Source organism: Lactuca serriola, chromosome 9 (assembly GCF_051521515.1).
Source record: "Lactuca serriola cultivar US96UC23 chromosome 9, Lser_US96UC23_V15, whole genome shotgun sequence".
NCBI lineage: Eukaryota > Viridiplantae > Streptophyta > Magnoliopsida > Asterales > Asteraceae > Lactuca > Lactuca serriola.
In genome coordinates, this window is record NC_136416.1 from 64,783,890 (window position 1) to 64,855,978 (window position 72,089).

The 72,089-nt window shown below is 38.4% G+C and overlaps 1 protein-coding gene and 3 non-coding genes across 4 annotated transcripts in view; all 4 read right to left on the reverse strand.

Moving 5' to 3' along the window:
• Positions 1-4,919: 4,919 nt before the first annotated feature.
• Positions 4,920-5,026, reverse strand: LOC145077574 (small nucleolar RNA R71). Its single transcript, XR_013693316.1, has one exon. It is a non-coding gene; the product is annotated as a small nucleolar RNA R71 (small nucleolar RNA).
• A 14,571-nt stretch (positions 5,027-19,597) lies between these two features.
• On the reverse strand, positions 19,598-19,704 carry LOC145077307 (small nucleolar RNA R71). The gene has a single exon (XR_013693089.1). It is a non-coding gene; the product is annotated as a small nucleolar RNA R71 (small nucleolar RNA).
• An 8,291-nt stretch (positions 19,705-27,995) lies between these two features.
• LOC145077308 (small nucleolar RNA R71) lies at positions 27,996-28,102 on the reverse strand. Its single transcript, XR_013693090.1, has one exon. It is a non-coding gene; the product is annotated as a small nucleolar RNA R71 (small nucleolar RNA).
• Positions 28,103-67,140: 39,038 nt separating this feature from the next.
• DMR6 (2-oxoglutarate (2OG) and Fe(II)-dependent oxygenase superfamily protein) overlaps positions 67,141-72,089 on the reverse strand; it is a 5,158-nt gene continuing 209 nt past the window's right edge. The window contains exons 1-4 of the mRNA XM_079018608.1: positions 71,978-72,089; positions 71,665-71,912; positions 67,652-67,976; positions 67,141-67,569 (exon numbers count right to left, since the gene is read on the reverse strand). The exon at positions 71,978-72,089 is cut by the window's right edge and continues 209 nt beyond it. Coding sequence (XP_078874734.1) covers positions 67,327-67,569; positions 67,652-67,976; positions 71,665-71,912; positions 71,978-72,089 — 928 coding nt within the window. The 3' untranslated portion in view covers positions 67,141-67,326. The remainder of the gene's footprint in view (positions 67,570-67,651; positions 67,977-71,664; positions 71,913-71,977) is intronic.

The window sequence follows — 72,089 nt, forward strand, 5'->3', positions numbered from 1 at the left end:
ACTATGTCCATCCGTTTGAGGATTATACGCAATACTCATGTCTAGTTTGGTTCCTAGAGATCTCTATAACGTCTTCCAAAATCTGGAAGTGAATCTGCTATCTCGATTTGAGATAATATATATTGGCACTCTGTGTAATCTGACTATTTCTTTGATGTGTGTCTTTGTGAGTTTCTCCATCTAGTCGATTTCTTTGATGGCAAGGAAGTGGGTGGACTTGGTCAAAAGGTCAACCACTACCCAAATAATGTCATAACCGCTCAAAGTTTTTAGCAACTTCGTTATGAGGTCTATGGCTATCTGTTCTCATTTCCATTCTGGAATCGATGGTTTTTGTAGTATTCCTGATGGTTTATGGTACTCTACTTTGAGTTTGGCGCAATTCAAACATCTACCGACATATGTGGCAATCCCCAATTTCAAATTGAGCCACTAATAAAGCTTCTTAAGGTCGAGATACATCTTGTCTGATCCGGGATGTATCAAATATATTGAGTTATGAGATTTGATATTGCCGTATTTATACATATTTTTACGCAATATTTTAATACATTTTTATTAATATTTTTGTTATTTGAATATTTGAATGGTACTTATAAGATTAACTTACATTTTGCAGCCAAAAGAAGACATCTTGAAAGAATAAGGTCTAAAAGCAACAAAGATTGGAACGTTGGAGGTTAAAAGCTTAAAAGATGAAGAATTCAGCTAAAAAACATCCTCACAACATGAGGAGTGAAGGCTCACGACGTGAGGAAGGATATTTTAGAAGATAAGCATCCGGAAGCAAGACTTCGTGTTGGATACGGATTGCTACCGAACTCACGACGTGAGTAGGGTTATTTCAGAAGAATATATATCTTTGATCCTCATGATTTTAGGAGGTTGGTTGGATTGGAGAGAGTTTCCAGAAGACGATTTTCAGAAGTTTAGAGGCAAGAAACTTGGTAATACACCAAGGAGGAAGAAAAAGAACATACTTTACCTTTTGATTTGGTACATTACTAAGCTCTTGATTATGAAGTATAATTGCTTGTTTGTTAGTATGAGTAGTTAAATCTAGCTGCTCTTGTTAGCTAGATGAAGCTGGAACTCATGAACTAGTAATTTGATTATGGATTCTTTTAGTTGGTTATTTGCTTGTGTTTGAGTGTTTATACCTAGCATGTTAGAACTTGATACTTAGGATTGCTTAAACTCATGTTCTATGTAGTTAGTGAATATTGATTGCATGAACTTGACACCTAGTGTAACGCCCGTGTTTCTGGGCTTGCCATTTTTAGCAATGTAATAGTCTCGGTTAACCTTTGTAACCCAATTTGAAATAATAAAAATGTATTATTTGTGAATTCTGTGAATTATGTGAGTTATGTGTTTATTTGCTTAATTATGTGATATAATTGAATTAAGAATAAAATGAGCGTCAAAATTTAAGTGTAAAATAAACTTGATATCATTGGATAATGTTGTAGTAGTTGGAACGAGGTTTCCAAATATATATAGAACGCCCAAATCTGACTTCGTATGAGGAAGTTATGATTTTCTGAAGTTTCGACTTAGCAGTATGCAGCCCGAATACTCGATTTGAGATCGAACGGTTTTTAGCCGAAACAATCTAAACGAGAATCGAAGATCTTGCTGTTAGTAGCAAAACGATGTTAAGTTAAGGCGATAACGGACGTTGGACGAAGAAGTTATGAATTTATAACGAAGTTTTTCTGTCCCGACCTTCTAAAAATAAATAATAAAAATAAAAGTCAAAATTAGCCGACGGAGTCTAAATGAAAGTTGTAGAGTATGGTCTGACCTACGCGTGGATATAAAGAACGTCGAAAACGGAGCCCGTATGCAAAAGTTATGCAATTTAGAAGTTCGACGAGTCAAATTACGCCCAGCGTACTCAGAGGGGTGCAACTTGTCTGACCAATACTTGAGTGCCACCAATTGACGCACACAGTGACGTTGAAGTACGCCCAGCGTAACCTAATTACGCCCAGCGTAATCCCAGACCCAGCAGCCTATAAATAGAACTCGAGATTAGCCATTTCCTTGCGATTTTTCTTACTTTCTCTCTAAGTTTTGCATCGTTTTGCGTTCCAATCATATCCCGAAGCCCCGATATTATTCCTGAGCCCCGAAGCAAGTTCCGAAGTCCCGAGGATCCCGAGAAGTGAGATTTCTGAGCCGAAGCCCTGCCCACGAGGAGCCCGGTTTTTGTGAGGATCTTCCAAATCTACGGAGGAACACTACTTCTGCAAGCCGTAGTGCTGCCCGGTCATCTTCTGATCAAGTGAGTGTGTAGTTATTTTTATTCCAACGCAATATTATGAAGTATTTTATATAAAATATGTGCTACGTGTATATATTTTGTTGTTATATGTGTGAATGTATATTCACTCTCTTCTATCTCATAGATCTGATTTATTCTCTATGAAATACGTGTTATGTGTGTATGCCTCATCTGTTATGTGGAATAGGTATTGATTAAAGCATGCTATACATGTTTTTAAACTATGTATAAAAATCTATATTTTTATCTACTAATATGTTGGGTAGAACATGGGTAGATAATTTGTGTGTAATAAATAGATGAGAGGCCTCGTTGTTATTGGTGTTATTCTAGTCAGTCAGCAGAGTATGGATGACGACCATGGACTATTCTAGACTGTCCTGTGGAACACTAGCAGACTCATTACATGTAGGTGTTGTGAACGACGTGTTCACCGGTGTACTCTATCCCCCACATGGTTGCCTTTAGGATACTTATTGTTGAGGAAGCCCCCCTGCAGTAATGTCCGTCCCGATGAAAATCCTGAATTAGGTTCCTTATAATAGATGTTATTTTAGGGACGTAAAATGAGGATAACGGGAATGGGTAATCGGGTTTATTATGGATTGTTGAAATTAAATATAATTATTGTGGGTTGAAAACCCTACATGCTCACCAGGCTCGCAAGCATGACCCACTCAGTTTATTTGTATTACAGGAAGTGGCGCAAGAGCTTAAGATAGACGAATCATCAAGTTGTTTTGTTTACAAGTCTGTATATGTATATATTTGTTGAATGACTTGTAATGCTATCATTTATGCTTTATGATTTGTATCGAAACATGACATCCCGACTTTTTATTATGAAATGAAATCATATTTCTTTATGAAATGTTTTGATAAATATCTATTTTATCATGTTTTGTTTTTGGGAACAAATTCCGCATCTCTTTTAAAATCAAAAGAATTTACTCTGAAAAGGTTTAAAAAGCATAAATGAAAACAGTCTTTTCTGGCCGAGATTTTGGGGATGTCACACCTAGTAATTTAGTGACCATTGAATTGCTAGAGCTAGGATCAAACCAATCTTAGTGAAGTAATCAAAGTATTAGTTTTGGTTGTGCTAGAGAACATATATTGTGATTATAATATTGTGTTTACCTAATCAATCTTACATAGCTCCAATTCATTTAGCAATTGATTATGTGTTAAATTATGTGTGACTATGCATAGATCTACACGAATTAATTCAACATTAGTAAATTTGGACTTGAATTGCTAATAAAATATTAATTGGTAACCAACGAGAATTATCCTTAATTAATAGCTAAATAATGAGGGAAAGTGGATTCGAACTAACATGAGTGATTTGAATTCATAATTGATTAAATTAGTTGTTAATAATTGAAGTTTATCTAAACTTGCAAAATTAGATATATATATATATATATATATATATATATATATATATATATATATATATAAACCAATTTACTTTGCTAGAATTTTAGGTTAATTTAATAGTGAGTAGATTAATTAATTAAAATTGTTCCCTGAGTTCAATACCCGACTTGTGTGCTATACTATTTGCGAAGGGGTACACTGCCCTGGGTCGAATAACTAGTAGATTAGGAGGTAAAATTAGGTGTAGCTGTTTCAGACACATCAAGTTTTTGGCCCCGTTGCCGGGGAACGGCTGATTTGATTGTTGATTTATTTGCTTTAGGTTAATCGATCCTTTTTGTAGGGTAAAACATGTAAAAAGTTAATTTTCAGGTTAGTTTTTTTTTTCCAGTACTAAACTCACGACGTGAGCCCAATCATTCTTTGTTTTTCTTTTCTGTTTAGATTTTCTGCGACAACACGAGGTGGTGATCTTTACCACGTCGTGGTGGCCAGTCAGTAGGCAATTTTTAGTTAGTTTTTTTTTTAGATTTACGTTTTTATTTTTGTTTTTATTGCAGTTCATGACCCGAGGATCCAACACACCATTGGTGCTACCGCTTGAAGATCCTGAGTTATCCCTTTAGAAAAAGACGAACAAGGATGGAGTAAACCAAACACCAAAGAAGTCACCTTTCAAAGATCTTAAATCAGTATTTGGAAAGAAGAAGGGAAGAACTTGGGAGTGTCAAGTACATCTTCGAAGGACAAAAGCAAAATTGAAGACCATCATCAAATACCTAGTCCCCAAGAATCCGAATACGAGTCCGAACCTAAATTCGAATTAGAGAAAAGCAAACCTGAAGACGGGTCAGAAAACGAAATGACAAACATTGAAGATATCTCCATGGGAGCATACAAGCTGTGAATAAGAGACGATGCTTGTCCTGGTTTAGTACAACCTGGAATTTCCGTTGCTGCAATATTTGAGTTGAAAGGACACATTCTTACTGCTCTTAAGGATGTACCATTTTCTGGGAAGGATCATGAGGATGCTTATAAGCATTTAGATAAGGTCAAAGACATTGCAGACTATTTCAATGTCCGGAATGTTCCTAGAGAGAAAGTCTTGTTAAGGATGCTTCCTATCACTTTTAAGAGAGGTGCAAAGGATTGGTTGAAGGCACTTCTACCCGGTGCAATTACTACTTGGGCACAAATGCGTGAGAAATTCCTAGAACAATTCTGCCCACCATCAAAGATATCTAAACTCAAGAAGGCGATAGCCAACTTTGAGCAACAACCGGGTGAGTCGCTTTATGAGGCATGGGAGCGATATGAAGGGTGACGAAGAAACTACCCTCAAAACGACCTTAACATACAACAAGAAGTTTCTATTTTCTATGACGGGGTGAATGTCATGATGAAGCAACTCCTTGATTCCCATGGATCGCTTACTAAGAAAAATCCGGTTGAAATCAAGGAGTTAATTGAAGAATTCTCCAAGCATTATTATGAGTCCATAATCCAAGACATGATGGGACATGGGGAATTGGTAGTGGAACATCAGAAGACATGGCTACTGTACTAGCCATGCTTAATATTATGGACATGAGAATTACAAAGATGGACCAGTCAATTCTTTCTATTAGAGTTGGATGTGAAAGATGCAATGGTCCACACTTGACTGCTACTTAGATGATAATGGGAACAAAAAGGCTCAAGTTTGCTACTCGAGTGGAGATAAATATAATGAGGACTGGAGAAAACCAAAGAATGAGTAGTTGCCATATGAAGAATATAAGAAGCAAAAAGAAGGAAAATATAGGCAGACTGGCTGAGGCTTCTACCAAAAGGAACAACCACCAGCTGAAAGGAAAGTTGAATTAGAGACCATGCTAGCTCGTTTTATGGAGGCTTCAGAAAAAAGGCATGATGAGACAGATGCAGCTATAAAAGATCAAAGTATGATGATGAAGGATCAACACGCCATGATGAAAGATCAACAGACTATGATGATTGACCAGTAAGCATTATTAAGAAATCATCAAGCATCGATCCAAAATCTCGAAGCCCAACTTGGTTAACTAACAACTTTCGTGAATGAAAGGCTATCTCCACAATTTCCCGACAAGAAGACTCAATCACATGTCATGGTGATAGAAACTGAAGAAGATGTTATTTCTGATTTCTTAGAAGCTTTAGAAGTGGAGCCACAATAGTCTAGACCAAGGCCGAAGAAGTCGAAACTCGAAGAAAAAAGTTCTACTGAAACATTAAGCTCAAGACGTGAGCCTTCAAAGGGTCAGAACAGAAAAATTCAGCCAATGTGTAAGCTTATCGTCCTCCTTTGTCATTTTTGTCCCGGGCAAATACCCATCCACTTGAGAAGGAGCACTTGAAATTTATGAATCAAATGAAGGGTATTCCAATCAATACCCTTTTCATTGAATCGTTGGCTAAGGTTCCTGAGTATGCCAAGTTCTTATAAGATTTAATAGATACTCGCCAGTAGTTAGAGAAGAATTCCAAGGTAATTCTTAGTCAGTAGAGTTCAAAGGTTATAATGGGGGAGTTACCAAAGAAGATGGGAGATCCTGGACGCCTCACTCTTCCATGTGAATTTGGAAACAATTTGAAGACTTATGCTTTAGCTGATTCTAAAGCTAGCATAAATCTAATGCCTTTCTCATTTTATCAAAATATAAATATTTCGGATTTGAAGGCTACAAGAATGACAATTCACATGGCCAACTGTTCAGTGACACATCCTAGAGGCATTGTGGAAGACATCTTAGTAAAAATTGGGAAATTCGTTTTTCCAATTGACTTTGTCTTTATGGACATGAAGAAGACAAAAATGTCCTAATTATACTTGGTCGCCCATTATTAAATATTGCTCGAGCCTTGGTTGATATTCAAGAGTCCAAGCTTACTTTGAGAGTTGGAGATGATGAAGCTACTTTTGGAATGGAAGATGGTTTTCCAGGCAATGAATTTCAAGGTGAAGTCTTCAACATAGATGAAGATAATGAACTTGAGGTATTGGAAAAGCTTATGGAAGAGGAGATTCAACAAATCAAGCATACAAAACCGAGAGCATCCGTTCCACTTATTTTTGAAGTACATGCTTATAAAAATTTGACTTATTGGGTGAGTGAGGAAAGTGATGAAATGGTATCCAGTGATGATGAAAAGGTTACTTCTAACTGAAAGAGTTTAACTGTGCATGAGAACATGGTACCTGTGGAGCGAAAGATTGAAGAAAAAGAAAAACCTGTGAAGGATAAAGGGATTAAACGAAAGCTTGAAGAAAATGAGGTGAAAGTTAAAAAAGAAAACTCTGAAAAGGCATATATTCGACAAGTCAAAGCATACAAAAGAAGGTGGAAAGAGCAGAAGATACAACTGGTGAAGGACACTCCGAAAGATTCAACGTGAGGCGGCACAGATTCCAACTCATGCTTCCAAGAAAAAGAAGCGTTTCTCGGGAGGCAACCCGAGTCTGGTTTGCAATTTCTTTTCGTTTTTGCATTTAGTCTAGTTTTTGCATTGGTTTTTAGGATAACTAATTATCTAATCATCTTAATAATTTTAGAAAATGATGAAAATCATGTGTGGGGACCTTACAAATTAAAATTTAATTAGTAAAATGGACTTTTTTTTGAAAAAACTCGACACCACCTCATGGCCCAAAAGCCCACCTCGTGGTGAATCCAATTAACCCGTAGTTTTTAGCCCAGCCATTTCTCATGGCGTGAGGCATAAAGCTCACGATGTGACCTATTCAAAATCGGGACCACAGATTAAAGAAACCAGAAACACATTTGACTACCACTTTTCATTTCTCATGAAGTGGACTCACACCCTTGGTCCCCCATACTCGATTTCGGTTTTGTCTCCCTACAACAACATTATCTTTTATGTACTACTCTTTTAAGGTAAACATCCATGTTATTGATCCTTTGTCTAATTTACTAGATTTTGGGGTTAGGGTTTATGCTAATAGGTTCAAAATTTGCAATTACCCATGTTTATGTTCGAAATTGTAACACCCCAAATTCAGAAAACCAAGAAAGGAAAAGAAAATACCTAAGTCAAGAAGTCTACTCGTCGAGTCCAGGGAGGAACTCGACGAGTAGGAGTGAGTCTCGTGTCGTGGATTAAGTGGCCGACTTGGCGAGTTAGGGGACTGACTCGGTGAGTTTGGTCTGGGTTAGGAAACCCTAATTTCGGGACTTGGTGCTCTATTTAAGCATCTCATTCTCCTTCTATCAGCCTCATTTGTAGACTCCATTGCCCAAACCCTTACCCACGAAACCCTAGAGCCTCCCTTGAGTTTGTGAGCCATTTTGTGAGATTTTGAGCATTCTTGAAGCTTGGAAGAACAAGAAGAAGGTTGGAGGTTCAAGAAGGAAGAAGTAGATCCAGAAGATACACCCCATTTGCTGCACTTATTGGTAATCAAGTCTTCATCTTGACTTCTAGTTTGTTTGATCTCTTTATAGCCCTTTTTATGAAGTTTTTGGACCAAGAATGACTACTTGTTGGATTTGGACGTCCCAAGCATAGATCCTTTCAGATCTGAGAGCATTTAGAGTGGTTAAGGCATAAAGGTGGAAGCTTTATGCCATTAGAGCTCCCCATGCGAGGTTTAAGAGGTTGTTATGGCCTTTTTAGCAAAAAGGTCCATGCATGGATGCAAAGATAGTAGCTTTCCGTGTTATTATGACCCTAGGAGGTTAGATCTGGGTCCTGGATGCCTTGTGCTTGACTGAAATCGCCTGCATAGAATTGGACACTGAGGGACTCGACGAGTCACTTATGGGAATCGGCGAGTCAGGCCGGTTTCTTGCCCCAAAAACCCCTCTGTAAAGGGTATGAGTTGAGTTGGTTAGGGACTCAGCCAGCCTGGGTCCATAGTGGACATGAAGATCATTGTAATCGATGAGTTCTAGGAGGAACTCAACGAGTCCAAGGAAATCTCCTTAGTTTATGAAGATGGACTCGGCGAGTTGTTCATACAACTCGGCGAGTCATAGACTAGACACATTCATGTGAGGGAGATGAACTCGATGAGTTCAAGGATGAACTCAGCGAGTCAGTTGAAGATGGTCCCGATTGTATGACTGAAGTAGAACCCATTGAGTTCTTGCTAGACTTGATGAGTGGAGTCGGCGGTTGTATTGGGTTGGAGGGTATGGACTCGACGAGTTGGTAGACCAACTCGGCGAGTCAAGTCAACTGGAGGTTGACTTTGACCGTTGACTTTGATCAAGCTTGACCTGGGTTGACTTTTGGATTATTGTCGTCTAAATGTTATTTTCGGTATTGCTAGTTCAGGAAGCTGAAGGGTCAGCAGTTCAGGAGTTGCTGATTAGCAATCAGAAGTGTTCAACTATTCTTTAGCAGTGCAAGGTGAGTCTCCTCACTGGGTGAATGGGTCTAAGGCCACAATGCCAACCCCTGTAGTTTATGAGTAGGAAGACCCGGGGGTTAGCCCTAGGCACTGTATGCTAGTGTGATATTCTGGACCAAGGTCCGATGTCGGACAGGTGCCCGAGGCAGGTGTATGTGTATGATATTCCAGACCAAGGTCTGATGTCGGGCGGGAGCCCGAGGTATGTTTGCATGATAGATTATACTTGTTGTCTGTGTGATACCTGTATGTGCCCGGTAGGGAGGTGAGTGTGGGTGAGGTCTCGTATCTCACCATTAGCAGAGTGTGGACGAGGTTCCATATCTCATTAGTAGCAGAGCAGGGGCAAGGCCCAAATTAGGAAATGAGTGAGTGTGGGCGGGGGCTCATATCTCACTATCAGCAGGAGTGTGGATGACGTTCCATGACTCACCAGTAGCAGGACAGGGGCGGGGCCCATGTGAGGCGAGGCCTTAGATCAGGAGTATAGTAGAGTGTGATAGCCACTTGTTATGTGTTATGTTATATGTTTGTATGTGTTTAGCGGGCGAGGCCCAGAGACAGGCAGGGCCTAAGAGAAACATATATGTATACCAAGCGGGGTCGATGCTAGGCGGGGCCTGATGCCGGGCAGTATGTTGTTATGTATGTGGTATGTGGTAGATTGGAGAACTCACTAAGCTTCGTACTTACAATTTTCAATTTTGGTTTCAGGTACTTCCGGTAGCGGATGGAGGAGCTCGGGGTGATCGCATGGCACACACCATTGTTTGTTTAGCCTAGGATGTTTTACTCTGATAAAATAAAATAATGTTTTAGACATGATACTATGATGTGATATGTTTTGAATAAATGGTTGATAGTTGTGGTTTTATTATTAAATTAAAACGAAATTTTTGGTCATGATTTTTGGGAAGTTACAAAAATTCATCTTGCATGTCCCTAATATGTGCTTAAAATTGCTACTTGACAAAACCCTATGAGATATTTACACTTAGTTTGCTTGGAATTTGGTTCGATTTTGAGGATAGGACTAACTACCTTCGCGCTAAACTCACGACATGAGGCTGCTTCTCACGACGTGAATACTGGACTTCCGAGAATTTACATATTTTGGTTAATGTTTAATGGTTGTTATGCTTTGTGTTTTGTTTTGCTGTTATTTTCTTGCAGGCATATGGGTCCTAGAAAGGATGTTAATGAAGCTTAAGGTGGAGTTGCCAACTTACACCCATTCTATACCTTCCCAACCAACATATCCCAGGAAGTGCTTAACCGGTATAATCATCGATTGGGATGGCTCCATAATAGAGATTTTGCAGTGTCTCCCACAACTAATTGGAACAAGCTTCAGGAGTTGGGTGAAAGATTCCAAAAACACAGTCTAAAAATTTCATTTTAAATCCTTAATAAAACCATAATTATCATTCAACATATAAAATTCATAAATCGTGTATCTCAAGAATATCATAACATCTGTCAAATATATCAGAGTAAAAACATCCCAGGCTGAACTAATGGTGTGTGCACTGCAATCATCCCGAGCTCTTCCCCTTGCTACTGAAAGTACATGAAACCAAAATTGAAAACTGTAAGCACGAAACTTAGTGAGTCTTCCCAAACTACCACATACCATAGACATAATCATATAATAACATACATTGGGCCTTGACCGCTACATCGGGCCCCGCCCGACATCGGACTGAGATCCGGTTTACATATAAACATATCAACAATGCATATAACATAAACACATAACATAAACATAACTTAGGCCTAGCTCACTACATCGGGCCCCACCCGACATCGGACCAAAGTCCGGCATCAGGCCCGGCCCGGCATCGGACCGAAGTTCGGTATACATATATCATATCAACAAACACATAACATAAACACATATCATAACATACAAACATTCCTCGGGCTAGCCCCGACAGTTGAACGAAGTCCAGAACACATAAAACATAACATATAAGCTAAAAATTCCTCGGGCTTGCCATGAAATTGGACCGAAGCCCAAAACATATAAACAAACACATGCAAGAAATCACGAAGACATCAAGCATACAAACATTCCGCGGGCTTGCCCCGACGTCAGACCAAAGTCCGGAAACATATAATCTACATCGCGCTAACCCCGACATCGGACCTAAGTACGACATATACTAACATACATAAACGGGCTGACATTGGTGCCTTAGACCCGTTCCTACAAGAGAAAAACTCACCTCTTAAGCTGGCTGCTGGAATCTTGCGAATAAATCTCTGGCTGCTGGCTAATAGATCCCTAAACTGCCAACATCAAAACAAAACCCAATTAACCATTTGGGCTTCCTATGCATAACTCTAAAATCCCCACTTGGGGTAAAAAGACCATTTTACCCCTAACCTAGCTTGGTCCAAGATTAAGGCCCAAACTCATACTCTAAAGGCCCATAAGTCAAATAATTAACCAAGGCCCAACTGTGGCCCAATTTTCCAAATTGGGCCCAAACTCCTCACATGGTCTTACACTAAGGCCCAAGCATTTATTCTTGGTCCAACACATGGCAATCTAATGGTCCAATATCTCATAATCATCAAGGCCCAGTTATGGACCATCTATGGCCCAATTTTCTCAGTTGGGCCTAAACATGTTGAATGGGCCTTATCCTAAAGCCCAAACCAAATATTCTAGTCCATATATTTGTTCTTGGATGGCCCATCAAGAGCCCAATCCCTAAACCCAACAAAGAGGCCTAACTCAAGGCCCAACCAAAATTAGGGTTTGTCACATGAAATGACGATTAGGGTTAAGTATTCTTACTTAACCCATTAAGGACTTAATCCATTAATTCCATCACTCCATTAGGTCATTCATACAATGTAGTTGGACATAAATTGTAACTCCAGTCCACTGGTCCGAATGCGGGTCCCGACAATCTAAAACTAACATCTTCCAAAATTAGGGTTTCTAACCCAAGCACATGTCAACTAGTCAAACGATTAGGCTTTTAGGTCAATTAGGGTTTCATTAAGTCAAGCACCACCCACTGCCACCTCGCAGTGGTGGTCGACTGCGGCACACGGCGGCAACCACCACCTCACGGTGGTGGCGGTGGGTTTTTCCCTTGATTAATCCGGCCAAACATGAATCATTCCACATAATCCCACCAAACCCACAATTAAACACAATAAATCACACACACAACCACCCTTCACGGTGGCTGGTGGCGGCAGAAAGCGGTGACAGGGGGCGACAACCACCATGGTTGGCAGCCATGGTGGTTTTCTCATTCTCCGGCCAGCTAACACTCGCCAAAAGTATTGAAGCACAGACACACCCACATATAGAACATCCACCATGCAGAAATACATCGGACATGGAGGAGGAAGGCGGCGACATCAGCGTCTGTTGGGTAGGAGATGGCGAAGGGTGGTCAGAGTAGCGCCGATGAAGGACATGGCACGTCTGTAGATGACGATAGAAGGTAGAAGAAGAAGGCAACTGAGGAATGGTGATCACTTTACTTCGCTGGAAGGGAAGGACATCCGCAATGCTCGGCGGCTCGGTGCAGCATGGGACGGAGACAGCTGCATTGGTGGTTCACAACAGCAAATCGGTGGCGGTCGGGGAGGTTACACACGGCGGCGGCTGAAGAGCACTTCTAAGGTGGTGGCGACTGATTCACCCTTAGGGTTAGTGTTTTGGGTGATCCACAAAAGGGAAGGATGGTACTGGGTTTAATCCCATGTCTATTCAAACTTTAATTCATTTATCCAATATTAGTCCATCCCCATAATATTTGTTTTCAATTTAAATCCAAAACTTACACTTTGTCCCCTGCCTCCATAAAATCTTTTCAACTTTGATCCAATATTTACCATTCAACCCCTCTTTTTCAAGATTTTATTTCAATTTAAATCCAAAATTTACCAAACCACCCTCAACCTTCAAAATTCTTTACAAACTAATCCGGGAGTTACATTTTAACCCCCAACAACAACGCCTTGCTAAATTATTCCGCATTTAGGGCCACTATTCGTTTATAAACTTTATTTATTTATTTATTTAATACACGGGATGTTACAACTCTCCCCCAACTTAAATTAGATTTCGTCCTCGAAATCATTCCTTACCATTCTTGTCACGCCAAACAACTTGAGCGACGTGGTCACAGCCCCGAGCATACCTGAGCCTTCTCAAGGTAATCTAAGTCATCCCTCGAAGGGTTCTAAAACCCAAAAATGAACGAATTTCTTGCAACATGATCACATCTACTCATCTGAAATCTACAGTTTTGAGATGGTCTGACTCCCTGACAGACTGTCCATACTTAATTATTATCGAACCCATTGCACTTATCTCCTACTGGCTACTTAAGTTCTGATAACCTGAGGTTCCCACTAGAAAAATGAATCACATACCCAATTATCCCTGTAGATCACTTATACTTGGTCAGGGCTCAGATAATCCCGCTGTGAGTGACTTAGCATAACCCAAGCTATCTGTTACTCTAACCATACATGAAATCCTAAAACAATACTGCCCAAAACACTGAAACTGCTCAAAACAGCATGTTGCCACATGGTTGCTTTCCAAAATCTACCGAGACCTCCCTGGTATCAAGTCGTTCACCAGTCATCTGGAACACCGGGTTTTGGTCTGGTTGCTGAGCCAAAGGCTCTCATACAGTCGCCCCACACGACTTCCGAATGAAATCCTTGTCTATCAATAGTTGCCACTAGTTATCTTGCCACTGTAGCTCTAACGACCTCCTGATCCAACTGATCGGGTCCATGCATCGAATCCTGACATCACCAAATCCAAGGCTAAAAGTTATTGCTACATGACCAATGGTAGCCTTATATCACAAACAACCTTAAGCCGTCCATTGCTTCCCATATCTCATAATTGTGGTGACGTTCCTATGGTCTTATCACTGGATCAAACAGGTCTAATTCATCTGGGGAAATCCGTAAACCAATATGTGGATTTGCCATGCCCTCACTATTGCACCCGAACTGATGGGTACTACTGTTCCCTCCGTGATCCAACACACTCCCATGCTATCTACTAACCTAGTGAATGCTACGACTACACCCGTAGACTTACAATACTCTAGCACTATCTGCTAACCTTGTGAATGCTACGGCTACACCCGTAGACTTAAAACACTTATAGCATTATCTGCTAACCTTGTGAACGCTACGGCTACACCCGCAGACTTTCAACACTTCTAGCACTATCTGATAACCTTGTAAATGCTATGGCTACACCCGCAGACTTACAACACTTCCCACACTATCTGAATGCTAGTTAATGCTACGATTATCCCGCAGTCTTACAACACTTTCCACGCTATCTCGCTGCTGGTGAATGCTACGGCTATCCTGCAGTCTTACAATTCTTTCCACACTATCTTCATCCCTGATTACTAATCTAAACACATCCAACGTCGAGCATACACACTACCTAACATTCCAAATGGAACTCATGTCCTGACTGGAATCCCCAACCTGATTCCTTAAAGCCTACTATCAAACATTCCGAGAACGCGATCTCATTATTCACAAGTTTTTCAGACTTCCAACTCACACTAACCTCAATCCATATTGTCGCTTGGGCTGTCTTCCTTTCTGACAAGGATGCAAAAATTATCCCAGTTTCAAAACTGCTTCTGCTTATGAATCCCTAGATGATTCTCCCCCACTTAGATTCGACTAAGTCTTAACAATACATGAAAATTGGAAAATTCCCCACCCTTCTCACTTTCCAATGATCGATCCAATGACAACCAGCTCTTACCAACTAGTGCTCCATTACTATCCAATCAATAATGGTTAATAAGACAATCAAATCCTGTCGATGCTGGATAACCATCCTGCGGAACCCTGAATGCAGACCTTCCACAGAACACCCCCGATCCGATCTCGACCATAAACTAAGACGACACTGTACACTCCCAACCCGCAATTAAGGAAATAACCTTTCGCCGCCCACTAATAAATCTCGGTATGCAATTGGCATATGACATCTTTTGGAAATATAATTCAAACACAGACAGAGGATAAACCTATAGTTACACTTACTCAAACCCTTGGAATGAAAGACTCTATCGTCAAATTTCCCGCAAGTGTTGCACTAAATCTGTCCCTGCTGGCCTCTCAAAAGCTAATCTGAAATCTTGGGTCTCTTCCCAAGACCCTTCAATATATCCAACTAATTTGGTTCCCTTTTCCCAATGTGCTCCAAGTCAATATCCCGTTCTCGGGCTCTTAGAAGTCATATCATTCAGGGTCTCGCACCCCGAGATACTCACGTTCTCGCTACTATCAGTCTGCAGTATGTCATGATACCTTACCTTCTTTATTTCCCCATCCGCTACATATTGCGGTACCAAATAAGCTCTCTCTCGAGGCTTGGCAGTGCTCTCAGCCACAGTCTCAGTAGTCTGGCGGAGATCTAACAACTCTTGCGCCAATTATCGCGCCTCACTTGTCGGGGCAACTTTGCCTAGAATCTAGTCGAAAAGTCATCCCATGACATAGCATCTACCGCTTCATCACTCAACTCACTACAAACCTCTTCCCATCAAGCACGTGCTCTGTCCTTCAGGAGACAGGAAGTAAGCAAGATCTTGTTCCTCTCGGGCAACGACTGGTACGAAAAGCGTTGGCGACATTTGCCAACCATCTGCTACTAGCAATGGGGTCCCTAGCCCCATTATAATTTGGAGCTTCACAAGCTCTGAACTCTCGAAGGATGAACATACGCGCCCCCATCATGGCCGCTATCTCAGTGCAGAATGCACTTTGCCCCTCATCACAAATCTCTGAAATGCCGAAGATCACAGGAGTCTGGTAAGTGATACTATGCGTACTCGCAGATGAAATGAACTCCCTCATCTGATCATCAAGCTGCCCGGCTCCCGAGTCCGCGCCTGATCCCTCGCCGGCACCAGAACTACCATCTGGTCTACCACTTAGTGTCACTATACTCAGAAATATACCAAAACAGTCATCAGAATACTCATCATAACTCAAGGGATATCCCACACTACAAGTTCTCTAGGTTCGTCTCAACCTTCCTTGATTCGAGTACGGATCTTCTACTTTCAGTAGTACGGGCCTATACTACCTTCCATCCACCAAGTCTCTTCTACTATTACTACTCTCTACTAATCTCGTCTTAGGCTTGCCTTAGGGTAATCACCAACCCACTATCCGCCATCAGCTGCATAAGAAGTCTCTACTGTCTCTCCCTAACTAGCTCGCGAATACAATTACATATCACTAAGACTAGATAATTCTTCGAATGAGAGGTCCTACCCTACAAGCATACTCTAATCAGGCCATCATATCACTGACTAATCAGTACTAACATATAGTTCAATAAGCTAATATAGCAGACACATAAGCCATCCTTCCTAGATCCTTAGCCTTAACTAGCATGCAGTCCTCATACACATATAACAGGCATACGAGGCATCATTCCTAGATCCTTAGCTCTAGTCTAGCGTGCAGTTCTCATACACATATAACAGGCATACAAGGCATAATTCCTAGATTCTTATCCCTAATATAGCATGTAGTTCTCATAATCATATCATAACATAAACTTGTATAGGTAATTTGGGAATACTTACTTGAGCTCGGCTGATTGCATGCACAACACCATTTTCTCTTTTCAAAGTTCTTTTCTCTATTCAAAATCCTTTTCTTTTTCTCAAAGTTCTTTTTGTAAAACTGATTTTCTTTTGAAAATATTCATATCAAGTCCTTAGTTTGAGTTCAGACACACCCAATAGTGTTCCCGAATCCCTCAAACCAAAGCTCTGATACCAACTTGAAACATCCCAAAAATACAGTCTAAAATTTTCATTTTAAATCCTTAATAAAACCATAATTATCATTCAACATATAAAACTCATAAATCGTGTATCTCAAGAATATCATAACATCTATCAAATATATCAGAGTAAAAACATCTAAGGCTGAACTATTGGTGTGTGCACTGCAATCATCCGAGCTCTTCCACGCTTGCTACCGAAAGTACCTGAAACCTAAACTGAAAAATGTAAGCACGAAGCTTAGTGTGTCTCCCCTAACAACCACATACCATACACATAATCATATGATAACATACATTGGGCCTTTCCCGCTACATCGGGCCCCACCCGGTATCGGAAAAATCCGGCATTGGGCCCCGCCCGACATCGGACAAGTCCGGCATCGGGCCCCGCCCGACATCGGACCGAGATTAGGTATACATATAAACATATGAACAATGCATATAACATTAACACATAACATAAACATAACTTGGGCCTAGCCCACTGATATGTGCATATTTAGTGTGTATTTAGTAAAGTTTTTATTCATATATTAGCTAAATTATCGCATATTATGGACAAAAGGTACTTAAAAGTGTTAAATTATGTTTTTCAGTCCAAAGATGAAGCTCGGAAGCAAAAGGAAGCAAGAGAAGCAGTTAGGAGCTCGAGAGTGGAATGAAGAAGGAAAAACACTAAAAAAAAGCTTCTAATCGTCGAGTCAGATAGCTACTCGACGAGTCCGGTCAAGGAATCAGAAGGATAATGACTCGGGATCCCAGATAGTTATCGCAATACGGGGAATGTGAGAGGGACTCGATGAGTCACCACTTGACTCGACGAGTCGGATCGCTTATTTAAAGATAATTCCACATATCGATGAGGAAGAGTTCTGGGACGATTTAGAAGTATCTTGCTACGATTGAGAAGCCTGAAAAACCCTAGAAGACGACGAAGGAAGCTAGAATTCAATTCCGGAGAGTAATTAAGGCAAAATTTCATCATTCCATTTATTCTTTTGTTTATTCATCATGACTAAGCAATTTGACTTTGATTGTTTGCTGTTATTTACTTTAATTATGAGCTAAAACCTTTAGACTTCTGTTTGGGGATACAAAGTTGACAATATGGTTTGATTGATTGGTAGGATTAATTCTAAGTTGGTGAATTTTTGTTATTTTAGCTTGCTAAAGAACCTTGTGTGTGAATAATAATTAATTTTCTGTTAATAGGAAGATAATTGATTAGCATGAACATCTATTGATTATTGTCCTCATATGATATATTGTGACCACATAGTTATATGTCTAGGATTAATGAATATGAAACTAGAATTAATAAGAAAATTGAGTAAATTCATGTGCAAGCTTGTAAGATGACTATCAAACAAGAGGTTAATTAAAAAGACTAAATTAGTTAACTATTGCAAGTCTAACTTAACCCGAATAATTAATCTAGTAAATATAATTAAATTAGACAATTGGCCACTGTTTGAGTTAGTTTATTTGCTAAGGATTAGGGTAGTAAACATGAACCTAATCACTTGAATCGGTAACCAACGAAAGAATTAATCCATTGCACTATTACCTTAAAAATCAACCATAGAGTTAACCAAGTTGAACTAAACAGAAGTTCCTTTCCAATTATTGAATCTAGTTAAATTGTTATTTTCTAGCTTTAAATTAGTAATAATTAGTAAGTTTCTAGTCTTGTAAAACTAGAGAACAACCTCTGCTTTTTAATTAACTTAGATTAAATTAGTTTTTAGTTTAATTTGCCGTTCCCAGTGTTCGATACCCTGCTTATTTAGCTATACCACAATTGATAGGTTCACTGCCTTTTGTGTGTTATTTGATAATTAAAAGTAGGTTTACAATTCTTTTTTTACTAGAAATTTTTCTTTTCTGTTTTTGCCTTGCACTCGCCGAGTGCACTCGTGTCGACTCGGCGAGTCCATCGCTGTTTTAGTCTTTATTTTTTTATTCCGTTTTTTCCTTTTACGCATTTTGTTTCTTTTGTTTCGTTTTTTTCAGCTGTTTCATGACCCGAGGATCGGACACACCTCTAGTACCACCTTTGGAAGACCCGGAATCCGCACTAAAGAGAAGCAAGGGAAAAGCCGTAGGAGAAACCGCAACTTCAAAGAACTCACCACTCAAGAACTTGAAATCCATTTTCAGCAAGAAAAAAAGCAGCAAATTAGGAGCATCCAGTGCCTCGTTAACAATTGAAGAACCAATTCACGAAGATATCGAGTACGAGACCGAGGAAGAAGAAGAGCATATTTCCGAGCACGAAACCGATTCCGAAGAAGAGTTAGCTATCACTATGGCTAACATCGATGAAGTCCCCATGGGGGAGTGGAAGAAAAGGATGCGTGATGACACCGGGCCGGGACTTGTGCAACCCGCAATTCCTGCAACCGCCACTTTTGAACTAAAAGGCCATATTCTCGCCCAACTCAAAGAGATCCCTTTCTACGGGAAGGATCATGAAGACGCTTACAAGCACTTGGACGAAGTGAATGATGTGGCAGATTACTTCAATGTACCCAATGTGCCTTGCGAGATCCAGCTTCTTCGCATGCTTCCTGTCACATTTAAAGGAGCTGCAAAAGAGTGGTTGAAGTCACTTCCTCCTGGATCGGTCACCACATGGGCCAAGATGAAAGAAGAATTCATAGACCATTTCTGCCCGCCCTCCAAGATAGCCAAGCTAAAGAAAGCCATTTCCAACTTCAAGCAACAACCCGGAGAATCTCTTTATGAAGCTTGGGAAAGGTACAAGAGCCTACTTAGAAATTGCCCACACCATGATCTTAATAGCCAACAAGAGGTCTCCATCTTTTATGATGGAGTTAATGTCACCACAAGGCAACTACTCGATTCACAAGGCCCGCTCACCCGAAAGCCACCTCCGGAAATAAAGGAATTAATTGAAGAATTCTCTAAGCATTCTAGAGAATACCACAATCCGAGTAATAAAGTGAGTCGTGGAGCAGTAAACTCGGTGAACGATGGCATGGCGGCGGTAATAGCTAAACTCGATAGCCTAGACCGAAGAATGACGAAAATGGATCAAACGATCCATGCTATTAGGGTAGGATGCGAAAATTGTGGCGGCCCCCATCTTACCAAGGATTGTGATCGAGACGAGAATGGAAATAAAAAGGCTCAAGTATTCTATTCCAGTGGCGATAGATACGATGAAGACTGGAGGAAACCGAAGAAGGAATGGCTCCCATACGAAGAATATAAAAAGGCTAAGGAGGAGAAATACAAACAGAGGGAGAGGGGATTCTATCAAAAGGAAGAGCCGGTGACAGAAAAGAAGGAAAATTTAGAAGATATACTCACAAGGTTCATAACCGCGTCCGAGAAAAGACATAATGATCACGATGTAGCAATGCAAGAAACCAGAAACATGTTGAGGAATCAGGAAGCTTCCATTCTCAACATTGAGAAACAGCTGGGACAGCTTGCACATCAAGTGAATGAAAGAAGACCGGGTCAACTTCCGAGCAACACCGAGCCCAATCCAAGAATGGAGAACGTGAGCGTAATAACCTCCAGCAGTGAAGAAAAATTTACAGAAGCACTAAGGATCTCCAAGAAGAAGGAAGAAAAGGTAGAAGAATCGGAGCCAGCCAAACCCGACCCGACTCACCGAGTCACTCCTATGGACTCGACGAGTCCATGCGAAATTGAGAAACCCATCAGTTCTTCGAAACCTTATAAGCCTCCACTGCCATACCCAACCAAAGCCATGCCTGCAGAAAAAGTTGAAGCATACAGAACCTTCATGAATCATGTTAACACTTTACAAGTTAATGTGCCATTTGTGGAAACAATACTTCAAACGCCTAAATACTTCAACTTGCTTAAGGGCCTTTTTGCTGCTGGGAAGGATTTGGCTGAAGTTGCAGAAGTCTTGATGAGTGAACTGCCTAAAAAGAAGGGTGATCCAGGAAATATTGTGCTTCCGTGCCAATTTGGTAATAAAGTCTTCACACGAGCATTAGCTGACTCAGGGGCAAGCATCAATATGATGCCTTTGTCATTCTATAAGAAGTTGAATCTACCAGAACCAAAACCGGTGAATATGAAGATCCATTTGGCGGACAAGACGACAATCCAACCAAAAGGCGTTTGTGAAGATCTCCTTATAAAATTTGACAAGTTTATTTTCCCAGTAGACTTCGTGGTTGTTGATATGGAAGAAGACCCCGAAATTCCAATTATTTTGGGGAGATCTTTCTTGAACACCGCGTGTGCTTTAATTGATATAAGTGAGTCTACATTGACATTGAGAGAGGGTGATGAGGCTGTGACGTTTAAAGCTATTCCAGAAATCAAGCAAGAAGAGGAAAAGATTGATGAAGTCTCAATGATCCAATTGGATGATGAGATATTAGAACAAGAGCTTGCACGTTTGATGAAAGAAGACCCAAGCAAGTTTGTGATACACTCTGAAGAAGAAGGAGATGTTAACAAGGACTTGGATGAATTAGAAAAGCTACTGGAAGGAGCCCACTCAGAAAAAACCCAAGATTTTATGGAATTCGTACCGACTCGCCGAGTCACTTTAATGGACTCGACGAGTCCAGTCGATTTGGGCAAACACTTGGCCGACTTAGATCTGATTGTTACTAGTTCTTCACATACCTTGGATTTCAATAATATACAGGATTCTTTAGAAGAACAAACAGCAGAAAGAGGAAAGGAAAGGAGAGTCCAATACGCCGATGTAGCATGTCTTCATACGGTTCATCTTGAAGATGGGTTAAGCACTGGAACGAACGAAGAGATAAAGGAAAGGAGGGAGGAAGCTGATCACCTATTCACCACTAAACCTAGAGCACGGACCATTATGAAATGTGAAGTTATTAAATTTAAAGAGAAGGAGGTTCAAGAGATGGTGAAAAAGAAGGGGGTAAAGAAGAAAAAGAGAAGAAGGGAAGCCCAAGCAGCTAAAGATGAGGCAATGAAAAGAAAAAGGGATGCATTAAAAAGGGCTTACAAGAAAAAGATCCACGCTTACAAGACCAAGTACAAATCACAAAAAGTTAGGCGTGCGTTCCCGATGCTCGAAGATGACAAAACGTAGATGGGAAGGAGTCTAGCTAATGACTCCTCAAAAAGAAGCGCTTGGCGGGAGGCAACCCGTTATATAGAGTTTGCTTTCTTTTACGTTTTTAGTTTTCTTTTTATTTATTTATTTTCCCTTCGTTTTTCCAAATCATCGGGCATGTCTGCTTGAGAGTGTGCATAAGCTAAGTGTGGGGTGAAATGATTTACAATACATAACAAAATTTTGAAAATTATGCATTTTTTTAAGCGACTCGCCGAGTCTGACCACGACTCGACAAGTCCACATGGATTTCAGAAAAGAATTGACTTCGCGACCGGACTCGCCGAGTCTGACCACGACTCGACGAGTTGGTATTATTTACAGAAAAAAAAAAATAGATTTCGAAATTACTTTTACATTGGGTAAGTAGGGTTTTAACCCTAAGAATCAGTTTTCACAAACCACACTCGTCGGGTGCCGCTATTTTCATTCTCTCTCAAGCATTCATCATTCTTCTTCAAGTTCTTTCAAATTTCTCAAGCCCAATCCAAAAAGGTAACAAATTTCTTCCTATTTTCTGTTAAGAGCATGATTATAAGGCCATCCATGGTAGTAATTGCATGAAAAACCCGTTTTTGAGAAGTATTAAATTTATAGGCTTTTGATTTTTCATGAATTAAGTTGTTTTGAATGTCTATTTTGGCCTTAATACATCAATACTAAGTGTTGAGACAAAACCCTTGAAAGAATTTACAGGTTTTATGGTCCAATTTGTAGTGACCCGTCGACCGACTCGTGCAGGTTACGCGACTCGCCGAGTCGGGCCTGGACTCGACAAGTCCAGTCGAGTTACAGACAGCAGACATTTTTTTTAATTATATTCTGTGTTTTCTGGGTTTTGTGTATTTATTTTGCAAAAATCATGTTCAGAAGGGGACAAACTTCAAGTGGCAACCAAGGGGAGTTTCCATGGCTAAACTTCTCGCAAATTGAGTCCGCTTCAACAATTAGGAAATGGAAGAAGAAGCTATCTGATATTAAGAAGAAGGAGGTTTATGTGCCAAACAGGATTGATTGGGAGTGGCTGCAAAGTGTTCGATATGAGGAGGAATTAGCTCCTTACCTTTTAAAGGAGTTCCAACATGAAGGCGAAACAATGATCTGCGACGGGTGGAGCCGGGTCTTCCGTATACAAGAGCCGGTCTATTTAGAGCTTTGTTTGGAGTTTTTCTCCACGGTATCTTTTACCGGGGGAGTGGATGTGTATCACCCGGCAAGCTTTAGTTTTTGCCTTGGGGGCAAGTATCGTCAATGCTCGGTGGTGGATCTTGCCTGCCGACTAGGGATCTACGATCAACCCTTGGTTTCAACAAACATCTTTCGGGCCTTTTTGGCACACACTCATATGGTGTTCCCCGATGGAGTTACAAGCACGGGCTGGTGGAATACCATTGGAAATAAAGTTTACATCCCAAAGTCTGCACAGGAAGGGAGCATTCGATCCCCAACTCACCGCCTCATTCACCGCCTTATTTCCTCCACCATCAATCAAAGAAAAGATGACGACAAGGTGTCCAACCTTGACGTCTTCTATTTATGGAGTATAATTACACCCGACGTCTTTTGCAACATCCCTTGGTGTATAGCTTCATACCTTTCGGAGGGTGCGGTCAAGGATCGCAAAACCTCCCGTATTAATGGTGGGATGTTTGTAACCCGATTGGCTAACTCATTCGGGTTGATGAACCGCGGTGCATGGAACTTCATGACATTGATCCCGACACCTCCGTTCAACCCCATTCTTTTCCGAAGAGCACGGATTATTGAAGACTATGGTGGTGGCCATTATGCCATCCCAAATGATGACCCCGTTGTTGGTCCCGAAGCACCGGGAAGGAGGGTAAGATCAAGAAGAGAGCGGGATGTGGAGGACGAGCCGCCAGTGATTCCGGTCGAGAATGAAGACGTACCAATGGATTGGTACAATGTGGAGATGAGGCGGATGCAGGATCAAATGGCGAGGGGGCTGAACTTTAGCAACCAATCCCATATACGACTTTTTGACCACTTCAATATCCCACATATTGATGGTGGAAATTACCCATTTATTCCATCTTGGGATGAGGTGATTGGTGCGAGACGAAGTGGAGCCGGAGGAAGTGGAGCCGCCAATGATGATGAGGAGGACGAAGATTGATTTTTGTGTTTTAATTAAACAATTTTTATTTTTGTTTTGTTTTTATTCTTATTTGGTGTGTATGACTTGTTTGAGATTTTATTGTGTTTAATGATTGTATGCTTTAGTTATTTTTCAGGATTGGATTAGGATTGCATGCTTAGGATGGTTTAGAGTTATAGCATGGATGTTATCACGAGTGAAAGCGAGTCAAGGAAGCGGAACTTTAACGTCAAAGTGTCGAGTCCGGTCCTTAGGGGGTATGAGCAATTGAGTCTAAACATGGGGAAGAGTTAGAGAAGTTTTTAGAGGCTAAAACAGTTGCAAAATACCAAATTTTTTTGTTGAGTGGCCTACTCGACGAGTGCACTAAGCTGACTCGACGAGTCGCCTTGTATTTCTACATATTCTGAGAAGGCGCGCTGGTACTCGACGAGTCCACCATAAGACTCGACGAGTCGTTCAATTTTTATACCGACGGACTGCTGATTTGATGCTGCTACTTGTCCCACTTGCTCACTTATTCTTCCATTTCCACTCTTGAAGATCTTACACTGATTTCCGCGTATTTGGAGCGACCCACACGAGACGAGACACCCAAGGCATGGATGAGATGTTTCCATGTCTAAAGTTGATTGAAGTTGGAGCTTAAATGAGAGTGATCAACCTATCCACTGCTATCCCAGGGGAGTTTGTTCCAATTCCCTCTTTAGTTTCTTTTTATGTTTTTATGCATCATATGCAATGAGGGCATTGCATCACATAAGTGTGGGGTAGGGGGTTGGTTACATAATAGTCAATTTTAAAAATTTTTGCATACAAAAAGTATTATTTAGGACTTAATTAGAAAACTTTGGTGCAAAAATTAGGATTCCATGTTAGGATTGTGTTAATAATTGCATGAAAACTCAAATGTTTAGTTGAGCCTATATACGTTCTAGTGCATTTGTGGCTTCCTTATTCTAGTGAAATCATGCGACAAAAACACGACCTCGCTTAGTTTGAAGGATGCAATATGTTTAGCAGCCTGAACCTGAAATGTATCCAGGAAAATTTTTATCATTAGCCAATAAAGGTTGAGATTGAGCGCCCATGCTTAAGCATGTAGGGTTTTGAGTAAAAAAAAGTGAGGTATACATGTAAAAAAAAAGAGAGAGAGAATTACAAGAAAAGTTGTAAGAATTTTGGAGCAATCAAATTGAAGATCTAAAGATCAAAATTCCAAGAAATCCAAAAAAAAAAAAGTTGAAGATGCCAAAAGTCAATACAAGTTGGTGAATTCAAAGATATCAAAGATCAAATTATCAAGAAAGTGAAGAATTCAAAGAATTCATAGTGGTATCGAAAATTGTAATTTTCTAGAATATGTATGCTTGGGTTGCTCAATTAAAAATACCTTGAGGGTAAAGAGGTTTTCTGCGGATGGATTCGGAGGGTTGCATAAAATGAGCATAGTTCGGGGTGAGTGGGCGAATGTTTATGAGGATTGTGAGTATTTGGAATATGGGGGGTTCTTTAGGAAAAATTTCAGACACAAATGCATGCGTTGCGGTCTTGGCATAATGGCTGGGTTAGATTGGAGTTGTTATACATAATTCTAATGTGTTAAAATTCAGTTTTGCTTGAGGGCAAGCAAAAGACAAGTGTGGGGTATTTTGATATGTGCATATTTAGTGTGTATTTAGTAAAGTTTTTATTCATATATTAGCTAAATTATCGCATATTATGGACAAAAGGTACTTAAAAGTGTTAAATTATGTTTTTCAGTCCAAAGATGAAGCTCGGAAGCAAAAGGAAGCAAGAGAAGCAGTTAGGAGCTCGAGAGTGGAATGAAGAAGGAAAAACACTAAAAAAAAGCTTCTACTCGTCGAGTCAGATAGCTACTCGACGAGTCCGGTCGAGGAATCAGAAGGATAATGACTCGGGATCCCAGATAGTTATCGCAATACGGGGAATGTGAGAGGGACTCGACGAGTCACCACTTGACTCGACGAGTCGGATCGCTTATTTAAAGATAATTCCACAGATCGATGAGGAAGAGTTCTGGGACGATTCAGAAGTATCTTGCTACCATTGAGAAGCCTGAAAAATTCTAGAAGACGACGAAGGAAGCTAGAATTCAATTCCGGAGAGTAATTAAGGCAAAATTTCATCATTCCATTTATTCTTTTGTTTATTCATCATGACTAAGCAATTTGACTTTGATTGTTTGCTGTTATTTACTTTAATTATGAGCTAAAACCTTTAGACTTCTGTTTGGGGATACAAAGTTGACAATATGGTTTGATTGATTGGTAGGATTAATTCTAAGTTGGTGAATTTTTGTTATTTTAGCTTGCTAAAGAACCTTGTGTGTGAATAATAATTAATTTTCTGTTAATAGGAAGATAATTGATTAGCATGAACATCTATTGATTATTGTCCTCATATGATATATTGTGACCACATAGTTATATGTCTAGGATTAATGAATATGAAACTAGAATTAATAAGAAAATTGAGTAAATTCATGTGCAAGCTTGTAAGATGACTATCAAACAAGAGGTTAATTAAAAAGACTAAATTAGTTAACTATTGCAAGTCTAACTTAACCCGAATAATTAATCTAGTAAATATAATTAAATTAGACAATTGGCCACTATTTGAGTTAGTTTATTTGCTAAGGATTAGGGTAGTAAACATGAACCTAATCACTTGAATCGGTAACCAACGAAAGAATTAATCCATTGCACTATTACCTTAAAAATCAACCATAGAGTTAACCAAGTTGAACTAAACAGAAGTTCCTTTCCAATTATTGAATCTAGTTAAATTGTTATTTTCTAGCTTTAAATTAGTAATAATTAGTAAGTTTCTAGTCTTGTAAAACTAGAGAACAACCTCTGCTTTTTAATTAACTTAGATTAAATTAGTTTTTAGTTTAATTTGCCGTTCCCAGTGTTCGATACCCTGCTTATTTAGCTATACCACAATTGATAGGTTCACTGCCTTTTGTGTGTTATTTGATAATTAAAAGTAGGTTTACAATTCTTTTTTTACTAGAAATTTTTCTTTTCTGTTTTTGCCTTGCACTCGCCGAGTGCACTCGTGTCGACTCGGCGAGTCCATCGCTGTTTTAGTCTTTATTTTTTTATTCCGTTTTTTCCTTTTACGCATTTTGTTTCTTTTGTTTCGTTTTTTTTCAGCTGTTTCATGACCCGAGGATCGGACACACCTCTAGTACCACCTTTGGAAGACCCGGAATCCGCACTAAAGAGAAGCAAGGGAAAAGCCGTAGGAGAAACCGCAACTTCAAAGAACTCACCACTCAAGAACTTGAAATCCATTTTCAGCAAGAAAAAAAGCAGCAAATTAGGAGCATCCAGTGCCTCGTTAACAATTGAAGAACCAATTCACAAAGATATCGAGTACGAGACCGAGGAAGAAGAAGAGCATATTTCCGAGCACGAAACCGATTCCGAAGAAGAGTTAGCTATCACTATGGCTAACATCGATGAAGTCCCCATGGGGGAGTGGAAGAAAAGGATGCGTGATGACACCGGGCCGGGACTTGTGCAACCCGCAATTCCTGCAACCGCCACTTTTGAACTAAAAGGCCATATTCTCGCCCAACTCAAAGAGATCCCTTTCTACGGGAAGGATCATGAAGACGCTTACAAGCACTTGGACGAAGTGAATGATGTGGCAGATTACTTCAATGTACCCAATGTGCCTTGCGAGATCCAGCTTCTTCGCATGCTTCCTGTCACATTTAAAGGAGCTGCAAAAGAGTGGTTGAAGTCACTTCCTCCTGGATCGGTCACCACATGGGCCAAGATGAAAGAAGAATTCATAGACCATTTCTGCCCGCCCTCCAAGATAGCCAAGCTAAAGAAAGCCATTTCCAACTTCAAGCAACAACCCGGAGAATCTCTTTATGAAGCTTGGGAAAGGTACAAGAGCCTACTTAGAAATTGCCCACACCATGATCTTAATAGCCAACAAGAGGTCTCCATCTTTTATGATGGAGTTAATGTCACCACAAGGCAACTACTCGATTCACAAGGCCCGCTCACCCGAAAGCCACCTCCGGAAATAAAGGAATTAATTGAAGAATTCTCTAAGCATTCTAGAGAATACCACAATCCGAGTAATAAAGTGAGTCGTGGAGCAGTAAACTCGGTGAACGATGGCATGGCGGCGGTAATAGCTAAACTCGATAGCCTAGACCGAAGAATGACGAAAATGGATCAAACGATCCATGCTATTAGGGTAGGATGCGAAAATTGTGGCGGCCCCCATCTTACCAAGGATTGTGATCGAGACGAGAATGGAAATAAAAAGGCTCAAGTATTCTATTCCAGTGGCGATAGATACGATGAAGACTGGAGGAAACCGAAGAAGGAATGGCTCCCATACGAAGAATATAAAAAGGCTAAGGAGGAGAAATACAAACAGAGGGAGAGGGGATTCTATCAAAAGGAAGAGCCGGTGACAGAAAAGAAGGAAAATTTAGAAGATATACTCACAAGGTTCATAACCGCGTCCGAGAAAAGACATAATGATCACGATGTAGCAATGCAAGAAACCAGAAACATGTTGAGGAATCAGGAAGCTTCCATTCTCAACATTGAGAAACAGCTGGGACAGCTTGCACATCAAGTGAATGAAAGAAGACCGGGTCAACTTCCGAGCAACACCGAGCCCAATCCAAGAATGGAGAACGTGAGCGTAATAACCTCCAGCAGTGAAGAAAAATTTACAGAAGCACTAAGGATCTCCAAGAAGAAGGAAGAAAAGGTAGAAGAATCGGAGCCAGCCAAACCCGACCCGACTCACCGAGTCACTCCTATGGACTCGACGAGTCCATGCGAAATTGAGAAACCCATCAGTTCTTCGAAACCTTATAAGCCTCCACTGCCATACCCAACCAAAGCCATGCCTGCAGAAAAAGTTGAAGCATACAGAACCTTCATGAATCATGTTAACACTTTACAAGTTAATGTGCCATTTGTGGAAACAATACTTCAAACGCCTAAATACTTCAACTTGCTTAAGGGCCTTTTTGCTGCTGGGAAGGATTTGGCTGAAGTTGCAGAAGTCTTGATGAGTGAACTGCCTAAAAAGAAGGGTGATCCAGGAAATATTGTGCTTCCGTGCCAATTTGGTAATAAAGTCTTCACACGAGCATTAGCTGACTCAGGGGCAAGCATCAATATGATGCCTTTGTCATTCTATAAGAAGTTGAATCTACCAGAACCAAAACCGGTGAATATGAAGATCCATTTGGCGGACAAGACGACAATCCAACCAAAAGGCGTTTGTGAAGATCTCCTTATAAAATTTGACAAGTTTATTTTCCCAGTAGACTTCGTGGTTGTTGATATGGAAGAAGACCCCGAAATTCCAATTATTTTGGGGAGATCTTTCTTGAACACCGCGTGTGCTTTAATTGATATAAGTGAGTCTACATTGACATTGAGAGAGGGTGATGAGGCTGTGACGTTTAAAGCTATTCCAGAAATCAAGCAAGAAGAGGAAAAGATTGATGAAGTCTCAATGATCCAATTGGATGATGAGATATTAGAACAAGAGCTTGCACGTTTGATGAAAGAAGACCCAAGCAAGTTTGTGATACACTCTGAAGAAGAAGGAGATGTTAACAAGGACTTGGATGAATTAGAAAAGCTACTGGAAGGAGCCCACTCAGAAAAAACCCAAGATTTTATGGAATTCGTACCGACTCGCCGAGTCACTTTAATGGACTCGACGAGTCCAGTCGATTTGGGCAAACACTTGGCCGACTTAGATCTGATTGTTACTAGTTCTTCACATACCTTGGATTTCAATAATATACAGGATTCTTTAGAAGAACAAACAGCAGAAAGAGGAAAGGAAAGGAGAGTCCAATACGCCGATGTAGCATGTCTTCATACGGTTCATCTTGAAGATGGGTTAAGCACTGGAACGAACGAAGAGATAAAGGAAAGGAGGGAGGAAGCTGATCACCTATTCACCACTAAACCTAGAGCACGGACCATTATGAAATGTGAAGTTATTAAATTTAAAGAGAAGGAGGTTCAAGAGATGGTGAAAAAGAAGGGGGTAAAGAAGAAAAAGAGAAGAAGGGAAGCCCAAGCAGCTGAAGATGAGGCAATGAAAAGAAAAAGGGATGCATTAAAAAGGGCTTACAAGAAAAAGATCCACGCTTACAAGACCAAGTACAAATCACAAAAAGTTAGGCGTGCGTTCCCGATGCTCGAAGATGACAAAACGTAGATGGGAAGGAGTCTAGCTAATGACTCCTCAAAAAGAAGCGCTTGGCGGGAGGCAACCCGTTATATAGAGTTTGCTTTCTTTTACGTTTTTAGTTTTCTTTTTATTTATTTATTTTCCCTTCGTTTTTCCAAATCATCGGGCATGTCTGCTTGAGAGTGTGCATAAGCTAAGTGTGGGGTGAAATGATTTACAATACATAACAAAATTTTGAAAATTATGCATTTTTTTAAGCGACTCGCCGAGTCTGACCACGACTCGACAAGTCCACATGGATTTCAGAAAAGAATTGACTTCGCGACCGGACTCGCCGAGTCTGACCACGACTCGACGAGTTGGTATTATTTGCAGAAAAAAAAAAATAGATTTCGAAATTACTTTTACATTGGGTAAGTAGGGTTTTAACCCTAAGAATCAGTTTTCACAAACCACACTCGTCGGGTGCCGCTATTTTCATTCTCTCTCAAGCATTCATCATTCTTCTTCAAGTTCTTTCAAATTTCTCAAGCCCAATCCAAAAAGGTAACAAATTTCTTCCTATTTTCTGTTAAGAGCATGATTATAAGGCCATCCATGGTAGTAATTGCATGAAAAACCCGTTTTTGAGAAGTATTAAATTTATAGGCTTTTGATTTTTCATGAATTAAGTTGTTTTGAATGTCTATTTTGGCCTTAATACATCAATACTAAGTGTTGAGACAAAACCCTTGAAAGAATTTACAGGTTTTATGGTCCAATTTGTAGTGACCCGTCGACCGACTCGTGCAGGTTACGCGACTCGCCGAGTCGGGCCTGGACTCGACAAGTCCAGTCGAGTTACAGACAGAAGACATTTTTTTTAATTATATTCTGTGTTTTCTGGGTTTTGTGTATTTATTTTGCAAAAATCATGTTCAGAAGGGGACAAACTTCAAGTGGCAACCAAGGGGAGTTTCCATGGCTAAACTTCTCGCAAATTGAGTCCGCTTCAACAATTAGGAAATGGAAGAAGAAGCTATCTGATATTAAGAAGAAGGAGGTTTATGTGCCAAACAGGATTGATTGGGAGTGGCTGCAAAGTGTTCGATATGAGGAGGAATTAGCTCCTTACCTTTTAAAGGAGTTCCAACATGAAGGCGAAACAATGATCTGCGACGGGTGGAGCCGGGTCTTCCGTATACAAGAGCCGGTCTATTTAGAGCTTTGTTTGGAGTTTTTCTCCACGGTATCTTTTACCGGGGGAGTGGATGTGTATCACCCGGCAAGCTTTAGTTTTTGCCTTGGGGGCGAGTATCGTCAATGCTCGGTGGTGGATCTTGCCTGCCGACTAGGGATCTACGATCAACCCTTGGTTTCAACAAACATCTTTCGGGCCTTTTTGGCACACACTCATATGGTGTTCCCCGATGGAGTTACAAGCACGGGCTGGTGGAATACCATTGGAAATAAAGTTTACATCCCAAAGTCTGCACAGGAAGGGAGCATTCGATCCCCAACTCACCGCCTCATTCACCGCCTTATTTCCTCCACCATCAATCAAAGAAAAGATGACGACAAGGTGTCCAACCTTGACGTCTTCTATTTATGGAGTATAATTACACCCGACGTCTTTTGCAACATCCCTTGGTGTATAGCTTCATACCTTTCGGAGGGTGCGGTCAAGGATCGCAAAACCTCCCGTATTAATGGTGGGATGTTTGTAACCCGATTGGCTAACTCATTCGGGTTGATGAACCGCGGTGCATGGAACTTCATGACATTGATCCCGACACCTCCGTTCAACCCCATTCTTTTCCGAAGAGCACGGATTATTGAAGACTATGGTGGTGGCCATTATGCCATCCCAAATGATGACCCCGTTGTTGGTCCCGAAGCACCGGGAAGGAGGGTAAGATCAAGAAGAGAGCGGGATGTGGAGGACGAGCCGCCAGTGATTCCGGTCGAGAATGAAGACGTACCAATGGATTGGTACAATGTGGAGATGAGGCGGATGCAGGATCAAATGGCGAGGGGGCTGAACTTTAGCAACCAATCCCATATACGACTTTTTGACCACTTCAATATCCCACATATTGATGGTGGAAATTACCCATTTATTCCATCTTGGGATGAGGTGATTGGTGCGAGACGAAGTGGAGCCGGAGGAAGTGGAGCCGCCAATGATGATGAGGAGGACGAAGATTGATTTTTGTGTTTTAATTAAACAATTTTTATTTTTGTTTTGTTTTTATTCTTATTTGGTGTGTATGACTTGTTTGAGATTTTATTGTGTTTAATGATTGTATGCTTTAGTTATTTTTCAGGATTGGATTAGGATTGCATGCTTAGGATGGTTTAGAGTTATAGCATGGATGTTATCACGAGTGAAAGCGAGTCAAGGAAGCGGAACTTTAACGTCAAAGTGTCGAGTCCGGTCCTTAGGGGGTATGAGCAATTGAGTCTAAACATGGGGAAGAGTTAGAGAAGTTTTTAGAGGCTAAAACAGTTGCAAAATACCAAATTTTTTTGTTGAGTGGCCTACTCGACGAGTGCACTAAGCTGACTCGACGAGTCGCCTTGTATTTCTACATATTCTGAGAAGGCGCGCTGGTACTCGACGAGTCCACCATAAGACTCGACGAGTCGTTCAATTTTTATACCGACGGACTGCTGATTTGATGCTGCTACTTGTCCCACTTGCTCACTTATTCTTCCATTTCCACTCTTGAAGATCTTACACTGATTTCCGCGTATTTGGAGCGACCCACACGAGACGAGACACCCAAGGCATGGATGAGATGTTTCCATGTCTAAAGTTGATTGAAGTTGGAGCTTAAATGAGAGTGATCAACCTATCCACTGCTATCCCAGGGGAGTTTGTTCCAATTCCCTCTTTAGTTTCTTTTTATGTTTTTATGCATCATATGCAATGAGGGCATTGCATCACATAAGTGTGGGGTAGGGGGTTGGTTACATAATAGTCAATTTTAAAAATTTTTGCATACAAAAAGTATTATTTAGGACTTAATTAGAAAACTTTGGTGCAAAAATTAGGATTCCATGTTAGGATTGTGTTAATAATTGCATGAAAACTCAAATGTTTAGTTGAGCCTATATACGTTCTAGTGCATTTGTAGCTTCCTTATTCTAGTGAAATCATGCGACAAAAACACGACCTCGCTTAGTTTGAAGGATGCAATATGTTTAGCAGCCTGAACCTGAAATGTATCCAGGAAAATTTTTATCATTAGCCAATAAAGGTTGAGATTGAGCGCCCATGCTTAAGCATGTAGGGTTTTGAGTAAAAAAAAGTGAGGTATACATGTAAAAAAAAAAGAGAGAGAGAATTACAAGAAAAGTTGTAAGAATTTTGGAGCAATCAAATTGAAGATCTAAAGATCAAAATTCCAAGAAATCCAAAAAAAAAAAAGTTGAAGATGCCAAAAGTCAATACAAGTTGGTGAATTCAAAGATATCAAAGATCAAATTATCAAGAAAGTGAAGAATTCAAAGAATTCATAGTGGTATCGAAAATTGTAATTTTCTAGAATATGTATGCTTGGGTTGCTCAATTAAAAATACCTTGAGGGTAAAGAGGTTTTCTGCGGATGGATTCGGAGGGTTGCATAAAATGAGCATAGTTCGGGGTGAGTGGGCGAATGTTTATGAGGATTGTGAGTATTTGGAATATGGGGGGTTCTTTAGGAAAAATTTCAGACACAAATGCATGCGTTGCGGTCTTGGCATAATGGCTGGGTTAGATTGGAGTTGTTATACATAATTCTAATGTGTTAAAATTCAGTTTTGCTTGAGGGCAAGCAAAAGACAAGTGTGGGGTATTTTGATATGTGCATATTTAGTGTGTATTTAGTAAAGTTTTTATTCATATATTAGCTAAATTATCGCATATTATGGACAAAAGGTACTTAAAAGTGTTAAATTATGTTTTTCAGTCCAAAGATGAAGCTCGGAAGCAAAAGGAAGCAAGAGAAGCAGTTAGGAGCTCGAGAGTGGAATGAAGAAGGAAAAACACTAAAAAAAAGCTTCTACTCGTCGAGTCAGATAGCTACTCGACGAGTCCGGTCGAGGAATCAGAAGGATAATGACTCGGGATCCCAGATAGTTATCGCAATACGGGGAATGTGAGAGGGACTCGACGAGTCACCACTTGACTCGACGAGTCGGATCGCTTATTTAAAGATAATTCCACAGATCGATGAGGAAGAGTTCTGGGACGATTCAGAAGTATCTTGCTACCATTGAGAAGCCTGAAAAATTCTAGAAGACGACGAAGGAAGCTAGAATTCAATTCCGGAGAGTAATTAAGGCAAAATTTCATCATTCCATTTATTCTTTTGTTTATTCATCATGACTAAGCAATTTGACTTTGATTGTTTGCTGTTATTTACTTTAATTATGAGCTAAAACCTTTAGACTTCTGTTTGGGGATACAAAGTTGACAATATGGTTTGATTGATTGGTAGGATTAATTCTAAGTTGGTGAATTTTTGTTATTTTAGCTTGCTAAAGAACCTTGTGTGTGAATAATAATTAATTTTCTGTTAATAGGAAGATAATTGATTAGCATGAACATCTATTGATTATTGTCCTCATATGATATATTGTGACCACATAGTTATATGTCTAGGATTAATGAATATGAAACTAGAATTAATAAGAAAATTGAGTAAATTCATGTGCAAGCTTGTAAGATGACTATCAAACAAGAGGTTAATTAAAAAGACTAAATTAGTTAACTATTGCAAGTCTAACTTAACCCGAATAATTAATCTAGTAAATATAATTAAATTAGACAATTGGCCACTGTTTGAGTTAGTTTATTTGCTAAGGATTAGGGTAGTGAACATGGACCTAATCACTTGAATCGGTAACCAACGAAAGAATTAACTCATTGCACTATTACCTTAAAAATCAACCATAGAGTTAACCAAGTTGAACTAAATAGAAGTTCCTTTCCAATTATTGAATCTAGTTAAATCGTTATTTTCTAGCTTTAAATTAGTAATAATTAGTAAGTTTCTAGTCTTGTAAAACTAGAGAACAACCCCTGCTTTTTAATTAACTTAGATTAAATTAGTTTTTAGTTTAATTTGCCGTTCCCTGTGTTCGATACCCTGCTTATTTAGCTATACCACAATTGATAGGTTCACTGCCTTTTGTGTGTTATTTGATAATTAAAAGTAGGTTTAAAACTAGTGGGTTTTACACACATCACCCACTACATTAAGCCCCACCCGACACTGGACCGAAGTCCAGTATACATATATCATATCAACAAACATATAACATAAACACATATCATAACATATAAACATTCCTCGTGCTTGCCCAGACATCGGATCGAATTCCGGAACACATAACACATAACATATAAGCTAAACATTCCTCGGGATTGCCCCGACATCAGACCAAAGCCCGGAACATATAAACAAACACATGCAAGAAATCACAAAAACATCAAGCATACAAACATTCCTCGGGCTTGCCCCGACATCGGACCGAAGTCCGGAAACATATAATCTACATCAGGCTAACCCTGACATTAGACTTAATTCCAGCATATACTAACATACATAAATGGGCTGGCATTGGTGCCTTAGACCCGTTCCTACAGGAGAAAAACTCACCTCTCAAGTTGCCTGCTGAAATATCGCGAATAAATCTCTGGCTGCTGGCTGACAGATCCCTAAACTGTCAACATCAAAACAAAGCCCAATTAACCATTTAGGCTTCCTATGCATAACTCTAAAATCCCCGCTTGGTCCAAGATTAAGGCCTAAACTCATACTCTAAAGGCCCATAAGTCAAATGATTAACCAAGGCCCAACTGTGGCCCAATTTTCCAAATTGGGCCCAAACTCCTCACATGGTCTTACCTTAAGGCCCAACCATTTATTCTTGGTCCAACACATGACAATCCTGATGGGTTTTAGCCATAAGAACTTTCCTATGTGCGCATGCAAAACCCTAATGCTTGGATCTAGGCTTTCTAATTAAACATGCTTTGAATCCAAGACTTCTAATGACTAATTAGGTATAAGAACAATACAAAACAGATCTAGAAGTTTACCTTTGAATCTCTTGTTTGATCTTGTTGTCTTGGAGCTCTAGAGTCACAATTGTCACTCCTCTAATCATTTACAAACACCAACTAGCAAGGAGGATGATTTGAGAGAGAGGAGAGGGGAGGAAATTCGGCCAGGGGTTCTCTACTTGAGATGAGATGCTGAATTCCCTTGGCCAGAGGGTCTATTTATACTTGTAGACTCCTTAAGGGTTTCAGCTTAAACCCTAGTTGGAACATCTTTCCTTAAAGCAATCCAAATCCTTTCCTTAGATAACCTTGGACGATTTTGAGCTATCCTTAGCTTCTATAATTCGTCCATCCTCTATCCAATAAGGATTTACAGTCTAAAGTGTAACTATCAAACAATTGACAGTTTATACCCTCTTATTTAATTAATCTCTTTAAGTCATCAAATTAATACTAATTAATTTATAACTTATATTAATCAAATAGCAATATTATTATTCCTTATATTATTCTCATAATATATTAATGATATCTATTCTCTCATAATAAATCATCCTGTCAAGTTGCTATGGTGAAGGCAACCCAAAAGGACCATGCACAATCGGGTCAAATACTTGCCTAATATAGTTGCAGCCTTAGACACTATTCCAACAGTCTCCCACTTGGATAAGTCTAGCAACTATATGCACAAGTATAATCCGATTTGCAATCGTAGCTCTTAAAGACGCTGTCAAACTCTGATCTAATCAATCTTGTCCTTTAGATAAGGGATCGTACAGTCCTCTGTTAGATATCATGCTGACAACTCTATGGAATGATTAGTCTAGCATTTAGGTTTCTCGATCTCCGATTTATTTGACATAGAACTTAATCGAACACATCAATTCAGTTCTGACCGGGCCCGACACATAAGTCAAATCAAATCATCGAGCGGCCGAGATATCGCTTTTACCTTCTTGGAATAAAAGTTACAGATAAACTTCGACTTATATGCATTTACTTATTCATTAACCAATTATACACAACAATGCGTTTTATAACACCGAGTTACTGATGCGTTTTCGCATTATCAATGTACAACCAATTAACAAATAATAAACCATATATCTAGGTTTTAAGACTATATGATATTATCATCTTGCGATCACCTTTTATATCATATTCCATAAGGTGATTCCAGCAAGCACGGGTTTGTTCCAATGCTCAAAACCAGTTCATAAGCACTCATGAATGTTGCAGCAACCCTTTGCTATGTCTACCACCATTTAGACAATCTACACACCAATTCATGACAATCTTCATTCATATCTACTTCCAACATACGAACGATTGTGGACAATTTAAATAATTCGATTATTCTTAATAAATTCAATTATTCTGGAAGTCAAAACATGCAAAGTGAAACAATAGTTTGTAACAGCCCAAAATCTTAAGTATTGTTAAATTGCATTTTGGGGTGTTTTAAAAGGGGGACTCGGCGAGTTGGAGCCAGACTCGCCGAGTAGGGGCGCAGAGTTGGTCGCGGGTTCGCGACTGGACTCGACGAGTCCAGGTATGGACTCGGCGAGTCGACGCTGTTCAGCAGAAACCCTAGCCGTTTCGTATTGGGTCGTATTTAAGGGTTGTTATGTCGTCATTTCACGTCTTTTGGCCGATTGTGGAGATCCCTAGACGTCTGTGGCATCTAGAACAAGCTTGAAGACCATTATTGACCTTGAAGAAGTTGTTAGGCAAGAAGAAGAAGAGTTTTGGCCAAAGGAATATCAAGAGGATCGAGTTCTGAGGTTTGGAGACACAGAGAGGGTGTTATTCAGGTAATATTTCGAATTATCCTCTGCTATGTTGATGTGTTATGGAATTAGGGTTTATGAAACCCATTTGGTGATTTGATGGATTATTATGTTGTTATACAAGAGTTTATACCCTAGTAATAGGATGATTAGAGGTCCAGAAGTCCCATGAGTGTGTATCTCGGGAAAAACGTATCTCAGGAAGCAGTTGGATCGACTGCATGGCATGGACTCGCCGAGTCGGATGATCAGACTCGGCGAGTAGCTTGAAGATTCACTGGGACTCGCCGAGTTGTTCTTCAGACTCGGCGAGTGGAGTCGGGGTGGCCCCGCGATTCTTCCAGGAGTGACTCGTCGAGTCAAAGAGGATACTCGACGAGTAGAAGGGAAATCTCAGAGGATTGAAGGACGACCAGACTCGCCGAGTCGCCAGGGGACTCGCCGAGTCCAGTCGAGCTGACAATGGACTGTTGACCAGAGTTGACTGGTGTGATTCTTAGGGTCAATTAACGTGGAAGATAGAAGTATTAAATAAGGGATATATGATGTTACAGGGAGCTTGTAGCTCGGAGGATCAAGTGCAAGGGATTTTAGAAGTTGCTATCTTCTAGTGACCGCGAGGTGAGTCTTCTCACTATACCTCACCCGGAAGGGTTTGATTGTGTGACCGGAAGGTCAAGTATGTTATGTGTTATGTTTATATGCTATGAATGGAAAGTTAGCTGCTACGCGTGTTATACATGCTTATATATGGGCCGGAAGGCAAGGTATTATGTGACAGAAAGGTCAGGTATGATATGTGATATATGTGCTTTATGTGTTATAGTATTGGTATTATGTGTTATATATGTGTATGGGCCGGAAGCAATTATCTTGTGGACCGAGAGGTCCGGGCCGGAAGGCGATATTATGTGGATCGAAAGATCCGGGCCGGAAGGCGATATTATGTGGATCGAAAGATCCGGGCCGGAAGGCGATATTATGTGGATCTAAAGATCCGGGCCGGAAGGCAATGTTATGTGGACCGAACGGTCCGGGCCGGATGGCGTATGTGCGTAAGGTATATTGGGGAACTCACTAAGCTTCGTGCTTACGTTGTTTATGTTACGTTGTTTCAGGTTCTTACAGTAACGCGGGATGGCAACGGTTCGATTGTACACACCGAAGAAAGAGTTGAGTTTTGGAGGATCCTGGTCTTCTTTTATAACGAAAATGAAACTACGTTTTGTAATTTGAATGTGAATAAGATTTTAAACAAGTGTTTTTAATATTAAATTGATTAATTAAATGAAAATTTTATTTTTGGAAATCTGGGTGTTACATAGTTAAACAATTAACATAAGATAGTAAAATTACTCATAAATAAAACTACTTTATTTAATCATCAAATGTTAATTACATTTATCTATTACACGTTTCTAATACTATCTAATCTATGCTAATATCATCCTTCAGCCCCATACTCCTAGCATGCTGCAAGTGCTTAACCCTACTCAGTCCCTTCGTGAGCGGATCTGCTGGGTTGTCTTCTGATGATATCCTCTTCACTACGAGTTGTCCTTCTTCTACACGATGTCTAATAAAATGATATTTTCTGTTGATATGTCGTGATCTACAATGATCCCTCGGTTCCTTGGTCAAGGTAACCGCTCCTTCATTATCACAGAAAATCTCTATGGGCTCCTTTATGGCAGGTACAACTCCAAGGTCACCGATGAAGTTCTTCATCCATATTGCCTCCTTCGACGCTTCGCTCGCTGCAATATACTCTGATTCGCACGTTGAATCAGCTACGGTTTCTTGCTTAGAACGTTTCCAAGTTACTGCTCCTCCATTCAGGGTAAAGACCCAGCTCGACTGCGAACGGTAGTTGTCCCTGACGGTTTGAAAGCTGGCGTCACTATACCCTCGCACCTTCAAGTCATCACTCCCTCCGAGGACTAAGAACCATTCCTTTGTTCTCCGAAGGTACTTAAGGATATTCTTCACCGCAATCCAATGGGCTCTGCCAGGATTCCCTTGATATCTACTAACCATGCTCAAAGCAAAGGCTACATCAGGGTGAGTACAAGTCATAGCGTAGATGATTGAGCCAACTGCGGAAGCGTATGGTACTCGGCTCATTTCTGCTATTTCAACTTCGGTACTCGGACTTTGAGTCTTACTTAACTTGGCATTACTTTGTATCGGTAATTCTCCCTTCTTCGAGTTTTCCATACTAAAGCGTTTTAGTACCTTCTCTAAGTAAGTGTTCTGACTAAGTCCTATTAGTCTCTTACTTCTTTCTCTCACTATCCTTATTCCCAAAATATAGGAAGCCTCTCCGAGGTCCTTCATAGCGAAGCACTTCCCGAGCCAGGACTTAACCTCCTGCAGAGTCGGGACGTCGTTTCCTATGAGTAATATGTCATCGATATATAAAACGAGAAAGCTTACTATACTCCCACTGGCTTTGACATATACACAAGATTCATCTTCGCTTCGTACAAACCCAAATTCTTTGACTTTCTCATCGAAACAAAGATTCCATCTGCGAGATGCTTACTTAAGTCCATAAATGGACTTCTCAATCTTACACACTCTATTCGGATGCTTCGGATCCACAATCCCCTCTGGCTGAGCCATGTAAACATCCTCAGCCAACTTCCCATTCAGGAAAGCGGTCTTGACATCCATTTGCCAAATCTCATAATCATGAAATGTGGCAATCGCTAGCATCACTCTAATAGATTTTATCTTTGCAACTGGTGAGAAGGTCACATCATAGTCAACTCCGGGAGTTTGAGTAAAGCCCTTCGCGACCAATCGCGCTTTATATGTGTGTACTTTTCCATCCACGTCGGTCTTCTTCTTGAAGATCCATTTGCACCCAACGGTCTTACGTTCGGGCACATTATCAACCAAATTCCAAACTTGGTTATCATACATGGATTGGATCTCGCTATCCATTGCCTCTTTCCACTTTGCAGACTCCGGGCCTGCCATGGCTTCCTTATAGCTATTAGGTTCATCAAGATTTATTAGTGTACCATCACTAATATACGTGTCCCCCTCGGTAGTAATATGAAAACCATAAAACTGGGGTTGAACTCTAACTATATCGGAACGTCTAAGAGGTAGTGATTCGTCAATTGGTTCAACCGAAGTTTCCTCCTCGGGTTGAGTGTCAGTGGTAGAGGTTCCTTCATCTATCGACTCTTGAATCTCTTCAAGCTCGATTTGCCTCCCACTGTCTCCTTGGCTTATGAGTTCTCGCTCTCAGAAAACTCCCCTCCTTGCAACGAAGACAACATTGTCCTTCGGTCTATAGAAAAGATATCCAAAGGATTTCTGCGGGTAGCCGATGAAATTACATCGCTTACTTCGAGGTTCGAGCTTGTCGTGAGTATCTCGTCTTACGAAAGCCTCGCAACCCCAAACCTTGATATGTGCCAACGAGGGAGCTTTCCCTGTCCACATCTCGTGAGGTGTTTTGACAACCTTCTTAGTAGGGACTCGGTTAAGGATATGGGCGGCAGTCTCTAAGGCATACCCCCAAAAAGAGATAGGTAGTGAAGCACGACTCATCATAGAGCGAACCATATCCAATAAGGTTCGATTACGCCTTTCTGCCACACCATTCAACTGCGGTGTCCTAGGTGGCGTCAATTGTGAAACTATTCCACACTCCTTGAGATAATCGTGGAATTCAAGACTTAGGTACTCTCCCCCTCGATCGGATCGAAGCATCTTGATTTTCCTGCCCAATTGATTCTCCACTTCATTCTTGAACTCTTTGAATTTTTCAAAAGTTTCTGACTTTTGCTTGATTAAGTAGATATACCCATATCTACTATAGTCATCAGTGAAAGTCACATAAAAGTGGTTCCCATCCTTCGTGGTTGATCTAAATGGTCCACATACATCGGTGTGTATTAGGTCAAACAGACCCTCACCCCTTTCGCAAGAACCCGCGAAGGGTGACTTAGTCATCTTTCCAAGCAAACAAGACTCGCATGTGTCATCTTCCCTAAGGTCGAATGACTCCAACACTCCATCCTTTTGGAGTTGGGCTATGCGTTTCTTGTTGACATGTCCAAGGCGACAATGCCACAAGGATGCCTTATCCATACTATTGGAAGAATCTATATTCAAAACATCATTTCCTAAGTTATCAACAATCACAACAGTTTCATAAATTCCATTGCATGGTATAGCTTCAAAATAAAAGACACCATTCAGATAAGCTAAAATAGAACCATTCTCATTATTAAAAGAAAATTTAAAACCTTGTCTAAACAAACCATGAAATGAAATGATGTTTCTAGCCATTTCTGGCGAATAGCAACAATTGTTCAAATCTAAACTTAAACCATTCCTAAGCACTAAAGAATACACTCCAATCTTGGTCACAGGCGACGATCTTCTGTTCCCCATGATTAGATTTATTCTTCCAGCCTCCACATCCCTATTTCTTCTTAGTCCCTGGACATTAGAAAAAATGTGGTAACCACAACCGGTATCAAGAACCCAAGAAATAGTGTGAGATGATTCATTAGATTTAATTGTATATATACCTACGAAAGACGGCTTAAGCTTTTCTTCCTTAATGGCTTGTAGGTACTCTGGGCAGCTTCTCTTCCAATGTCCTATCTTGTGGCAGTGGGCCACCTTTGGGTTAGGGCAGGGCTTAGCAGGATCAACTTTGGTCCCACTAGAAGAGGCACCATCTCGGGCTTTAACCTTACGATAGTTCTTAGACGAAGCCTTCCTCTTCTTTCCCTTTCCTTGTCCAATAGCCAAGACAGGAGCAGCGGGTGGATTGGGAGGTGGTGCAGCAGACTAGTCCTTGAAGTAGCTTTCAGCGACTCTCAAGAGACCTTGGAGTTTGCTTAGGGTGACCTCTTCTATGTTCATGTGGTAGGTCATCCTAAATTGATTATAGCTCGGAGGCAAAGAGTGAAGCACCATGTCGATCGCCAAGTCTTCCCCAAAGTCAACATTCAACTTGCAAAGGCAGTCGACATACCTTTGCATCTTTTGCAGGTGCACGGTAAGAGACTCTCCATGACCCATGTTAGCGGAAATCATGTTAGTGAAAATCTCATAACGCTCTTGTCTCGCATTTTGGTGGTATCTCTCCAATAAGTCTTGATGCATCTCGTACGGGTACATGTCCTCATAGGACTTTTGGAATTCAGAGTTCATAGTGGCTATCATGATGCAATGTACCTTCGTTGCATCGCGCTCATGAGTTTCAAAAGCGGTCATTTCAGCCAGAGTAGCGATTTCAGGGTTAATCGTCTCGAGCTTCTCATCGAGGACATACTCCTTATCCTCATAGCGAGCAATGGTGCGAATGTATCTTATCCATTTGCTAAAGTTTGTTCCATCGAAAGTGACCTTTTGACAAAGGCTCATCAATGTGAAAGAACTAGCAGCAATGTTGTTTGCGTTCGACATCTACAAATAGAAAGGACAAAGATAGATTAGAATGTGAATCCCTAATTATCACCCAATAAGAAAAATTAGGGCTAGGATCCAACAACAATATTTACATATTAGAAAAGGGATGTCGTAATCTAACATGCAAATAATATGAAGGTAAGTGAATGACGATTCACTAATTCTCCACCACAAAACATAACTTAAGTCCTAAATGCATTGAGAATTCCTAGGTTCGGATGAGATTCATTGAAACTATTCAATGACATGTTTAAATCTCGATATGCCCCTCTTGTTTGTGACTGGGATACCGAGGATCACAAAGCGGGTGTGAATTACCATGCAAATTCACATGGTGCCTTCATTGTAACGATCACCTATTCGATGTGCCGGTAAACCACACACGCTCCATCGAACTATGATAAACAATGAATCACCCTTTGCCACCTTTGCTTAGAACCAATTAGTGTGCTGGTAAACCATGCACGCTCCACTAACTTCTTAGCAAGGGTGCAAAGTGTAATTTCATGGGATTGCATCAATTCACTTTTCCTAAAGTAACTAAGATTGGGAATTTTTTTTAAAATATGTAGTTACTTTATATTTCTTATTATACTTTTAATGAGAGGATGGGGTTTCCCTATCCTACCCATTCGGCTAACGACCCTCCACCAATCAAGCAAGCGGTGGGTGTCAGTGTACACCCATTAAGCGCCATTTTATAGGCCGCAACCTTATACCCACCTTATAGATCGGCTTCGTGAATGAGGCCTACTAACGGTAAGACTAGCATTTTAGTTATACATATATATTAATCTTGTAATATTATACTAGTATAGGGTTGTATTTTAAACTTTTAAAATCTAGGGTTTGAAATTTAAATTTTCTAAATTAAAACTTTTAATCACAAAAAATAAATTTCAAAACCTGAGGACAAGTTTTAAAACATTTAAAACATGGAGGATCAAATAACAAATAATTTTAGTCAACAATTAATTCCATAATTATCTATATTTGATTTATTCAAGATTTCTTGTAAGATAATTACCAATTTAATCAAAATAATTAATTAATTATCATATAAGGAAATTAAATATTTTATTAGTTGATAAATATCTTTAATTAGATCAAGATTATAGTCATATATATCAAAAAATCGGATTAGGGTTGATCTAATATAATTAAGGTAAGTTTCCATAAGATAATCATCAAAAAATCCCGAATCTGGCCTTTCCTGACGCTTGGACTCGCTGAGTGCACCAAGGGACTCGCCGAGTCAAGCCAACTCGCCGAGTCCACAATGGGACTCGTCGAGTCCATGACTCAAAACCTCAAAAATCGAATTTTGCAAACAAGTTTCAAACAAACAAGCAACAATTTAACAGAAACCAAGCTAGGCTCTGATACCACTGATGGGTTTTAGCCATAAGAACTTTCCTATGTGCGCATGCAAAACCCTAATGCTTGGATCTAGGCTTTCTAATTAAACATGATTTGAATCCAAGACTTCTAATGACTAATTAGGTATAAGAACAATACAAACAGATCTAGAAGTTTACCTTTGAATCTCTTGTTTGATCTTGTTGTCTTGGAGCTCTAGAGTCACAATTGTCACTCCTCTAATGGTTTACAAACACCAACCAGCAAGGAGGATGATTTGAGAGAGAGGAGATGGGAGGAAATTCGACCAGGGGTTCTCTACTTGAGATGAGATGTCGAATTCCCTTGGCCAGAGGGTTTATTTATACTTGTAGACTCCTTAAGGGTTTCAGCTTAAACCCTAGTTGGATAATCTTTCCTTAAAGCAATCTAAATCCTTTCCTTAGATAACCTTGGACGATTTTGAGCTATCCTTAGCTTCTACAATTCGTCCATCCTCTATCCAATAAGGATTTACAGTCTAAAGTGTAACTATCAAACAATTGACAGTTTATACCCTCTTATTTAATTAATCTCTTTAAGTCAAATAGCAATATTATTATTCCTTATATTATTCTCATAATATATTAATAATATCTATTCTCTCATAATAAATCATCCTGTCAAGTTGCTATGGTGAAGGCAACCCAAAAGGACCATGCACAATCGGGTCAAATACTTGCCTAATATAGTTGCAGCCTTAGACACTATTCCAACAAATCCAATGGTCCAAAATCTCATAATCATCAATGCCCAGTTATGGACCATCTAAGGCCCAATTTTCCCAATTGGGCCCAAGCCTGTCTAATGGGCCTTATTATAAAGCCCAAACTAAATAATCTAGTCCATATATTTGTTCTTGGATGGCCCATCAAGAGCCCAATCCCTAAACCCAACAAAAAGGCCCAACTCAAGGCCCAACAAAAATTAGGGTTTCTCACATGAAATGACGATTAGGGTTAAGTATTCTTACGTAACCCGTTAAGGACTTAATCCATTAAGTCCATCACTCCATTAGGCCATTCATACAACGTAGTTGGACATAAATCGTAACTCCAGTCCACTGGTCTGAACGCGGGGCCCGACAATCTAAAACTAACATCTTCTGAAATTATGGTTTTCTATACCCTAACACTACTAGAAAAACAGCCTTTAATGACGCGCAAACAATGACACGCGGTGATTTACGATACGCAAAAGTGGGCGCTCTAAAAATAATGTCATCTCTTCAAACTTTTGAAGGATAGAGGTCACGCTTTTTGTGCGTGCCCTAAGATTAATGTCCAAGAAAAAAAATTAAAAACACAAAGGGCACTTATTTAAAAATGGGCGTCGTCTAGAAATGTCTCTTTATATTTTTTGAATGAAAGGCGCGTTCTCTTTTTTTTTTTTGCAGCTGGGGGGAAACGAAAATCCCAAAAGTTTGAAAGGCCGCCATTGTTATCCTCTATCTTATTTCCATCTTTCCCCTCTCTCTCTCTCTCTCACTCTCTCTCTTTCTCTACTCTGTCACTCTAATACCCAAAAAAAACCCTAATATCATCACAAATCCTCTTTTCTCACGCAACAAAATCGCAATATCACCAAATCCCTGATCCCGTCTTCTGAACAGATCAAACCCACAGGGGTTCTCGATTTCTCTATGTTGATGTGTGGTGACACGAACAAAAAAAGGAGTGTAGAGCCTCAACATTTCAATTTCATTTGTCGGTTGCTTCAAATCGGCTATTGCTTTCTCTCTCATAGGGGTTTCTTGGTGCGTTCCCTTCACCTCCGTTATAAAGGAATATCTGTGGGATACAAAAGGCGTTCGAGAGAAAGGGAGGACATCGATCAAGGATCACTTACTTCTACCCACTGGAACCATTATATCTCCCACTCGATGTTGAGAGCAACGTCGAGATCGTCGATAATGTCGAAGATAAGATCCAGGTTCTTATTTCTCCTTTATTCATCCCTCTAATTTCGATTTTGAATCATCTTCTCTTCTCTTATGTAAACCCTAACCAGAAAAACCATACAAGTTTGAATCATGATTTCCTCCTCCGGTGGCCATAACTAATTTTGCGTTGGAGGCACTTCTTCTGCTCCCGATACTCATGGTTCTAAGGATGTCACATACATTTTTCTCAAATCTCGTGGCTACCATGGCCTCTTCCCTTAGATCAAGGTTCTCTCTTTCTTTCTCTCTCTCTCTCTCTCTCTCTTGTGTGATTGAGGTGATATCTCCGATGAAGGAATCTTTTATTTGAATGATTTACTAGTACGTACACCCCACACAAGTTCATATTTCGATATCTGGATGTCGAACATGTTACCATTTTTACCAGAGGAAGAAAACCAAAGAAGTTCATCGAGCAATAAAACAAATTATCATTGGTTTTATTGTCTGCAAGTGTCGTTGTTCTTTCTTATTATTTCTGTTGTTTCAAGATTTTGTTTTTTATGCCTGATTCTTTCATTATTGTGCAGATGATAAACTCTTTGATGCTTCACAGTATGCTTTTTTTTGGTCGACCTACTACTGAGAAAATTGAGTTTAGGTGGTTAGAAGAAGATGAAGATAATCCTTCAACTGGAGTTCCTGATGATGAATGCCATTTATTTGACAGAGAAGAGGTATAATGTACATTGTGCATCTTCTGTTTTCACTTCACTCCATATTTATCTTCATTTATTGTTCATAAATCTAAACGCTTGAGATATTATGCATTCATCACTTCACATTTTAGACATCTAAAGTCGTTACAATAGTTGCAATTAATTTCATGCAAATTCAAATCCCTAAACCTGCAGTGATAAAATATCTCATCTTTCTAAATCTTACATCTTCTTTTTCCACAGGAGCCAGGTGCAAGATCTCTATTGGATTTAGATGATCTGTCAACTATATTTTCAAAAGTATAGTTTTGATTTCAGTTTTTCACAATAAAGCTGTGCATTTTTTGAGCCAAATTAACTAAATTTCTTGTTTTGTTAAATAGCTAAACAGATCAGTAAGCGGACCTAGACATCGTGGAGTTATTGGTGATCGAGGATCAGGATCTATTTCAAGAGAAAGTAAGTATCTATATCAAATCTATTCAAGAAATACTTTTGATCTTCATTGCTTTTGTAACTTTGTTCATGTTCCTCTATAAAAAAAATATACATATTTTCAGGTTCATCAGCTTCAGTAGACCTACTAGAGTGGCTAGACCAACACATCTCAGACACAGAAAGCAGCCATGGAAGCAGAAGATGGTCTTCACAATCTCATCTCCCTTTAGACCCTAAACCCTTATACAGAGCTTCATCATACCCTACAGAGAAACACTAATTCTTCACAGAACCCATACTCACACTAACCTCATCTCTCCCTTCATTTTCACCTGGGGCCCACAACAGTCTCCCCTCGCCACATCATCGTTCGCATTCCCATTCCCATTCCCAAATGCCCTTTTCAGACCTTAATCTCTCCCCTTTATCAAACACCTCTAGTCTTCACCTAACCAGTATCCCACATGGGTCACGTTATGGCTCAACCCGAACCCACCCGGTCCACCCCGGGTTAACTCAGTACTCTCAAACACAAAACCAATGGGCTAAACAAGTGTTGGCCAACAATCTTAACCAAAAGATGCTCTTGTCCCAATGTTTCAACAAAAGCCACTTGGAGAAGTAAAATTGTTCAACTAGAGAGTCAAGGTTGAACCTGTGGGTTAGCTGTGTCTTTCTCCCAACCCTATCATGAGTTACAAGAATCTTGAGTCTTTAAAGGTTAAGTTAAATGACCTATTTACCCTTTGTAGAAAATTAAGTTCAATCTACCCCACATCCATCAATTCTTGCCATTATAATTATAAATAACCTAAGTTCACTATAAGGAAACTGTGATTGTTCTATAGCCCCACCCTTTCTTTTTACTACTTAAAGCCTTTAGAATTCTCTCCTTGTAAGCATTCTAAGAGTAATTTCAAGTTCCTTCCCTATTTACCTGTTTCTTCTTACTTTGCTTGCTTCACTTAATTATTAATCATTTATTTTAGTAAGCATGTTTACATCTTTCTCCAACCATTTTCCTCATAATTTCTTAATTTTCCCATTTTGCCCTTGTTGTGTTCTGAAACATTTTTTGTTTATGTGGTAACATAACAATTAATAGGTTCACTGCATTTTTTGAGCTATAAGTCACACGGTTGATGAGATCTTGAGTGCGGTTTCAGGGGTATATTCTTTAATTCTTTGCAGGTTTCTATTTGTGATAATTTCTTCTTAATTTTATTAATTTGAGTTGTGATATATTTGTTTGAATGTAGTGAGATGTTTATCCTGTGGAGTACTACAATAGGTTCTCAATGAATCAAGTCCTTGACCCCCATTGGGGTGTGCTTTATGAAGAAGATGTAAGATATGCGTCAATTTCTCATTTTTCATTAATGTCTTATCAATCATTATTTAGTAAATAGTTTATGGGATATATATATAACTCAGATTTAATATTAATAAAACAGTTAACTGGTCATAAGTCTCACACTGTGAACATTCTTGTCAATAATGCTCCTGGAGTTCTCAACCTGGTCACCGGAGTTATATCCAGAAAGGTTTACAACATCCAGGTTTGGTTTTTTTATCCTTATAGTATAATTTTTTAGGTGAAATGTTTACTTTTTTTTAAATAACAATATTTAAAAATAAAAAAATGTGTTGTGTTAATGTGTACAGAGAACTAGAGTGGTTGGCGTTGTATATAGTTTCTACTATAAATAGATAAGGATATGTATATAGTTTCTACTATAAATATTGTCCAGAAGAGTGTTTCAATAGCAACAATGGCACTTGTTTTAAAGGTGCATGTTATTCTCATTTAGTTAGTTGTTTGTATGGGGATGCTATAATTACTTATTGAAGGTTCTTTGCATAAACATCATTTGAAAATGGTTTCTCGGCGTTTCTTTCATGGATGCAGTTTCTTGGAAATTGATCTAGGCCATTTGAAAGTGACCAATGAAGTTAGTTGGCATGGACCTGCGGAAGATCAAGCATTTGTTCATCGTGACTACTTTCTCGCATTTCCTTTTCACCAGCTGTCTTGCCATGAATTTGGGTGAATAACCTATCCTCGCTCCTTATTTTTGCGACATAAACTAAAATGAAGTTAATTCATGTTGCAGCTCCTTACATTATGATGACATTAAATTTTGATATATGTGGGTTTAGACCATCTGTTCTGAAGTTCCCAAGTGAAGAAAAGTTTAGTGAAGTTGCTAAATTTATTGGAACAAAGTTTTCTTCTTCATAATCCATTAACTTCACTGCTGACATTTCTAAAGCAGAATGAAAATGACAAGTGATTTTGTGTTGTGTTTACAGGGTTGATGAAAATGAATAGCTCTGGAGTTAGAGGAGGAAAAGAAAGCTCAAGCTGAAAGAGATAAGATGCTGCAAATGCGCGCAAGTGTTGCATTCTTCGTTTCAATTGTTAGTATGAAACATAGAGTAGATTAGATGAATGCAAGTTTATTTATTGTAAGAAATAGAATTGTATGACATTAAATTTTATGAAATGAATTGTATTTTTTATATGGTATTTTATTTCTATTATGAGACAGTAAAAGCAAATTTAATTTAAAATTTAATAAATAAATAAATATATTTTTTTAAACATTTAAGTTTACGATACGCAAAAATGTGTGTCATCTTCATTTATGACACAGCCTTTCTTGACAGGGGTTTTAATGATACGCATTGCGTGTCATTAACACGGGCGTCGTAAGGTTACGACACGCGAATGCGTGTCGTCTTCCTTTATGACAGGGCCTTCCTTGATACGCATTGCGTGTCGTAAACGCGCGTCGTAATTGCACGTCGTAAATGAGCGTCGTAAATGCGCGTCCTCTATAGACGACGCGCAAAAGCGCGTCGTCTCTCTTTATGACAGGGCCTTCCTTGACGCGCATTTGCGCGTCGTCTGAGCCTTTTACGACGCGCAATGAGCGTCGTAAAAGGCTGTTTTTCTAGTAGTGTAATTAGGGTTTCTAACCCAAGCACATGTCAATTAGTCAAACAGTTAGGCTTTTAGGTCAATTAGGGCTTCATTAAGTCGAGCACCACCCAATGCCACCTCGGGCGGTGGTCGTCGACGGCGGCAGCCATCACCTCACGGTGGTGGCGGTGGGTTTTTCTCTTGATTTGTGACAACCCATAATTTCTATCTTGTAAAAGTCAAACTTGGTCAACTAAAGTCAAACGTATCAATCAAAGGTCAAACTTATTTCTTTTATTATCTTAATATACTTAGGGTAATGAATTTATAGGTGTATAAACCTAGCATTCTTAAGAGTGGTGTGTTTTGGAAGAAATCATTTTGGACCGAGAACCATCGCATGGGCCGTACACTCTCGGGCTGCTCACGCCTCCTCTGAAACCAACTGATACGCCCTTCTCCTTGTCACAGGCGCCTCTGCCCGGCCCTGACGGCCGTCGGTGATCCTCAAGGTTGCAGGGGCAGGTGCTATCACCTGTTTTACTGAAAGCAAACTCGGACATTGGGCCTTCTTGTGGCCCCTCTGACTGCAATGGAAACATATCACGTCTGATCCCTGGGTGTTGGTAGCAGTACAATCTCTGCTAAAATGACATGTCCGACCGCACTTGAAGCAGCCTGAATCCCCACCACTACCACTCCTACACACACGCTCGTGCGTCCTGCCGCACTTGCCACAGCGCCCCCGGTCTTAATGATCTCTCGACCTAGAATCCGACGTCTTGGGCCTCTTGCCCGAACCCATAGATACCTGAACCTTTGCCAGCTTCCTCTTCTTTTTTGTCTCTAGATCAATCCCTCTCTCTCTCTCTATGGCTCGAGCGATCATATCTTCCAGCGTCTTGCAGCTGGACCGACTCACAAATTGACTGGTATTGCTCCTCAACATCTCGTGGTAATGAGCCTTTTTCATCTCCTCGTCCGCCACATACTGCAGAACTAGAAGGGCTCTCTCTCGGAACTTGGCGGTGATCTCCGCCACTGTCTCTATAGTATGCTGCAAGTCCTGGAACTCTCGTGCTAACTGCTGCACCTCAATCACCGGTGCAAACTCGGCCTTGAACCTGGCCGAGAAATCACTCCATGTCATGACGTCCAACGCGACATCATCCCTCATAGCATGACCAACCTTTTCCCACCAATCATGCGCTCTATCCTTCAAAAGACAGGAGGCTAGTCTAACCTTGTCCCTCTCTGGACATCAACTAGAAAGAAAGGTGTTGGCGACATTAGCCAACCATCTGCTGCTAGCAATGGGTTCCCTAGACCCATGATAATCTGGAGCTCCACAAGCTCTGAACTCTCGAAATGTCAATGTACGTGCGCCCATCATGGCCATCATATCAGTACGGAAGGCTCCCAGCCTCTCATCCAAAATCTCCATTATGCCCTCCTTAACCATACCAAAGATCACAGGAGTCTGGCCTAGAATACTGCGTGTAATCTCAGCTGATACAAACTCCCTCATCCGCTCCTCGAGCTGCTCGACCCCTGAACCCGAGTCTGATCCCTCTCTGGCGCCTGATCCACCCACCGGTCTCTCACGCAATGTCACCATGCTGAAAACTGTTGGATTAATGTCTAAGTCCATAACTATATTTGGTATGTACTTGACCCGACCCGGCATGGTCCATTTGGGTTGCACTTCACCGACACAATTTATATGGATAATCTTTTGAGAATAGTATGTTTATGATTAATATTAATATATTATAAGTTCTAATATATTAATATGGAATCATATTATTTAATTAGTATTGATCAAGAATTAATTTATAATTAATTAAGTGATCAAAAGGAACTAATTAAATATGGACTCTTATATATATGGAATGGGCCAAGTTCATTTAGGTTGGGCTAAGCTTTCATGGATAGTCCATGGAGTGTTTAACCCATGGATCCTAGGAAATGAAAGGTCATGGGTATTAGGGTTTAACCCTAATCCTCCATACTATATAAAGATGTCTTTGGTTGGTGAAATTGGCACTAGTGTGGATACACTAAGAGGGCTAGCCGATTTTACTAAGAGAGAACCAAGTATTCATATTCTCTAAAGTCTTCCAAGGTGTCTTGGTGATTTGTGATTCCACTTGAGGCTTCCACACTATTGGGGCTAAGCTCTTAAAGCTTGAAGACATCAAGCTACATCAAAAGGTATGTCTTCTAACTAGTACTTTGTAGATTAAGAACATCATAATATGCTAGTTAGGATTAAAGCCTTGGAAAGTTCTTATTTGCATGTATAATAGAGAAAACATAGATCCAAGGTTTATAGGGTTGCATGTACACCATAGGAGTGTTAGAATGCTCAAAACCCAACAGTGGTATCAGAGCCACGGGTTGTTTTCTGTTATATTGATGCAAATATTTTATTTTCAGAGTTGGAAAAAAAAAACCATGAAGTTTGTCAAATTTTAAGATAATTACTTGTTCTTGTGAAAAACTAATTATTTGTAAAATTTGAATAATTTGCTTTATGAGTTGAATTAGGTCAAATTTAATAAAAGATAAAATAATATGATTATTTTATTAGTTTTAAAAGTTTGATCTAAAAAGTTTTATTTTTTTGAAACCTCCATAAGTTATGGATTTGAAAAGGTTTTAAAAAAAAAAAAAATTGATTCAAAGTTTTTTTGGAGTTACAAAATTTGGTGTTAATGTTTTAAAGGATTACATAACTTAAGAATAAGTTATGGATCACCAAAAGTTTTTTGTGTTATCTTGTTTTATGAGTGAATTTGGATTAATGATGAAAATTATGTGATAGTTGGTTTTAATCCAAATTAATCTAAGAATTGATTCAAAAATGTGTTTTTGTAACTTGTCCTCAAGTTATATGAAAAGTCACATTTAAGAATCATAAAACTCATAAAAATTGGCAAAGGTTACAAAATGAAGAGTCTAGTTCTAATTAAATGGTTTTATGACTCCATAACTTGTCCTCAAGTTATGGAGGACCAAGAGTCTCTTCATTTAATAAAATAAAATAAAATAAAAAAAGTGTAACCTTAATTAATTCCATAAGTTATAAAATAAAGAAAAGTTAATTCTTTTATTAGTTTAAAGTCTTCCATAACGTGTCCTCAAGTTATGGAACTTGAAGAGTTTTTGGATTAAAACTACTTTAAACACATAAGTTATGGAATTAATTAGTTTTGAATAGTTTCAAAACTTGCCCTCAAGTTTTGGAATTTGTAAAGTTTTCACTTATGAATACTTTAATTCCAAGTTAGCCCTTAGAATTTTAAAAGTTAAAATTCAACCCTTATACTTTATAATATTATAAGTTAATAATATATATATATGTATAAGAGTAAAGTCAGTCTTACCGCTAGTACGCCTCATTCACGAAGCCGGTCTATAAGGTGGGTATAAGGTTGTTGCCTATAAAATGGCAACTTAATGGGTGTCCACTCTCACCCACCGCTTGCTTGACTGGTGGAGGGTCGTTAGCCGAACGGGTTTGACAGGACTAGAATTCTCCCTTCATTAAAAGTATTAATGATAATACTAAGTAACTAAACTCTTAATAATACCCAATCTTAGTTACTTAGGAAAAATGTGAATAAGGTGCTAATCCATGAAATTGCACTTTACACTTTGTCTAAGTTGTTAGTGGAGCGTGTGTGGTTAACCGGCACACTAACTTGGACTTAACAAGGTAGGTAAAGGGTGACTTAATATTTATCATAGTATCGATGGAGCGTGTGTGGTTAACCGGCACATCGATTGAGGGGTAATTTATTAAGGGTACCAAGTGATTTGCATGGTTACTTCACACCTTGTTTTGTGATCCTCGGCATCCCAGTCACAAAACCTGAAGGGCACACTCGAGATTGAAACATGCCTTTGAAAAGTTCAATGAATCTCAAAGATCTAGGAGTTTCAAAACCAATTAAAACCTAATAATACATTTCGTTTATCTTGGTGGAAATTGGTGAATCGTCATTCACCTACCTTCAAATATTTTATAGCTTGGATTACGGCATACCTCTTCTAAGTTATAAAATAGTTTGTTGGGTCCTAGCCTTAATATTTCATATTGGGTGTCATATTAAGGACTTTAAATCAACTATCTTGAATATCTCCCAAAAGATGTCTGGTTTAGACACCTATGATCTTCCCAAATCTCTTGAAACAAGGTTTCCTAATGAAGATGATGTCCCATGGATATCATACTTCTTCACCTCTTCAAATTATTCTCCCTAACCCACAAGTTCTTGAAAAGTTTAAGGTCACTCAGGCCCTATTAGGCAAGGCAAGGTCTAGGTGTGGTCACATCTTGGAGATGTAGTCACATATTGACAAGCCGGGAGAGTTAGGTGTCAAAGTCTTGAGAAAGTTGGTGGTTCAACTACTTTCTAAGTCACATAGTGAGTTCTTTTGGAACACCTATGAAAAAGACTATGACAAGACCCTTAATGATCTTATCTATTTGTTAAGATCAACTTCCTAAAACTTTATGGACATTGACAATGATGACATTGGATATCCAGTAAAGCATTCTCTTCCCAATGGAAAGGGATCGGCTATAGTCAACTCGGTTGACCAAATGGTAAAGAGAAAAGCTAAGTTTGTGATAGTCCTGTGTACCATTATCAAAGGGTCCATATGTTTGTATTGCCAAAGAAAGGGCATTGGTTGCGAAGCTGCCAAATTTACCTAAGGATGTTAAAGTCAATAAGTTTGACTCTACTTCAGGTAAAATCCACTATCTAACTCTGTTAAGTTTCTATTCTGAGCTAGATTCTTGATACATGATGTGACCGGGTCGCATGGTGATGGTTTAAGAATCAAAGGAAAGTGAAGAAACTTAAAGGAAGAATATGCTGAATCTGATCGCATAGATGGATTTCTATCGCATAGTTTGAAAAATCGGATTCTTGAGCTACTTCTTAGGAGTTATGAGATATTGCTTAGGAATAGATAACAACAAGTTTTCATATGGATTGTAAGGATAGTTTTTCCGCAAAGTTTTAAAATAAAAGGAAATTTTTGATTTTATTTATTTTAAAATATCCTTACAATGGCATCTGTGGAAATTTTTGTTGCTTATAAGATTCCATTAGTAGCAAGAGTGGAAGTATGAAATTGATTCTTTCATTTGTGGTAATGTCTAAATTTACCAAATAAGGAAAGATTCTCATCACCCAAGTTTCAATTAGACCGGAACTTGGAATCATGCAAGTTGTATAGCATGATGAATGAGAACTTTCAAGTTTTGGAAAATTAAGACTAATTACTTGTTCACATGGATGTGTGAGTCAAGTAAAGAACTTAGGGATCGAGTACACATTCTTGTGCACTGATTAAGTCCACCACTAAAGATCGATAAGAAGAATCAAATAAGGCAGAAGGATAAAAGTTTCTCAAATCTGAAAAGATGGGAGAGTACTTTAGTATCAGTTTTGTGATCATCTTAATGATTAAGAAACCATATCAAAATTAGTTCTCTAAGGAAATCTTAGTGCATTCTTATGACTAAGAAGAGGAACTTGAATTGTTGAAATGGTTAAATCAAGAAGATGAGTCATACTTCGTTCCAATACAAGTCTTAGAGTCATACTCCAAGATTGTCATTTGAGTGACATGTCTTAAAGAAGGTTTAAAACACTTGTCAAATGTAAGAGTAAAAGTTTTCTACTCTTGTACATTTGAAATTGGTAAGTTGTGATGTTTTGGATAAAACAAAGACCAACTTAGGCCAATTGGGTAAAGTGTTTTTCTTGATTAGAATCCGCACTATCTCTTGGATGTTTGACAAGGGAGTCTTATATGTCAAGAGGACAGTGGGAGTCTTAAAGGTCTTGAAAGTCTCAAGAACTAATCAAGAATAAAACCTAAAGTTCTTCTCTAGCACACAATTTGAGGTTTATAATCTATTGTGTTGACATATCTGTGCCCATTCCAGTTAAAGTTGGCTTTGCATATGAGTTCTTAGAGTTCTCAGTTTGTTGCATAACAACTTGGAAGCAATGGCAGGCCCTTGAGCTGCCAGGTGGCAAGAAGTTAAGATTGAGTTCAATCCATATGGTTTTGGATTTGTCATTATCTTTGTCTTGTGATTATGGTTTGACAAATTCATATGGGTAGGAACTCATACACCATATAAATCTAAGTGTCATAAGGTTTCTCTCCGATTCATGAAAATGATGGTGAGGAAACACTTTCACTAAGTAGATTTTATCTAGATAGCAATTGTGATATTTGCATTCTCAAAGTCGTTAGTGGAGCGCGTGTGGTTAACCGGCACACTAACCTAGACTTGTGAGAAGTGGCAAAAAGGTATAACCATTATGATTACGGCATACCTCTTCATAATTGTTTAGACTCACAAGTGTGCTATCTAAGGGAAGGTGTATGATTTTGATACAACTTTATCAAAACAATCTTGCATCAGAAATCTGAACTTTGGTCAATGAAGTATTGATTTCTAGAAGTCCAGCTGATTTCTGAGTACATGTCAAAGCTAGTAGGAGCATAAGTGTTATGCTAATAATCATCATGTTAGTGGGAGAATGATAATTATGATAAGTATTGCAAGTTAGCAATGTTAATTATAGAAAACAAAAGTTTCAATTAGGAAAAAGTTGTTTTGCTATAATTAAGGGAGAGGAAATTATGCTTCATCTCAAATCTATAAGCTTAGATCGTGAGGTTTTTATCATTTAGTCAAGGATATATATGAATTTCATGTTGGAATGGCTCAACATAAGGAAATTTTGTATATGGGTCCATTATTTGCGTTCTAAAATTCGATTATGATTACGGCATCCCTTTTCATAATCTGAATTATGAGAACTTGGCAAATTGAAATGGAAATATTATAGCAAAAGACTGGTTTAGTCTTTATGTAAGACATCATGAATCGTGTCCCATATGCTTCGGATATAGGATCGATTACATGTGCTATAATCATCCGTTCTAAAATTTTCCAAATGCCTGGGGCATTAAGAAGGGAAAAGGTTTAGAACTGGATATGACTAAAAGGATTAAACAATTGTCGAGGACAATCTAAGGTTTACCAAAGATTGGTTGCTCAAGGACATCTAAGGTTTACCAAAGATTGGTTGCTCAAGGACAGTTGGAAGTATAGTGATAATTCTGGAAGGACCATATTGACATAATCTGTAAGGAGGCAACTCTTGTTCAGAAGTGATAGTCAAAATGGAATCTGGAAATGTTTCAAAGTTAGAATTTTCACTCTGTGTAAGATTAAGGAAACTTAATGCAAGAAGGATGGTTCCAAGGAGTTGTTCTCCTTTGGAATGATCTGTAATGTTTGTTGTCAAGTCTTTATGACTTTGTGCATAATCATTACAAGAGGATCAATGCATATAAGTTTAGAATCTGACAGATTCCAGTAAATGGCATGAATTTGGAATTCTTGCATTTGCAGTAAGGATTTGGGAGTGTGAAAAGAGAATCATTGAAGTTATGTTCAATGGATCTAGTTCACAAAGTAAAGATCATAGACAAACATAGTATGCATACTTAGTGTGTGGCATGACTAGTGTTTAGAAAACATAGTGTACATGCTTGGAGCATGGGACAACTATTGTTTTAAATTCAAGATTAAAGTTGATAGTTGAAACAGTATACAATGAATAATGTGTAATCATATGGTGATAAATAAAAGGTGTTTATTTATGTTCAAAGAGTTGATACCATATTGGATTCAATTATTATTGTGTTTCACTTTGCATGTTTTGACTTCCCGAATAAACTAGGTTATTCTTCCGGAATGACTAAGTTATTCAAACCATCCACAGTCGGTCATATGTTGGAAGTAGATATGAATTAAGACTGTCATGGGTTGGCTTGTAGAGGTCTAAGGTGTTGGACAAAGGGCTACAACACTCATGAGTGCTCATAAGTTCTGAGTATTGGATTCAACCCGCGCTCATTGGAATCACTTCATGGATTTTATCACGAGTGATCATGAGACGATAATATCTTATATTCTTCAAACCTAGAGATATGAGTTGTTACTATGAGTTGGTTGTACATTGATTGCACGAAAACGCATTTGGTAACTCGGTGCTATAAAACGTGCCTTTGTGTATGATTCAACAAGTAGTAGAACAAGCCATATGAGTCGAAGTTTATCCATTCCTTTTACCTTCAGGATAAAAGCGATATCTGTGGGCCCCTCGATGATTTGATGATGACAAATGGAAGTGCTCGGCCGGGCCAGGACTGATTTGATTCGTTCAATTAGTCAGTCGTCATAAATTGGAAATCGGGAAACAACAAATGGACAGAGAGAATGATTATAATCCATGTCTCAGTCCATATGATATCTAGAATGGAGGAATATATGATCCCTTATCTAATGGACAAGTTCGTTGACAAGATCAGAGTTCGACAGCAGCTTTAAGAGCTACGATTGCCAGTTAGGTTTGAAGTCATACGCAATAATAGTTTTAGACTTATCCAAGTGGGAGACTGTTGGATTAATGTCTAAGTCCATAACTATATTTGGTATGTACTTGACCCGACCCGGCATGGTCCATTTGGGTTGCACTTCACCGACACAATTTATATGGATAATCTTTTGAGAATAGTATGTTTATGATTAATATTAATATATTATAAGTTCTAATATATTAATATGGAATCATATTATTTAATTAGTATTGATCAAGAATTAATTTATAATTAATTAAGTGATCAAAAGGAACTAATTAAATATGGACTCTTATATATATGGAATGGGCCAAGTTCATTTAGGTTGGGCTAAGCTTTCATGGATAGTCCATGGAGTGTTTAACCCATGGATCCTAGGAAATGAAAGGTCATGGGTATTAGGGTTTAACCCTAATCCTCCATACTATATAAAGATGTCTTTGGTTGGTGAAATTGGCACTAGTGTGGATACACTAAGAGGGCTAGCCGATTTTACTAAGAGAGAACCAAGTATTCATATTCTCTAAAGTCTTCCAAGGTGTCTTGGTGATTTGTGATTCCACTTGAGGCTTCCACACTATTGGGGCTAAGCTCTTAAAGCTTGAAGACATCAAGCTACATCAAAAGGTATGTCTTCTAACTAGTACTTTGTAGATTAAGAACATCATAATATGCTAGTTAGGATTAAAGCCTTGGAAAGTTCTTATTTGCATGTATAATAGAGAAAACATAGATCCAAGGTTTATAGGGTTGCATGTACACCATAGGAGTGTTAGAATGCTCAAAACCCAACAAAAACATGCCACAACAACCATCAGAATACACATCCCTTCCAAGGGATCACACACGCACTACAAGTTCCCTGGTTTTATCTCGATCCCTCTTGAATCGAGTACGGATCCTCTGCTTTCAGTAGTACGGGCCCATACTACCTTCCACATCTATCTGTACTTTCCTCAAGAATTGCCTCGACTCCCCAAGTCCCTTTCACTACCACTACTGCTCCCAGCACTAAAATCATCCTAGGCTTACCCTAGGGAAAACTACAACCCAACCTAGTCCTCAGCTACTTAAGGTATCCTCATAATGCCAATTAGCCATTACTTGAATACCATTACATGTGACAAGGCTCAGATAATCCTTCGAGTAAACAACTCGTCCCTACAACGGTTGGACTCAAACAAGAGTTGTGTAATAGGGCCACATCCAACACTCTGAGATTATTCAACCTGATCACATGTGACTTGGCGTATTCACCTGATGGCTAACTCCCATCACTCAGAGTCCCAAAAAGAACAAAGCAAGTAGCATTTAGACAAAAAGGAAAATCTAACCATAGCATAAGCAAGCAATCATATTCACATATCAAGAATCTGCACTAGCATGCGATATAAGCTCATATAATCAGTCATAACCTAACCAGGCTATCCTACTACTATCTAACCAGTACTAACATGCATCTCCATAAACACATATAATAGGCATATAAGGCATCATTCCTAGATCCTTAGCCTTAAACTAGCATGATGATCACATAATCATATCATAACATAAACTTGTATGGGTAATTTGGGATAACTTACTTGAGCTCGGCTGATTGCATGCACCACACCCTTTTTCTCTTTTCAAAGTCCTTTTTCCTTTTTCGAAATCCTTTCTCTTTTCAAAGTTCTTTTTATAAAACAATTTTCTTTTGAAAATTTTCTTACCGTGTCCTCAGTTTGAGTTCAGTCACACCCGAGAGCGTGCCCGAATCCCTCAAACCAAGGCTCTGATACCAACTTGTAACTTCCCAAAAATCATGACCAAAAATTTCCTTTTTAAAGACATTAAATAAGCCATAAGTAACAAATCATTTCATTCTTAAGCAAAGGTTTATATCAAATTAGAGTATCATCTCAAAACATATTCTTTTTATCAGAGTAAACATCCCAGGCTAAAACTTCTGGGTGTGTGCCATGCGATTATCCCAAGCTCTTCCCTCCGCTACCGGATGTACATGAAACCAAAATTGAAAACCGTAAGCACGAAGCTTAGTGAGTTCCCCAACCTACCACATACCACATATGCATAACCACATACTTGGCCCCTGCCCACTGCATCGGGCCTTACCCGGCATCGGGCCCCATCCTACATCAGGCCTCGTCTGGCATCAAGCCTCACTCGGTATACAGATCTGTCTCCCTTAGGCCCCGCCTGTCTCTGGGCCCCGCCCGCTAAACACATACAATCATATAACATAGCACATAACACATAAACTAAACATATTCTAGTGAATTCATGTTCTAAGGCCTCTCCTATCTTGGGCCTTACCCCTGTCCTGCTACTGATCAGTCAATTAATCACGTCCACGCTCTTGCTGATAGTGAGATACGGGTCCCCGCCCATACTCACCTCTCTCCTAACTCGGGCCTCGCTCCTGCTCTGCTACTAATGAGATACGGAACCCCATCCATATTTTTCTAGTGGTGAGATACGGGACCTCGCCTACACTCACCTCCCTACCAGGCACATATAAGTATCACACAGACAACAAGTATAAATTAACATACAAACATTCCTCGGGCACCCGCCCGACATCGGACCTTGGTCTGGAATAACATACTTGCATACAGTACCTAGGGCTAACCCCCGGGTCTTCTTACTCATAAACTACATGGGTTGGCATTGTAGCCTTAGACCCATTCACACAGTGAGGAGACTCACCTTGCACTGCTGAAGACTATCTGAACACCTCCGACTGCTAACCGGCAACTCCTGAACTGCTGATCCTTCGGCTCCCCGAACTATTAATACCTAAAATAACACTTAAACCATAATACCCTCAAAAGTCAAAATTGGTCAAAGTAAATGGTCAATGTCAACGCTCCGAGTTGACTCAACTCGCTGATTTGGCCCACTAACTCGCCAAGTCCCACTATCAACACGAAACTCTAGACTTTAATCCTACTCGTCGAGTCTTCCTTGAGATCATGGAGTTCACCTTTAAACACGTCGGGGCCCTTGATCAACTGACTCACCGAGTTCACCTTTGAATTCGTCGACTCCATCTTCATAAGTTAGGGATATTGCCTTAGACTCTCCGAGTTCATTCCTTGAACTCGTCGAGTACGATGATCTTCAAGTCCATAATGAACCCAATTGGCTGAGTCCTATACCCACTCAACACACCCGCTATCAGAAGGGTTTTGGGCGGAAAACGGCCTGACTCGTCGAGTCCTAAGAGTAAATCGTCGAGTCCTCCTAATTCCAATTCTATTCTAACGGTTTCAGTAGAACACGAAGCATCCAGGACCCAGATCTAACCTTCTAGGGTCGAAATAACATGCAAAGCCTCTGCCTTCACATCCATGCATCTCCCTTTTTGCTCAAAAGGCCATAATAACCTCTTTAAAGCTTGCATGAGGGTTCCAATGGCATAAAGCTTGCACCTTTATTCCTCAACCACTCTTAGGGACCCCAGATCTGAAAGGATCTTTGCTTAGGACATCCTTGTCCCATAGATCAAGATCCATGGACCAAAACTCTCATAAAGTGGACATAAATAGATCTAAGAAGCTATAAGTAAAGATGAAGACTTGATTACCAAAAAATGATGGAAATGAGATGATGTTGTTGGATCTACAAGTTCCTCCTTGAACCTTCAATCTCCTTCTTCCTCTTCTAGCCTCCAAGAACACCAAAACACTCAAGAATGGCTCACACACTCACCAAATGATCTAGGGTTTCGTGGGTTAAGTTCTGGACAACGGGGGCTGGGAATGGAACCAAGAGGAAGAGAATAAGATGCTTAAATAGGGTGCCAAGTCGGTCCTCCGACTCGTCGAGTAGGTCACCTAATCCGCAACCCGGAACACGCTCCTACTCGTCGAGTCACCCTACCTACTCGACGATTCGACTTATGATTTTGAGGTTTTCCTTTCCTTTCTAGGTCTTATGAATTCGGGGTGTTACACTAGAATGATATTTAGTTAGATTTATGGAATATTTGTCCATAAGGACAATTTAGGAAGATGGAATGAAATTGAGGATTCCATAGTTAAATTAAGCACTTTTAATGGGTTTGGTTGTGGTTTTATGCACTTAAAAACATTGATATGAGTTTTCAATAAGTTGGAAACAAATTATGTGATTTTTAGAATGTTCAATTGCAAAATAGACTAGTTAACCCCTTCTTATAAAACTTGAAGATCATCATGTTCTTAAATGTTTCAATGAAAAATTAATGGATTAAGAATAGTGTTTTTGGATGATAAAACACCTCCTGATCATGCGTGAGAACCTATACAAATGGTACAAGACGAACTAGAAAGGGCCTTCAAGAATTGTGTAAAGTAGAGTGTCATTTTGAGAAAAAACAAACCATGAAAAAACATGTTTTCTCAAGGAAAAGAGAAACATAATCTAATATAATTTAGTTTTTCCACACACTTTTCTAACTTGAGTTCGGCTCATCCTTTTGAACCAATTCCAATAGTATTAGTTAGAAATGGTTGAAAATTATGTTTCATAATTTTTATGACCCTCGTAGGTATTTTGGTTACTTTGTTAACCTTCACCTACATTGTATAGGTGGTATCTAAAGAATGTTTACTTGTGGATATGATTTGGAAAGGAGTAGCAATTTATATTGATGACCTAGGTGAGTATGTATGGACTTTTCCCACTACGGGGTACATGGCTAAGTATCAAACTAATTTTTCTGAAAAGTGAAGTGTGTCTTTTGAAATATAAATCATTCTAACATGTCTATTTATTTATGATGAAAGATATGAAAGTTGTTTAATGATTATATGTCAATGTTAAAAGGAAAGGGAGTAAAGACACAATGAAAACTACCAGGACCATGATACCTCAAAAGAGGCACTAGAGGAATCTAATGGGATGGTACATTCCCTTTGCGAAGTAGATGTCCTAATATAGAATGATACATTGGTGGATTAGTTTTGTTTTTTTTTCACCTTGACACTTGACTTGGAAAGAGATAAAATGATATGATATAGCAGGATACATTGGTGGAGTGATTTTGCTCTCTTCACCTTGGTACTTGACGTGGAAAGAAATCAAATGATATGATATGATATGTTAAGTTCAAGATTTTGAAAATTGGACCGGAAACCGACTGTCCAACTGGTTCAATGGTTCAACTGGTCCGACCGGTCTCAAAAACCAGAAAAAACCAGATGACTTTTTAATCAAATTATTATTAATTTTAATTATATAAAATACAAAAAGTAGTTTATGTTAGTAAAAGATAACAAGTATGTGATAAACTGATATGGTTTTCAAAACAGTGGTTATGTTATGTATGAAATGATTTTCATGTAATTTTTTGAAATGTTTTGGGTCACAAACTCGCGTATCTATCGAGTCATTATTGTCTTACATATTTCTTTTTAATACTATGAATCTCAAGTTGTACTTAAGGAGAAAAGATGATAGTTGCAAGTTAGAAGTTAAGAGATAGTGAATGATAAGTTAGAAGTTAAGAGATAGTGAATGAAGTGGATCTTATCAAGTTCCTTATAATGATATTGGTGTAATCCGTATTTGCTTGGTATGATTTGTATTGATGCTTAATGGTAACACTTAATGTTTTAATTATAAATGTGTTTTTTGCAAGATCAAGTTTTAATTAAATGCGCGTTAATCCCCGAAATGATTTTATAACCATAGCATTTTAACTTTGAAATTTTTTTGGGGTGTTATAGTTTGGTATCAGAGCCTACCAACAACGTTGGTATGCAAGGATGTTAAAGCTAAGGAGGAACTATCGATGGGGTGGGGACCAAGAAGGCCTTATTGTCATTGTTAAGGGGATGACTGACAAGTTGTTGTTACTGGTAGGGATGGTAAGCAACCCGCATGGGGGCAGGAGGCTGGCCAAGAAATTGCCAATGTTACATGAAGGGTGGCGGCTGACAAGACAGTGAACAATGTTGTTGTTGGTCATTTTGGCAAGGGGCTAGCGACAGTTGTCATCGAAGCTACTGCGAAAGTTGTCATGACCCCAAAATTGTTGTTGTGATCTCCCATTTGAGAAAAATGATTGATGTTATGATACTGGGACACTGAAGAAGACAATGCGTCCAATAATTTGCGTAACACATCGTAATTCAATTCATTCATATCTAGAATGAGCGGGACGTAAGCTTTTATGTTTATGACTCCTTAGGGTTTCACATTAGAGGCAGAAGCTGTATTGCCGATGACTATAACAAGAGAAAATAATGAATCGAGAGGAGAATAATAAGGGAAGGAGATAACGATGATTGGCGGCAAAAAGAGGTTTTACGGCGGCGATTGCATGGGAGGAGTAACCAGTAGGGCTGTTCACTATTTGGAGAAAACCGAATTGTCCAATTGGACAATTTGGATTGGACTATTTGGTTCGGATATTCGGATTTTTGGATCAATTTTGAACAAAACCGAATTATTATTTTGGATTTCGGATTGGTTTTGGTTTATAAAATAAAAACCGAATAAATTCGAATAAACATTTATTATATATATATATATATATATATATATATATATATATATCGTTATTTATTAATTTTGTAATTTATTCTTTAAAATATGTTCAAAACATTTCACCCAATAAAAAAACATTAATATGCATTTTCTTTCAAAAGTTTTCTATCTATAAAATATTTAACTATAATATGCCTTCTTAATAGTCATTTATAAATTTCAAATCACAACTAAATAACTTGTTTTCACTTCTTGCGGGTAATATTATAGTTATATGTCGTTTTAAAATATTTCGGTTTTTGAAAACCGAATTATAAAAATCGATCCAACCGAATTGAAATTGGATCGGATCGGATCAAATTTGAATTTAGTTTGGATTATTCGGATCCATGTTTTGAAAACCGAATTCAATTTGGATTCACTTGATTGGATCAGATCAAACCGATGCATCCAAACGAACACCCCTAATAACCGGTTGACAACTATAAAGGGTTTGAGGGGGATATGATGTTAAGTCTATACCATGAAAGAGAGAGAATCTTTTCTGATTGATCATTTCTCAAATATGGACAGTCGCACATACATAAATACAAAGTACAATTGGCCTATACTAAATGGACGATACAATATATAAGCTAAACAAATACAACACTGTGGGCTAATACAATACTCTCCAATCATTTGTAATATAAATAATGCTATATTTATATAAAGGATAACAATCATAGTTACGAATAAAAATTCATAAATAAAAATAATATTTACATAACTAATAGTAGTACGTTGACCATATCGGTAAAAGGAGCAAAACACATTGTTACTTCCCGCAATTTGCCATTTTAATTTTAGTAATATCTAAAAGTTCTTTCTAAAAAAATATCGAAAAGTTCTTCTCAAAAAAATATCTAAAAGTTCTTCTCGTCAACTATAAATAGAAGTACATACAATTTTAGTTGTAGTTAATGCTTAAAAGCGATCAAGGGGCGGTGATCAAGTGGTATCAAAAGTGGTGGTAAGATCCCTTTCAAAGAATAGATTAAAGGTTCAAGTATCGTTTCGAATAAATGCACAAATTTAATAGTAGATTTAGGAAGCATGTTATTTACCTCTTTAAAAAATGAATACAAAGTACATACAATATATTAAAATTACAACGCCCAATGCAATGGCCAAACACGATGTAAACCATCGAAAAACAAATCATTTAATTTTGGCTTCTTATTCACTTCAAGCCTAAATCCACATTAAAAGTACAATCATTATTCGTAAATAACACAAATATTAGGAGATCAATATACTAAAAAATCAAACGACTTTGGTTAACACCAACAAATTAGTACACAACATGGAAACACATATTCCTTCATATAACGGAAGAAAGTACAACTAGTTCTTGAAGAATTCTAAGCAATGTTCTTGATCAAGGTTTCTTGTCCAAAACTTCGCGTAGTATTCTGCATAAGTAAATTCTTTGAAAACAGGTTTCGATCCTTCCTTTATTATTTCTTTAGGAGCCCTAATAACGGTGTCATTACAAGGACACAAAAACGAAGCTATAGACATTCGCGGGTTGTCTGAGTTAACCACAGCTCGATGCCATACACTTTTATATTCACCATTACTCACCGCCTATACAACAAAAATCAGGATTTAATTATTGTTGATTAACTAGTACTTAACTTAATATAACATTATCAAATTAATTAATTACCTCTAACTGATCACCAATGTTAATTACAAACGCATTAGGGTGTGGTTTAACGGCTAACCATTTGCCATCTTTGAGAACCTGAAGACCAGAGACCAGTGTGTCCTGTAGAAGGATGGTGAGAGCATTGGGGTCTGTGTGCCCGGGTAGCCCGTAGGTTAGCTCGGGCTCAGGGCACACTGGGTAATGGTTGATGGCCATGTGTTGACCTTGATCGCCTAATATAGTTTTTATTTCTTCTTTTTGTAACCCTAAACTTTCTGATATTGATTCTAATATTCTCATTCCTAAATTTCGCACTGCTGTACAATAATTACCAACATATTCCCTGAAAAAACCGAACCAATATGAACATGTGAAAGATTTTAAACAGTGACTACCATTATGAACATTTAATATATTTTTTAGATAAAACAACAGTGACACGTTAATTATAAAAATAACTGTTAACTGTTACAGAGACTTTTGTAAATATATAAAGTCAATACTAAAGCAGGAAGAAATATATATAAAAAAATAGTGACGTCAACACGGGATGTGAGATACGACGCAAGCATAACGCGTTGAGATTTGGAATCAGTGGGCATCACACATAATGTCGCGCTGTCCTATTAATATTTAAATAATTGAATTTTAGTTATTAAGTACATACTATATTAACGTTATGCTTAAATTACGGAAAAGTATCGTTTAATGCACCTCTTATATATATATATATATATATATATATATATATATATATATATATATATATATATATATATATATATATATATATATATATATATATATATATATATATATATATATATATATATATATATATATATATATATATATATATATATATATATATAGGGTTAGGTTATTTTGTTTTCACTATTTATTGTGTGCCCATATGACTGATTCTGGACCAATCATTTTAGTTATTTTAAGAAAGTAATTAATGCATATTACATGTTGAAGATATAATAGGTATTAAATTCATCTTCAGCATTTAATATGCATTAATTACTTTCTTAAAATAACTAAAATAATTGGTCCATAATCAATCATACGGGCACACAATAGATAGTGAAAACATTTGAATCTCTCTCTCTCTCTCTCTCTCTCTATATATATATATATATATATATATATATATATATATATATATATATATATATATATATATATATATATATATATATATATATATAAAGTAACCATTTGATTATTTGTTCATCTGACATAAACAGTATTAATCCTAGTTTTTGGGGACAAAGATTATAAATTAAAAACTAACGACAAAACACATAAAACCTTAAATATTTATAGAAACATCACACACATGTATTCGTTAAGTCTTTCTGTGCACATGGTTTGTGTCCAAACATAACACATGCATTAGTCTTATGTTCTAGTACATCATAAATATATGAATGTACAATTTTTGCCGGACACTGCATAAACATGAGTTAATTTAAAAATAAAACAAATATAAATGTTAAAATATTTAAGAATTTTGAATTTATAAGAAAAAGAATGATTTATTATAATAGAAATGTTTTTTATCTTTTAAATTGAAACATATAATTTAAATAAAGAAACAGAAACTAACGAACTTTAATTTTGGAAAACTTGAAATTAAAATGTAAGTTTATTAATAAAATTAATATCTATTTATTATAACATTTATTGCAATTATTACATTAAAATATTATATGAAATTTAAAAAAATATAAAAAGTTATAAAATGAAATATGGAAAAAAAATTAATTCAAAATACCCAAAAAATGACATTCCACAAATTGAATGAGAGTGTGACAAAATGACAAAAAGACATTCATTTATTAGAAATGATAATTTATGTTTTAATCGATTCTAGGAACTACAAATTAACTCCAAACTTATATAAAGATAAGTTTGTATCAGTTTCTATCTTAGAAATTATATATATGTTAGATCACAGTCACATGTGTCTATCTTACAAATTATGTTACATTATCTATTTGTTCAAATAAAATTATCAAATTAAAAAATGAAAACTTATAATGTGACATCATAAAAATAGTCATTGCTTACGTCACATGTTAACAAGTCATCGAAGCAACCACTATTATTAAATATCTTGCTAGCCTACGTCGGCATGTGCCATCAAGCTAAATAACATGTATAGACTCGGTCATAATTATTTAATTTATTGTGATGTCAATAATTTTGATCTTTTTAGAAATTATAAGGTTGTAGCATCTTCCCAAAACATATTCTAGAAGACCAAATCTAATTTTTCTTGTGACCGAAAGGTATGGACAACGCCGACTCTTATTTTCATGACATGGCATCGGAAAAACAACATGGTAACGCCGGCACACCACCGGGTCCGGTGTTTTTAGACGTTATGTTGCGACACGTTGTGATTGTAACGAAGGAATCGGGAGTTTTACAATGAGAGTTATCTCCCTTGTTGTGCATAAGTAACTTTTCGGTTTGGATAGTGTTGGCCCCTCAAATTCCACATTCTTATAAGTTAAACCCCTAGTCAAATTTGTCTTACAAAATCTGATTTCAAAAAAAAAAAAAAAACCATTTGAACCTAGACTTATATAATCATCATCATTAATAATAATAATAATAATAATATTATTATTATTATTATTATTATTATTATTATTGTAACATGTTTTATTAATTTATATTTTGTTTATAATTATTTAACAAAACAAAACAAAACAAAACAAAAAAAGAAATAATAACATGAAAATTAAAGAGTGTTATAACATGTTTATATCCAGACTTGGTGTTATAACAACATATATGATATGATTGGTGATGTGTCAACTTTTAGGTATGATAATTTGTCTGAACATGTTGTCTATACCCACCAGTCTAAAAAAATATATTGGATTATGATTGATTTATTACGATCAATGAGTTGCATTACGAACTTAATTTCTATGAATATATGATATGTATATTTTGTACATTGACAAAGTGTTCTTATTTAAAATATGAGTATACAACAACAAAACCCAAAATCGCATAATAAAAGGGTTGGAAAAAATAGATGTAGGCAATCTCTAACATATATAGCGGAAAACCAGAATATATAATACCTCTAATCTCTAATATATGACGTAAATATTTTATGATAGATTTTTAATTAAGCTGTTTCACCTGAATACATATAATAATGTTAATAATAATGTTAAGTATATAATAATGTTAAATGCAAGTTAACTTAAACAAGTTATGATATAATATTAAAAAGGCTAAACATAGATCACATCAACCATTAAACTAATTTTGACATCGTGACCCTTTAGTTTGTGTATCAACACTAAAACTAAATAAAGTCAAAAATCAAAACCATACAATAGTTTTTTTTTTTTTTTTTTTTTTTTTTTTTTTTTTTTTTTTTTTTTTTTTGACATAAAATTACAATAAAGCCTATAGTGTAACCAAAAAGACCATTTGCAAAGGCTAAAGTCATATTTGTACACTAATTCGTTGGAATTTCTTTGGCAGCCTTATTCAAGAGCACCTAGTAGACCAAATTTCAGGATAAAGGTCTACATTTTCGGCTTCTTTTAAGTTTTTGTCAATTTAATCAGTGGACCAATCACATATACAACTTGTTTTTTATGCATTATCGCATAGATAGATTCATTGTGTACTTAACAAGTATATCTAATTTCGAAAAGTATCATTCACTGTTTCATCATCATGTCATCGTCACAAATAAGACAGATTTTTATGTTATGTAGTTAAAGCTTAGCTGCTACAGCTCCAAAACGTTTAGATTGAGTACTTATTGTCGATTTTATGGTTTTTGTGTTAACAAAACTGATGATAAAATACTGAAATTATCACCAATCAGTTAAGAAAATTCAATATGCAACTTGTGATGCTGCTATAACACATTTTTGACGTGATATTCAAAATGCACGACACGTATCATGAACACTGTGTATGTATGTGTGTGTGTGAGAGAGAGAGAGAGAGAGTAGGAGAGATTTGGGGAAAAGATGAATTACTTGAAATAAGAAGGATTTGAAGGCCATTCAGGACTGTATTGATCCAGAGGATAACAGTGAAGGCGGAGATAATCTCGCCAGTTATGAATTTGTTCTTTTTGGACGTTAAAGCTGGTGGATAGCCTCATCGTCTTCGATGGATCCTCTGAGTAAAGCTTCATCTTCTCTTCCACAGGCAACAGGAAAAACTCCCTACCTACTTGTTGCATTTTCTCCACTATTTCATCAGGCACACCATGATTAATCACCTGAAAATTTGTTCTACACGTCAATTCTTTCCTTTATTGATCGATAAGCAAAAGAAATTAATTACCTGGAAAAAACCGTATCTTCTACAAGCATCGCCAATTTGTTGGCTTATGAGTTGTCTATCACCACAACCGATGTCAATAACAGGAACGTCGTTGCAATCGGAAACTTGAGAT